The following is a 72089-nucleotide window of genomic DNA, read 5'->3' on the forward strand; positions in this document are numbered from 1 at the left end:
ATTAGCTCGCTACAACTAAATGGCTGCTGACCACTGGTCATAAAGAAAAGCATTTAAAAGTTCTGTATACTTTTCATCAAGTTTAAAAGGGATAGCTTCTGTAAAGCTTGTTTACTTTATAAAAATGGTAGAACTTTAATTTTAAAAAATGTGATTTGACTCAAAAAGGGTATTTTTTCTGTTTTTGCGATTTTATCAGATAAAATATGCAAGTAAAGCAAGTTTATGCTTTATCATAACAAAAAGTTATAGAACTAATCTTTTTTTGCTTGCTAGTAAACTGTGTTGCGCATCGTAGGATTATTTCATACTAATTTTGCTCTTACATTTCCGTTTTAATTTAGTTTTTCAATAACTTTATGGCTTGCAATTTTTTTTTTAATCAACTCTGGTTCATTACTAGTATAAAAAACTACTGACTTCTGGTTTCGATAGTGTCTTAAGTATTTTTAAAAAAATTTGTAACTTTAAAACATAGTTTTTTCACCAGTATACTTAATTTTATTTATCACCAGAATTTAAAAAAAAAACTTTTTTTAAGCAGTAGTTTAATTTAGTTCATTAGTAACAAAAAACTAATTAGAAGTTTTTTAACCAGTACTAATTATATTACTTTTATGTAAACTCTTAATAAGTTAAGAAAAAAAAAAGAAAATAAATAAGATGTAAAAAAATTATCGAATACATCTTATTAAGTTTAATGAAAACTTTAAAATTGATCCGTTTTATATAATAAAATACTTCAAATATTCTTAAAATTCTAATTACAATTTAGAACTGATATGATAAGTATTATATTTTAGTCTATTTAAAAAATTTAAAATTATACCGTTTGGAAACTTTTTTGTTCAATCAGTATGAAGTTAATCATATCTAAAATGAGATTGAGACAATCTTGTTGAGTAAAGTAGAATATATTTATTCATAGTCAGACATTTTTTTAAATTACATAGACCAGATACTATATATGATGTTCGGGAACCGCTCATTTCCAACCTGCGATCAAACCCCACTTGCGCACAATTCCCACTCAAACCTTTTTTATTCCATAATTTTTTGGTAATTTTGTTTTATTCATACTTATTATTTATCTATTTTTAACTATTGCCATTACCCCTGACCCTTGTTCGGTCGCGGGCGGAAAATGATAGCGGGTTGGAAATTAGTGGTTCCCGAACATCATATACATGATGTTCATATAATGTTAACGTTTATTTCGAAGTACTTAATCTTAATAGCTTAGGTATTTATCAAACCTTTCTATGGAAAAGTTAACAGAAGCAAAAACGTACCTACATTTTGTATTCACATGATTTTTTATATGAATAAACTACCTACATATACGTACCTACATTTTGTACTTATTTATTATGATTATTTACTCTATTTATTTTTGATTCTTTAACTTCAACCAACAATAAGCTCGATTACTATTTTTATTTTACATTTTAAAGTATTATAAAACATTAAATCAAACACATCAAAGTTTAACAATTTAATTTCATTTAGTCCTTTGTCTTTGATTTCATATTTTTTTATTTTATTTCATTTAGTTTTTGCGAGTTTAAACTAGAGATACTAATAAGATTTACTATTTGAAAAACTTTTCAAAAACAGGCATTTTAAAACAAAGTTTACCTTAAAACTTGATTTTTAGTTACGTCATGATATCCTTTTTATTAACTTTGATATGCAAGAAAATTTTGAATTAATCAGTTCTAATTGCCTACTGAAGAAGAATTTGAAAGTACTTTCTTAAGGCAATATAACGAATACTAATAAATTTGTAGATTTTTTGTTAAATAAAAAAAAAATAACCAAGGGAAGATTTGAGATACTTAAAACTAAAATATTCTTACTGTATTCATATAAGTTTATTAAAACAATATTTATTTTATATGTTCAAAGATTTCCAATATATACCTACTTTTTATAAGTATTTATATCTTAAAAAACTGTTTATAGAAATAGTCTAAATTAGATTTAAAGTTTTAATTAAATACCTTTTAGTTTTTGAAATAAAATTTCCAAGAGAAATTCTCAGTACGTTAGGTATTGAATTGCTGTTTATAATTGAATTAAAATCCAAGACAAAAAACAACTGTAAAAACAGTTAAAAGCTGTTAGTTTAACATTTTAAAATTCTAATCTAATAAAACTTGTTTAGTTTTTCAAAGCAATATTAAGTTTATAAGTGATTGTTTAAGTTGCTGTTAGAGTTACCAGCTGTTTTATAATGCATGGAAAATTCAGGCGAGTTTTATAATTCAACTATAAGTAGTATAAATTTACAACATGAATAGCTTAGTTTATATTTTTATTAGCGATTACTGATTAATAGCAGTTCTTGATACTTATATAGTTAACTTTGATCTTTTAACACTATTTAGTATTATTCTTGATAACAATTTTTAATCAAAAGAAATTATTTTCATAGTAATAAAACTTCAAAAACGTAAATATTTAATCACTACTCATACATTTATGTTGCTAAAATGCTTTTCTAATGTATTTTAAATGATTACTATTTAGGTCATGAGTCTCAAAGGATAAATGTGCGGCTCACGAACATGACCCTTGAGTTTATAAATCTGACATGCTAAACCAGATATGGTCGAAAAAACAGTAATTAAAAAAGTTGCGTAGCATTAATTAAAGCTACAACTCCGTCCTGCAAAGATAATTTTTTGAAATTTGACACGTCACCATTATTTGCCTGATCTAAATGCACTAGAATCTTGACTTCTATGCCTATATTTTCAAATAATTGTTTTAAAACTTTTTTTTTTTTATATGTGGGCTTACTGTGACCGTATTGTCCACCCTTAATATAGTCTATTTTATTTTATTCTAGTCTTGTTTTCTATTATTTTCATTTGTTAGCAAGAACATAGTTTAATTATTTTGGAGCATTAATATTTTTTTAAATTTTATATTTCTGGATCTCGACTTGAAAATTAGATCCAAATCCGGTTACGATCTGATGTTAATTATTTAAAAAAACGTTATATCACTATCATTTACACTGTAAAGCGCATAACTAGTTTTATTTAAAAAAGCAAAAAACTTTAAAAAAGTTAACAGATTATATTTATCTAATACAAGTTTAAAACTAATACTTAAAAATTATAGCTTATAAACTTAGTTTTTCTATCTATATACAACAGTACTCAACTTCATGAAGTTTCAGAAAAAGCAATAATGAAAAAAATACATATATATAATTAAAACTATAGAATACAACAAGATGCAACAACTTCATTTATTAAATGTATATTTTTTCAAACTAACTATTTACATTATCATTAGAATTTCCAATAAGCACTCAAACAAAAATTATGTGTAAAACCTAGTTTAACAGAAAATCTAAATAATACTACAAACTGAATCAGTCTTGTCTCATTGAAGTCTTAACAAAAATACAAGACTCTTTCTTTCAAAAATAAAAACTTTGTATTTGAACAAAGAAAATACAAAATCTTGTAAGAACAAAATGGTCACCAATGTGCTGTTTAGCTATCCACTTAATTCCGATGTTATTTAGTTACTGTATCTTGAATTATGATGCTCAAAGTTTATTTCTGTTAACTAAAAGTCACACCAATCAGTATCACTTTAATGGGTTTTACTTTTTGATTCAAATATTTAAGCTACTTGAGAAAATAACGAAAACGAATTTTCGAAACTTTGATTATTAACATCTTTTTAATAAACAAACTACTTATCTCGTATTATCAATAAAATAAACTAACACTTTCTGTATTGTAACTTACAAGTTAGTAAAAATAACATAATATCAAGTAACTTAAGCGTTTATAATTCAGTGAACTCAATGCGTGCCTATATTATTTACTATATCATAGGCAAATAAAAAATGTTCTCTTAAATTAAAAAGCCATACTCAAGCCTATTTTTGTTTACTTGGTTCTATTTTACTTTGTTTTAGTGAAAAATAATATGACAAGTTTAGAAACTAAAATAAAAACTTTATTAGAAACTAATCAACAATAATCGTATTTGTTTAAAGTTTATTTAAGTACAAATTTCATATTGAGCTTATTATACTATTAAAGATTTTGTGCGTACTTATACATTTTACTTTATATATATTATAAAACTAACTACCAACCAACGTCATTAAAAATTTTTAACAAAAATCAGCAAGAAAAAAATGCATGAACGTTAAGGCACACAAATAAATGTTTTAGGTCTAAAAGATAAATTAATATTATATGATAAAAAGTATACGAATTTTTAAACAATAGCTTGAATACAAAACTTTTAGTTTTTATCACAAGACTTGTTTATTTTTTTTTAATTCAATCAACTTTTTTAAACTTAATCAGAAATTTAAAAAACTTATACAACACACTAATGTCTTAACATTAGACATCGACCTAATAATATAAAACTTATATTAGGCAAACTAAGATAAAACTTAGAAATTGGTTGTAGTATTTTTTTAACATATTTAGTTAACTTATACAGTATTATAACAACACTAATTAAGAAACATGTTAAGAAATACTTTTTTTATTGAATAGTTTTACTTAAAATGTTTTTTTTTTCAAGGCGCGTATCTTATTCAAATTCCTAAAAAATAACTCAAGCTTCCCCATTTCAAAAAAAACTGTCAAAAATTGTAGTTTAATTTCCTAAAAATTCTAATTTACTTATTATTCAGATCCCAGCGCCAAATACTCGAGTCTTCACAAACACTTATTAATATGGAGCTATCCTTGCTAAATGCCGTTTGCCTGATAGTAGTGTTGCATTTACCAGCTTGCAAGTGGCACATCCTTCAAAAAAATTATCTTTTATAAATAAACCAAGCCGTATTTAATATTGAATAAAAATAATACTAGTTTAAAAACAACTGTTATTTCTAATATAAAAAATTAAGAAAATAATCTGACTAAATTGTATGTCTACTAAAGTTTCTAGTAGTCTTAGTAATTCTATTTAGCTTACTTCATAAGATAGTTTTTCACATTTTTTATCAAAAAAAGTGTTAACTAAATTTTGTTGTTACTTAGGTTATTAGTTTCATAAAATTCCAAATTTATTAAAGCTACATAATTCTTATATAATTATAAAACTACTACACTAACGTTGATTTAGAATTTGAATTAAGAGGATCTAAACTTTGTAAATCCCAGACTGTAATTTTTCCAAAATGGTTACCAAATGCAATGTACTGCAAAATTGTGTTGAAGTAGGTTATACATACTATACATACAAAAGTACAATTTGAATTTATAAGAGTTAGAATAAATAAATAAAAATTAATATACATCATAAACTTGAATAAAAACTTTAGAACTAAATAGTCAATTACAAGTAATCTTTCAGAAAAAACTTTCAGTTGTTAAACCTTCTGATTGTAATCTAATGCGAATCTCATGTACCAAAAATCGTTTATTACGGTTTCTAATCTACAAATAATTGAAAGGTTGTTTTCTTTGGCTTTCAAGTCATCAATGTCTGTTGAAATTTCGCCAGGCTTCCATAAAACTATATGGTCCTTGCATGACTGTTGTATTTATTAACACTTCATTAAATAACAAAAAAACTAAACATCAGTACTTCATCTTAAAACTGTATAAAACAGCTTGTGATAATTATGAATCAAGGCCATAGGGGGTTGACACCTTGTTTTTGCAAGTTAATTTTATTTTGTAAAGTTTTATGATAGCTATCAGGCATTTTTCACTGCTTAATAAAACTTAGAGTAATTTACATATAAGAGATAAAAATCGGTGAGCTTAATATGTTCCCTTTAGAAGACGCAAACTAAAAACGCAAAAACGACTATTTCACTAATACTCTATATTCTCTTTCATTTCTAAACCATTTTTAAATCAGTAAAATTCGAAACTTTTCAATGCAGGAACTTTTTTTAATTATTTAAATGAAAATTTATTTTTAAAATCACCTATTTGTTTTATGTATTTTTTTAAACTCCAACATTTAAGTCCCTTAAACTAAATAATAAATGTTTACTTTAAAATACAGCTCTCTAGCTCAAAAATAAAGAAAAAGGTAGATTTTTAATAAACTTATAAATCTCAAGTAAATTGACGATGAATAACTTGTAGTCTACACAGTTTTGCCAAAGATTTTTTGAGATTTTTTCAAAAGTTTCTGAATTCCTTCCAAATTTTTGATACTACAAGTTTTGTTGTCCATTTTAGTATAAAATAAAATTAAGGTTAAACCTTTCTTTGACAGTATAAAAAATTGAAAAAAGACTGTAATGCAATTTTTAAGTGTTTTATAATAAAAAAGAAAAGGGTAAAAAAAACTATTTAATAGATTTATAGTGTCTTATCAAACTTACATTGTTTTACAAGTAAAATTGTTTAAAGTTCAAGATTTTTCCAATTTTTTTAGTGATTTTTGTTCAAAATTCTAGGTTTTTCTCAAAGCTTCTCAAATTCAGGTGTTTCCAGGTTTTTATGGCTAAACTGTCAAAATCCAGGTTTTTAAAGGATTCCAAGTTTATTTGGAAATCTTGTCTACATAAAACTTTTTACAAAAATTACAATATCTCAGAAGTTGAACTAAGTATTTTTATCCTAGAAAAGACTAGCTTGAAATTTATACTTGAATGTTTCATATATTAGTTTTTTGTAAAAAAATGTAGGATCCTATGTATTCAATCATCATAGTTAAATGACTTAACATAAGCAACTTGTATAAACTTGAGGTCATATTTTGTAAACTAAAACAATACGTTTATGTTTAATAAATTATTTTTAAATATATACACTGCAAAGTTTTTTTATCAACAAAAGATTCTTTAACTTAATTTTAGTCAATTAAAATGATTTTACTAATACAAACATTTTGGAATATGGATCAAGTTAAATTAAATATTTGTTCATAAAAAGTGTTAACTACAGGTTATTTTCATATCATCATAAGGTTAACCAAAAAATTACAGTTTTAAATAGAAAAGTTTAATTACGATAAGTATATAAAATATAAATTTTGTATTAAATAAAACTCTTTTAGTCTTAAAAACTTCAAGAGAAATATAACTTGTATTAAGATAATTTTGAAATCAACTAACTCTTGACAATATAGTATCACCAAACCATCTGACACAGTCCACATAGTTTTTATGAACATCTCTTGTAGAGTAATAAGGATAGTTAAAGACTTGAGTAGGAAAATCACTATGAATTAAAATACTTAGTATATGTGTGTTGATCATTGACTTTTTATAATAAACTATACAATCTATAGAAAGGTAAGACGTTAACTCTAGCGTTTGTAGAAAACTTGAGATTAACTTTTTTTTTAAACAAGTGATTCTATTTGTAAGGTAACATACTGTAAACGGTTTGAAAACTTTTTGGATAATTGAAAACCAAAAATATATATAAAAAAGATTTTTTTCCAGCAGCTATTAATTTGAAAGAACTTTCTTTTAAATATAGACGATTACTACAGTCAAGTAACTTAAACTTCAAACAGTCAAAACTTTATAAACTGTGCAAGAAAAATAAGTTACAATTAGGTAGATTTTTTCATACCTTTTATATGCACCCTTTACAAGAACAATGGAATTCTGAAACTTTAAATATACACAAAAAACAAAACAGACTTGATATTTTCAGAAGAAAGGTGAACCAACTAGGTTATAAATAAATATAGAAGCTAATATAATAAAAACAATGTAACATATCTTACAGGCTTTTTTTACAAAACAGGAGAAGTCGAAGACTTCAAGTTAATTAAGTAAAACATAATAATAGTATAAAACATATAATTTTTCAAACTGAATGGGTCTCTTTTACTAAATTTAACTACATTTAAACTCAACTAAGTTTTTAGATTTGTCTGTGTTACTAGTGACTGCAAGAAACAAAAAAACTGTTAAATGTAAAAATATAGTGTTTATTTAAGTTCAACTTGGTTTACTTTATAAATATTCCCTTGTAAAAGTTTTTAAGCATTAATTAACACTTTCTTTTGTTTCTAAACAAATGTAATAAAGCAATACAAACAAAAAGTTTAAGTTAAACATTTCATTTAACAATTTCATTATACAAAAATGAAGATAAATTCAAGAACAGCAACTAATGTTTTTTATAACTTCTAGATAAATTAAATAAATATTTTCAATGATATTTATTAATGTAGGTATCTGATTACACGTATGTAAGCGCGAACTAAAAAGATTGAATATAAGAATTGACGAGTGGGAGTTGCTTACAAATTACCGCTTCAAATGGCGATCTACAATACACAAAATACTGAAAGAAAAGGAAAACTAATATTTTTAAAACGGAAGAAATATGGGGCAAAATTAAATTTATTTATTTTAATTTTTGTTAATTTTCTTCTATAATTTTTTTGTTTAAATTTATTGCACCAGTGTGTTTTTAAATTATTATTATTATTTCTATTCTTCTATGCACAATACGGATAGCTGATTTCAGCTGATAGGGGCCTATTATCTGATTACAAAAGTAAGATTTTTGTCTTTTTAAATGCTTTAAGAATAAAAACACTTCATTTCTAGTTTTAATACTTTTTTACGAATCTTTTTTATATCAACAGTTCAGTAAATTAAATTCATTTAAAAAGTTGTCTAAGATATATATACAATATAAAATAACAAAAAATCTAACTTTTTAGAGTTTCCATCATAAAAGTCTGATGCCTGTAATGCAAGTTTTATTTCTTTAGTATCGAACTTCCATACTTTTAATGAATGATCCATTCCACAACTAATCAATTTATCACCCAATTGATTGAAATCCTGAATTAACAATTATCAATGTTTGTTTTTGAATCTAATTTTAAATAGTATTATTTGTAAATTTATGTTTAAAGGTATTTTAGAAAGACTAGGGTCAACAATTTTTTAACGAAATACCTTTACTATTTTTTTACAATTATGTCATATTAAAAGCAAAAACACCTAAGACTGTTAATAAGTTTAAACTCCTAACATTCTTTTTGTTTGAAATCTATTGATGTTAACATCATAAACTTATGTAACCCTGACTAAGCTAGACATTTATGCATTTTTTGCTACGGAAAGTACTCGAGTTATCTAGAATACTATGGAGTCTGATTTTCTATAAAAAACTAAGCATTGGTAAAAATTAAATCATTGCATCACCAGTAGCAATATTTTGCTTATAAAATAAATTTAGGATCTCAGAGCTGATTAAAACTTTTTGTAGGTTCAACTGTTTTTCAGAGCCATCATACAATTATTTGGTGTCCCTTTTGTCAGCAGCCGCTTAAATACTCGCAATATTTTTTACCCTAAAATCATTAGTGCATTTCTTAGTATTTCTTTGAAAGACCTTTTTGGCTTCACGTTGTATTTGGTTCTTGTTGAAACTCAATCAGAGCTTGTCACTTTGTTTTTATATGAGAAAGTCTGACACTATGTATAATCTGTATAGCAAATCATTTACTGAAGTAAGGAGTAAAACTAAATCTGAAGCAGTTTCTTGGAAAGAATCAGACAGTGACGACATACTGGTGGACTTATTACGTCAATGCAAGTCCTGCTTACTACCCTTCTACACGAAATTTTAGTCAAATGATAACTAGTGTTCAACCGTGTCCAGATGCCAGATCTAGAACTTTGATCTAGTTTCACGTCCAACTAGAACGATTAGAACCGTTATTTATATCAAATCTAGATCCGGTTGTTTTTCAAATAAAACTTTGGTTAGATCCAAATATTGGCAAGAGTTATGGCTAGATCCTGTAGTATCCGGTAGTTTACTAATTAACCGTTTACCACAAGAAATGTGTTATGCTAAGATAACTATCTTACATAAGAACAATTATTCCAGCTCAGATTACATTAGCTTAAAGGGAATTTCCCACCTTTGTGTTGCTGACAAACTTTTTTCCAAGTTAAGTTCTTTGAAAAAATTTATCTGAAAAAAATTCCGAGTCATAATGAGGATTTAGATCTCAACGCCCCACTACTGTTACTTTTATCTTTTTTGTAGGAATAGTACAAATAACAAAACATGCCATTGTATATTGTTGTAATCGACCTTACTATAGCTTTTCATCTAGTAGATAATTAAGACTTTTTGCTATACTGTACTATAGATTCGCTGTCCTCAAAGCCTCTTTAAAATTGAGAAGTGTTTCCACATCACAACACAAAGTCTATTCATTATAATAGTAATTCTTGTGATCAAAAGTGGAATGAAGTAAAGCAGTGTTCTGCTACCAACTCTTTTTGTGACTTATTTCCCAATGCCACTAAAACATGTTTTATGTAAATAAAATATAAGCGTTAAGCTTCATACAAAGTCTGACGAATGCCTATTCAACCCTGCACGTCTGAAAGCAAAGTGAAAGCAGAAAAGGTTCGCCATAAGAGATCTGCTTTTAGTTGAGGATGACTTCAACCCAAAATCTGTTAACACTTTTGTATCAGTTCTCCTCTACATGCTCAGATATTTGCAGTACAAACACTTAAAAATCTCAAGTACTGAGCAAGAAACAGATACTTCAACAACAAGCAATATTGATGATAGTTGCAGTGAAAATACAAAAAACTTTTTTACCGTGCTTCAAGTAGTAGAAGGAACGAACTTAGGCAAACGAAAGTCCGGACTTGTTCTGCAGACTTTCGCCGATTTTGTTGATTGCTTTAAGTAGTGTGTCTGAGGTACCAATGGACGCTGAGATTAATTGTCGCATTGACAAAGCTTTAGTCACATTGGTTCGACTGACTTCTTGAGTTTGGGATAATCCCGGATTGTATACCCGCACAACGTCTGCTTAATATCATGCCTACGTCTACAGTGCTTTAGTGTACTGCAGCAAGACGTAACCCCTGTAAACTGTAAAAAAGAAGAAACTCAACACTTTTCAACTACAATGTCTTCGTTGTATTCCCAAAATTAAATACCAACATAAAATAAGCAAGAAAAAAAGCTTAAACATACTGGTGAGACTCAGTATACGGTGTACACCACCTTAAGCCAGTGCAAATTTTGTTGGCGTGGTCATGTTTTCGGGATAAAAACGAGCGTATTTTAAAGTATACAGCTAGTTGGTCGTTTCCAAATGTAACTTTTGTTACCCAAGACTGTTGAACAATACAAAAACGTTTACAAGCGCGATCTGATGAGCTTAAACATAAAATTGACGAGTGGGAAAAGCTAATTGATAATTGCAACACTTCGCGATTTCTCAGCAAGATACAAGTTGAAAAAGAGTAATAGTTCTTTGCCAACCCAACTACAAAAAGTATCATTATTTATGTTTCCTTTTATTGATTTAAAATATTTTTTTATTTTTTGTACAACTTGTAAGTTTAATTCACTTATTAATCACAACAAATTTCTTAATTTATTGCCTTTGTTTAGTTTATATGCAAGAAAACTTAAATATTTAGATACTTGATAAGCTAATAGATATAGTACATAAAAAAAAACCAAACGAAATACAAATTTAAATAAAAGGAAATAAATAATTGACAAATAACAAGCATTTAATAAAATTTAAGAACACTAAATCAGTTTAATTGTATACTTACGCAACTTAAAACTTCATCTCTATGACCTTCTACTCCTTCAAATATACATATAAGAACATCTGTTCGAATGTTCCATACTCGTAAAGAATGATCTTTGGAAGCACTCAAAAGAATGTGCGGTTTTGTTGGATGAAACTTCAACTCATTAATGGCTGATGCATGGCTGATGTAATGCTTTCAAAGGATAATTGTTTTAGAGGTTTAGGTAAAAGTAATGATAATTGTTTAAATACTATAAAGTTGTTAATATCACAATGCATAGTTTAGTTTTGCTTAAAGTAGATATTATAAAAAAACAATGTTATGTGTCAAAATTATGTCATTAAAAAAAAACAATATAATTCAAGTAGGATAAGTTCAATGAACAAAAATACTTTATAAGATATAAGTAATTTGTTTTACAAAACAAGACCTCTAAAAATGGGCTTAAGCTTTTAAACTTTAAATGATCTTTTTAATTATAACTCACAAAAACATACCAAACTTAAACTAATTTTGCAAATTATTATACACTAATAGACTTGTATATACTGTTGACATAAAATAAAAGCTTAAATATGGATAGAAAAAAGGTATTAAAAAACTATAAGTCGTAGAAAAAATATTTTAAAAAACATTTATTGTAAACTTCACTTATTTACCTTAACACACTCTCTGGTGCTTACATTCAAAAGTCTAATAACTCCCCTGTATCCAGCGAAAGCTAATAAAGAGCATCCTGTGTTAACGTCGATTGTCCATGCACAAGAATAGTAATTCTCATCTGGCTATAAAGTAGAACAGGTTGAACTGATTATGTAATGTTTTCTAATACTTTCTTCAATATATAACGGATAGAACGGAAAAATGGTATAATGGTGTATATTAGGGTTTTTATAAACATGGCAACCTTTGAGTTTTCAGCTGGAATTTTTTTTTACACTTGGCAAACACCACAAAAATACCCTGTGCAAAATTTAAGATGATTTAAAGAAACTTTAACCTTGGCGGAATTTGATTTTCTAAAACACCCAAATGCAAACTATATGGGACCCAAAAATGACAACTTTTGATTTAAAAAAAAAAGTAAATAAAGAAAACTTACAAAACGTGATAAAAACTCGTAAAATTAAAAATTGCCTCCATAAAACTTTATTTTAATCGTCTTAAATTGTGCGCAGTTTGTTTAAGTGATAATTGCCACATGTTATAAAATTCCAGCTAAAAACTCTAAGGTTGAATTTTTTGGGTCCATACATACTTACATATTATATTGTAATGATAACACCATTATAACAAGCTTGCGAAGTATAATTTTAAAATATTTTTTAAATAAAATTATAACCTATGCAGTGATTTTATGTTTGTCGTTATGCAATTTTATTTAAAAACTTTATTCAGTATGTTAAAATCTAGTTTAAGTAATTAATCTTCTTTGTTTTGTTGTTTTACTGCTGTTCATTATGATAAATATTTTTGTCTAAATTTAACTCTATTTTAATAAAATAACTTAGAAACAAAACATAAAATAAATTATAAGTATTATACTTTAATAATTTTATCTAAAACAGACCTTTATACATAACTTCTATATATACCTTATACTGCTTAAATAACTTGTAGTTAGACTCCGTAGAAGTGGATGACTAAATTAATATAGAAAAAAAAAGTAAGCACATTATAGATTGTTGTACTTGAACAAGTTTAAGGCATTGGAAATGTATCGCAAATAAGAATTTCACTTTTAAACTTGAAAACAAAAAAGCAAATTTATTAAAGGAAACATTTAATAAAAAAGCGAATTTTATTTTAAACAGTAGTAAAAATAAATCATTATCGAAGTAGATAAATAACCAAACAGATTAGACTAAATCAGTAACCAAGAAAACCAAAAGGCTAAATATATGTACACATTATCGAAAATTCTTTTTTAGCAAAATTAAAACCAATCAAATTAAAATCAATGTTAAAATAAGCCGCGCACAAGAACAATTTAAAAGACTTTTAAAGATTGTTTTCTTCCTATTTTACAAAATAAACTTTTTATAGCAATTACTAAAACAAAAACTTTTTTAATTTCATAGGTTCTTAACTTAAGAACAAAACAAAGCATGTATTCAATCTCAGCTAACTGCACCAAATTTTTTAACATCATTACTACATCATAATGCAAAATTCTAAAATTTTATAAAAATTTCTAATAAACAAAATATTTTTTGAGGACTATAGGCAAAAGAATACATAAAACATATGTAAAAAACTGTGTTTTGTTACATAACTAAATAAATATTTAGCTCCAATTTTTCGTCGAGCACTGTTGAATATAACTTTATAATAAAATTACAAAAAATATATTTATATATATTCATCAAATAAAGCTCTTCAAATCTGAAGCACATGTGAAATTAGAGTTTGTTTAAACACCATTATATTTTTTCTAAATTTTCTATTTGTTTATCTTTTTAAACAGTAGTTACTGTAATAAATATGATTTCTTCCTACAAAAATTTTAAAATAATACTACAGTAATACTATAGTATTCTAAAAAATATCTACACAACTGACAAAAAAAAAATAATTGTTTATTTTTATTTTGCATGCCAAGTAGAATCAAAACTTACATCTGAATCAGCATATGCAGCAATAAGTTTTATGTAACCAGCTTCTCTACATTCATAAACAGTAACTCTATTACTACCTACAGTAGCAAACATATGGGGTTGACCATCTACTGTGTAATGGTTAAAAGAAACACCAAATACAGGCTTGCCATGATCCTCCTAAAAATTTAGTAACACAATTAGTTATAAACATTTTTCTTTTATAATTATAAAATAGGGTCATAGCATGTAATCAATGCCTTCTACCAAAACGTATATACAGAATCAGATAAGAATAGTTGCCACTATGGTGGTGAGCGTATTACTCAAAATTACTCAACTATGTCATTTTAAATTAAAATAAATATTTATTCAGTATTCAGAATCCTTCACTTCAGCATTATGGCAACGCTGCTGCTAATTAATATCATTGTTGATTCAATTTATGCAAATTATTCAAAAATAAAAAAGCTTAGTAATACTAAATAACTGTTTTAAAACTAAAATATATTGCACACACCTTTATCATGTTAGTATTTTTGTATAGACCTTTTTGAGGATTTTTTCGGGTAACAACCTTTTTTTTCCCTCTTCTTCCTCGTCCTCCTTTTTTACTCTTTGGTTTTTCTTCTTTAAAACAATGGTCTTCTATTGACAAATCATCATCATATACAAAACTTGTATCATTACCCATGTTATCATTTCTGTTCATACTAAATATAAAGTGTATAAATGTTTATGACATAAATATTTCCTAAGAATAGATACAAACAAAATAAGTTTTACAAAAATGAATAAAAACAGTTTCAAAAAATTATTTAGTTAGTACTATTTTTATCAGTAAATATTCAAATTCCAAAATAGTTTTTTGTTAATAAAGATCCTAGCAGAGCAAGTTCACTGGAATGTATAATAAATACAATTTGCTCAATACTTTTCCCTTATTGAACTGACACATGCTTTTGTAAAAGGGAGCTCAGTAAAAAAATAAATACTGCAAGAAAAGAATAAAAGATAAGGTAGGTGAGTATGTGTATTTACTAAAGGTAAGCATAACTACCAGGGGCGTAGCGTGAGGAGGGATAATGGCGCATGCGTGTCACCTAAAAAAAGAAGAGAAGTAATAAAAAAAAAGAATGTATTATCTTTATCCTTTATTATTTATTTTATCTTGGTTTTTTTCAACTATGTTTATCTAGTATTCGAAAAGTTGAACGAATTTTTGGATACCAATTACCAAATATACTGATTTGTTGCGTAAGCATAAGTGTGTAGTACCGGCTTTGATGAAAATTTCAATAAGAAAAAAAAATTAAGTTGATAAACTTCATAAGAATTTTGATTCAAAAAGAACGCAACTAATGTAGTGCACCGCAGTAGTATAACACTTATGACAGATTTTTCTACAAGGACAAATGTTAACATTTTGTTAACAAACCATAAAGCTAAACCTATCTATCTTATTTATAGTAATAATGATTCAAGAACTAATTGTAATAAAAACAGCAATAAATAACTACTAATAAAGTAAAAATAAATTAACAATAAAAATATTAATAACATAAATTTATAAAATTAATAAAAAAAAAAGCAAAAATATTTATAAAAAATAATAAATAAAACAACTAATGAATAAACATTTCATACTGAGATTACAGTGTTAATCTCACTATACAAAAAGTTTTGTTAAAATTTCAGTAAACTTAAAATTTTTAGTAAAGTTCTTTTTTATTAAGATAATAAATAAATCAAAGTATGTTATTCTATCAGCCAAAGAGTTTTAAAATTTATCAATTTTTGTAGCAAGTTATTTAAAAATTTGTTCAGTCACATTATGAATAAATTTAAAGCAACTTGTAAAAACAGATCTTTTACAATTAAATTTTAATTTAACAGAAAAATTTGACTAATTTCAAATTTATTTAATGTTAAATTACATTTAAAATTGGTATTTTAAAAATCTTCTTTCTACCAACTATTTGTAACATTTAAAAAATGCTATTCCCTAAAAATCTTAGATAAACTGATTCAAAGATAAGGGAAAAGTTATATTTTTTGTAAGTTCTTAAAAACTTGGAAAAAGTTGACCATTAAAAATTTATCTTTTAAACATTTTGTTTTGTATCAGAAATTTTAGTAAACTTTTACATTGAGGATAACTTAAGATTTCATGAAGTGTTTGAAAACTTTAGAAGGACTCAGTAGAGCTCAGATTATTTTAAGTTTTTTTCTAACTCAGGCTGACTTAGGATAGCTTTGTTTTTTTATTGAAAAACTCAGGATATTTTTAATGTTTTTAAAAGCTTTCAGGTAAGTTATTTTATAGATTATGAATGAGATCTAGTAAATTGCATTTTATGTTGTTTTCTAACCAATTTTGTTAAAGAGCTCAGTTTTGATTAATTTTAATAAAATATAAAAAACTTTAAAGGAATTTAAAATGCTCATGACAATTCAGGAAATTTTTAAACTAATTCAGGGCAGTTTTTTAACTCAAAGAGTTGCAAGGAGATCATTATATCTTAAAACTTGATTGATTTTTTTATTTTATAAAGTTTATATTATAATATTTTAGAAAATAAGTAAAAATTAGTTCTGATTAACTTTTAGATTGTTACTTAAACAAATGAGCAAAGTACCAAAAGTAATATTGTATGGAACGTAGCAAATCTAAAAAAAAAAGTCAGATTGGAAAATTATCTAAAGTTGAAAAGCTCAAATTGGAATAGCAGACCAACACCAGATATTGCTATTACTCAAGACTGAAGTTCAAGTTGTATTATTTTTTTTTAACATTGTTTACATTTCAGATTTTCTTCATCTGTTAAGATTTATTTTTACAGTTTTATATTGCAATGCAGCAAAAAATATATAAATTGAGACAAAAAAACTAGCTTTTTAGATTTCTTCTAAAAAAAATTTAAACTTTTAAATTTAATACTGAAAATTTTACATTTTTGTTTTAAAAGTTAACCATAAAAATGAAGTATATTAAAAGCTGTAATATCTAAAAGTATGAGTTATTTTGAGTTTAATACAATTATATCTTATTGACCATAAATAGATATTGATTTTTATTTGGTTATAATTTTTTTTAATATTTAATTATTTTATATAAAACTTTTTAGTACTACATATATTGTACAGAAATCTGAGACAATATTCATTCCAAAACATCTTTATTAAAGCAAACAACAAATAAAATCAATCTCGGCTAACGCTTTTCAACTACTTTTGTTAGCAACTAATTTTAAGATTAAATTTTGAGTAAATAAATAGTTAGAGGTTACATCAGAAAAAATAAATTAACACTAATTAGCATAATTGAGCAAAAATAAATTAGACATTCACAATTCATAAATACATATATAAAACAGTTGATCAGTAATTTAACTAAGATAAGCAACATTAAAAATAAAAAAATAAGCGACAAAATTCAAATAAAATTAAACAAAAACTAAAAAAAAATTAATTTACTTTAAAAATTTTCTTTTAATGTAATCTATAACAACTTATAAAGATTAAATTTATAACTGTATTGTTGCTTACACAAATTAGGTTTGCATGTTTTTATAAATAAAAGTACTAAAACACTTAGGTGATAATCATTACGAGCTTTACTTATAACTGAAAAGTTACTATCACTATAGTTCTTTGCACAATCTGAATTGTTTAATAAGTGTTCGGCAAAGTGCTACCAAAAGTAGTTGAAAAGCGTTAGCCAAAATCGATTTTATTTGATGTTTGCTTTAATAAAAATTTTTTTGAATGAATATTGTCTTAGATTTCTGTACAACATTTTATATAAATAATTTCGCTTTAAAATATGCATTAATAACTTTAGTATTGGTTTTCAAGTTAATTGCAATAGAATATTTTTTTGAATATAAAATTTTTTGTATTTTATTAGTTTGTTAAATTTTTTTTAATGCTTTTTTTTGTACATTAGACATTTAATTTTACAGTCATTAAGTTTTACGTATCAAACTTGCCATACAACAGTTTTCCACTATGTCTTGTGTTTTACATTTGTCATTTAATATGTTTCTTTTTTGACAACTTTTGATTTGTATGTAATCAGAATTTAAAAATATGCAATAAGCTAAGTTCATCTTACTTTAACTTTGTTATTATTCAGATTTAATTTTCTAACTTTATTACCTAACCTACATTAAATAAGCAAGCAATCTATTCTATTTATAAAATTTCACTTTCTTTTAATCAAAAATAATTTTGTGTAACGTTAATAATGAGCGATGAGGTGCTGTTATCACTGTATTGTATATTCAAGAGATTGATATATTTTTTGTAAAAAAAAAGATACTTAAGTAATTCTAATGATGTTAAATATTTGTTAATGGTTTAGTTTTGAAATATATAAGTATTTTTTAGAATAGTAACTTCGAATTTATCTTATTTAACAAAATTATTTCAACTATATTACTTAAAAAAGAACTTTTTATGGCTAATTACAAAAGTATTAAGTTAGGGGACTTTAAAAAAAAATTGTCACCCCCTGACCCAAGCAGAGATGTTAAATCGCAGAGCACAAAATCCCCGCAGTAGAATAAAAAAAAAAATCCCCGGCAATAGAATTAAAATTTCTTATGAAAGAAAAAGCTGTATTTTACAAGTTGAGAACATAAAAGTTTCATATATTCAATTACACCAACATATTTAAAACCATATTGTTTTTATAAATATGAATGCCTTAAATGTAAGTTTATGTTTTTTATTTTCATAAAGTTAATTTTAGTCACTTTATTGTTAATTTAATCATAACTACCTTTTAACCTTATAGTTGTACAGGGTTGCCACACTCTCAGGGAACTCAGGGAATCTCAGGGAATTTTCAAACTGTAGAAAATCTCAGGGAAACTCAGGGAATCTCAGGGAAACTCAGGGAATTTTGGCATTTTTCTTTTAACTCAGGGAAACTCAGGGAAGTTTTGATTTGTTCTCTAAATTTCAGGGAAGATTTTGAAAATCTCAGGGAAATTTTTTTCTAGATCTAGAATGAGGTTTAGTTAATCCAGTTTCAATATTTTGTTCAAAAGTAGTAATTTTTATTTTTTAAGTGGTTATTTAGAATTTTTTTAGTCTTGCGGCTAGCTCTTCAATATTCTTAGTATTAACATTGTAGTTTTTTTAAGTTTTAAATTTATATTTACTTAAGTAAAATAATGAAGTTATTATGTATGCATTTAAGTGAGTTTTTCATGTTAAATTATTACTGTAGTATAATTAAATTTTGTCAATTAAAATGTCAAACAAATTAAACTTTATTCTTTTATGTAGAAAGTTAACTAACAAATTTACACAAAATTGTGCAAAAATTTAGTTTTTAATTTTTAATTGGTTTAAACATTTTAAGATTGAGTTTTTGAAAACAGTTTTTTTTCATAAATTTAATGCAGAAGCATACACATACAACCTTCCTTTTATTATTAAAGAAGAAAATGAGAATGAGGTATTAATAATTTGTGTTAGAAGAGAAAATTTTTTTTTTAAGATTTGAAAAATACTCAGGGAAACTCAGGGAATTTTAAGGTTACTCAGGGAAATTTTTGGTCACTCAGGGAAGATTTTTTGGCTCAAAGAGTGGCAACCCTGTTGTAGGTAATGTTTGGTTAGAAAAATTAAAGAAAAGTATCTTCCACTTATTTAAATGGTTAATAAACTAAAAACATTGTAGCTTTGGAACTAATTGATGTTAAGTTAATTTATTATTTGATTTTTTTTTCCAAAAATTAGATGAAATAGACAAAAATTTTTTTCTTATATCCTACTTTTATCAAATTATTTGAATTTTTAAACTTGAAAATAAAGTTTGATTATTATAATTTTTTAAGATTCATTATAAATTATTTTATTAAGACATAGATTTCACTTAAAAGTAATTTGAATATAATTTATTATTTTTGTTTACAAACTTGAAACTACTATTTGCTAAGTAGAAATCTATTTAAAATTTTTAATTTTTAATGTGGCAAATTTATTGAGTCTTTTTTTATTATAATTAGGTAATTTATCTTAAAAAAAATTATACCTGAAAGTTTTAGTGTACAACTCAAGGTTTTTACAACTAGTTTTGTAAATTAAGCAGAGTTGAAACAAGGTCAGGAAAAGTCAGAAAACTCAGGAAAAGCAGAAAAAAAAGACAAATAACAAGAATAGTAAGGTTTTTTTTTTAACAGTCAGGAAGTTTAACTAAATATTAAAAAATACCAGATTTTGTCAGTTTAAATTTACTGAATTCCTTATATTCAAAAACAAGTCTTTGAATGGTAAAGAATTAATTAAAATTCTTTAAAGTGTGATTAAAATTGAAAAAATTTCCAAGAATTTTACAAAATTACTTAATTATCAATGCCTTCATCTTGTAAAATTAAATGAATATCCTTTATAAAACTGCAAAATGTTTCTATTAAAATTTTGTTAAACTACCCTACTTGAACAGACAGTTTTTGTAGGCAGTATGATAATCTGTAGCATTTTTTAGTAAAACAATGATAATGCACAAGAGTTTATCTAGCATACTTTAGAATTGTTTTTTGTTTAAGTAAATAAATAATTTCATTCTAATTAAACACTAGGTTTAGTGTTTTGGGTAATAAGTTTATGTTTATAATTTACCTCATTACAATTTTTTCAAAATTGTTTAAATTTTTTAAATAAATTATAAAAGAGGTGAATTTCATGGTTAAGTTTAATTATTTATAGTTTATTGTAGAATAGTTGTTTTTAAATATTTTTTACATAAATAAGGGTAAAATATTTACTACTAATTTTATAATTATTGATAAGATGAAATATAAAATTGAAAGCTTTATTAATTCCTTTTATTAATATAATTTAATATTTTTATTAACAAACTTGAAACTACTATTTGCTTAGATGAATTCTATTTTAAATTTTTGATATGGCAAATTCATTGAGTCTTTTTTTATTATAATTAGGTAATTTATTAAAAAAAAAATTTATATTTGAAAGTTTTAGTATACAACTTAAGGTTTTTACAACTAGTTTTGTAAATTAAGCAGACTTGCAACAAGGTCAGGAAAAGTCAGAAAACTCAGGAAAAGCAAAAATAAAAACAAGTAACAGGAATAGTAAAGTAAATCTTTTTTTGAAAACAGTCAGGAAATTTGACTAAATTAAAAAAAAATACCAGATTTTGTCAGTTTAAATTTACTAAATTCCTTATATTTAAAAACAAGTCTTTGAATGGTAAAAGGTTAATTAAAATTCTTTAAAGTGTGATTAAAATTGAAAAAATTTCCAAGAATTTTACAAAATTACTTAATTATCAATGCCTTCATCTTGTAAAATTAAATGAATATCCTTTATAAAACTGCTAAATGTTTCTATTAAAATATTCTAAAACTACCCTACTTGAACAAGCAGTTTTTGTATGCAGTTTGATAATCTGTAGCATTTCTTAGTAAAACAATGATAATACACATAAGTTTATCTAGCATATTTTAAAATTTAATTGTTTTTTTTAGGTGAATGAATTATTTCATTTTAATTTAACACTAGGTTTAGTGTTTTGGGTAATAAGTTTATGTGTATAATTTACCTGTTAATAATTTTTTCAAAATTGTTTATATTTAAAAAAAAATTATAAAAGAGGTGAATTTCATAGTTAAGTTTAATTATTTATAGTATATTGTAGAATAGCTGTCTTTTAATATTTTTACATAAATAAGGGTAAAATATTCACCTCAATATGTTACATGCAATGTTTAATCTTTTCTCTAATAAATAGAACTGTTCTAGATTTTAAAATGTAGTTTAAAAATAAATTAATTTAAATTAAAATCTAATAATTTGCCAAGGTTTATGTTGCACTAATAACAAGGATGAAAAATAGTTTCACCATTATATTGAAAATTTTATTTATAAAAATAATATATATTATTAAATTTTAACTACATTTAAAAATCTTAAAAACAATTTTTCATTAACAATAAACTTGTTTTTAAAGCCTGGCGTTGGTTTAATTGTTCTATTTTTATAGATTGAATTTAACCAAAATTATTATGGTCCATTAAAAATTGTTGTTAATGAGAAATAAAAGAAAAAAAAAATTGATTTTTAAGATCATAGGAGGATGAATATATTTTTTAACATTTTGATATTAATTTGTTTTTTTTATTAAGTATAACCATATCATTAATATTTCAAAGAACTTTTCCTGAAAATTTTTAAAATTTAAAATTTAAAAACTTTTATAAATATATTAAGATGTTGAAACATTTAAATTTGTGGTACCTTGAAGAAATTATGTATTTTTTTTAAACACATGATACAAAAAATTATAGTCAATAAAAAAAAATGTTAATTAAAACTTAAAATCACAGAAAAATTTTTTTTGTACTTTATAAGTTTTTTTTTTAAAGCATTAAGCTAAAGAACTTTATTTTTGTTATAAAAGAAAGAGCTTATGTATAAAATTAATATGATATACTGTTTTAATTTTACAAACAAAATGTTATAATAATAAAGTACAATGTAAATTAAAAATTTTAAAAGTTAACTTTTTACTAATTTTATTAAAACAAAAGTAAAAAAAAAAATAACTAATGAAATTTTAATATAAGGTAAAAATGTGAAAAAGTTAGCTACAAATTGTTACTTTAGCATTTTAGTTGCTATAGTAAACAGCTGATATTAACAGCTGTAATTAACTGGCATCTTGATTATAACATGACTGGACCCAAGTATCACGCTACCCTACTGATAACTACAAAAGACTAACAGTTAACTATTGTAAACTTAGAAAAAAAGGCATAAATCAACAATTTCAAATGAATGAATTTATATATTTAATGAATAAAAACAAATTGTACGGTAATCTTCCTTTATTGTACCAACATATGTTTCTGTGTATTAACAAATCAACACACTTCAACTGGGTTCTGTAAAAAAATAATTACTGTAATGAAAGAATAGAAGCATAGAATAAAGTAGGTGTATACATGTTTTCATTAAAATAAAATATTTCTACAGATAATAGTAAATAATAGGTAAAATACTTAATATGAATCCTTATTTCAACGAAAACATATATTTTATTTTAATGAAAACATGTATACACCTACTTTATTCTATGCTTCTATTCTTTCATTACAGTAATTATTTTTTTACAGAACCCAGTTGAAGTGTGTTGATTTGTTAACACACAGAAACAAATGTTGGTACAATAAAGGAAGATTACTGTACAATTTGTTTTTATTTATATTCCAGTGAAGTTACTTCACTAGGATCTTTTGTTAGCAAACAATTAAACCTATACTTTTGAACAGTTAAATTTAATAAATTAAACAGTATTCTTTCTTTATTACACTAACAAATGTTTCTGTGTGTTAACGGGTTAACACACTTCAACAGAGCTCTGTAAAAAAATAAACACTGTAAGGAAAAAATATAAGATAAAACAGGTGTGTATATATGTGTGTTTATTAAAAATAAAAATAAATTATATAGGTAAATGGTTAATATCAGATACAATACATAATGCTAAATCCTACTGTTATTTAACTATACAATATTTGTAATTATTAAGTCTGAATTAGATAAAGTAAAATACAAAATAAAATAACAAATCATAATATAAAATATTTTACATGAAAATAAAGAAATTACTGATTCAAAATATTTAAACATTGATAATAATTGAAAAAAACCTTATGTCACAATATTACGCTTTTATACATTTACATTTAAAACAAGTCAATAGTTATTTCGGTTCGACCTTTGTTAACAAACGCTTAAATTTACTTTTTTTTGAATAGTTAAATTTAATAAATTATTTTTAATTTCAGTACTACAAAATACTATCTATTTATCATATAATTGTGTATTAAGGTTGGTGTTTAAAGGTATATAAAAAGGAGTAATACAAAACTATTTAATGTTAATAATGATTAGATCTAATTCACAATAAAAGTTTTAAGTAAAGTACAAAAAAAACAACTACTTAATAACAATCAAAAAAGCAAATACGGTAACCTCTCGCTTATTTACGCACATTGTGTCAATAGAAAAAGTGCGTAAAGATATGAGAGATCGTAAAGAAACGAGAGGTACCAAATATGCTAACTATAATGGCTGTTTTTTTAATATTGCCTCTAGTTAAAAGCAGAATGGGCACTTTCCCACTTTTAACTATTTGTTTACTTTATTTTTTAAATGTGAAAACAACAGATAAAACTAGACATATATTAAAAAAAAGGATTTGAATTTCTATAAAATAATAATACGTTTAGAAATAATTTTACTATTTTAATAATAAGTAGAAATTATCTTTATCTTTATTTATATGTGACATTTATATTCTATTCTACTTGGCAAATTCAATTTATAATAAGCATTTCTTTCGAATTATAAATGGTGTTTATCAATATATAGGGCAAGACTGATGTATTATTTCTTTGTGTTTTAAACTCTCATTATTTCATTATACTTTCATTATTTAAAACAGTCATATTTATTTCAGAATTTTTATTTAATCTCTTATTGTTAACAAAATGTCTGATATACTGAGGTATAATTAAATGTTTATCAATTAGTCAAGGAACATAAATTTACAAATTCTAAAGATATAAAGAGGTGTGTTAGCATTCAAAAACATATTTTAATTTAAAAATATAAATTAAACCTAATTTGTGCAATATGAAAAAAAAAAATTTTTTTTTTTTTTTGAATTTTATAGAATTCTGAAATGCGTAACTTAACAAGAGTGCGTAACGTCACGAGTGCGTAAAGATCCGAGATGTTACTGTAAATATTTAAGTAAAATAACAACATCACTATACTACTTTTAAAAAACATATACAAATTATAAACAAGGTTTAGAAAATCAGTCGGAAATTTAAATTAAATGGAGCATACACAATTATTTTAAGTCCATAAAAATACATTTAAAATTTATGTTTAATATAAATGTAAAGTAACAAGGTAATTATGTGCTAAGTAGAGACCAGCAGTAAAAAAAAACTTTTAGCAGATCTTTATGCGTAGAAGGTAAGCAGTACAGCTTATCTGTGATTTGAATACAGACTTCCAATTATAGTTTGTAGTTAACACATCAAAAAATATGAAAAAAAGATGTAGTGGAATGAGAGACACACAAGCAGATTTGAGAATGGAAGATAACATGTATAAAAATATATATAAATATATAGTTAAGGTTTTATAAAAAGTTCTGGTCGATAGTGCTCAACAAATTAAATTGGAGCTAAATATCTATCTAATTATATAAAAACTATAATTTATACAGCCGTTTCATACATGAAATTTAAAGTTTCATGTACTCCTCAGTAAGCTACAGTTTATTAAAATGTATAAATTATAGTTTTTATATAATTAGATAGATATACAAATATATACATTGAAAAAATATTACATACTAACTTGGGGTGTTTATAAAACTATATTAAGATATATATAATAAGTATTTAATTATATAATAAACAACAGATTTTACAGCTGTTTTGTATATGAGATATTTCTATCTCATATAATCCTCAGAATAGGAACTGGTCTAAATTGTATGAGGTTACTAAATTGCACAAAGATACTTTTGCACAAGGGGACAAAATTGCACAAGGGAATAAAATTGCAAAAAGACAAATTTGGACCAAGGTTCAATTTAAAAATAAAAGAAAATAAATAAAAAATAAAAGAAAAGAAAAACTTAAAGTTTAATTAATAAAAAAACAAAAAGAAATAAAAGTTACTGACCAAGGGTTAAGAGTAACAGTGATAGTACACATAAATAATAATAATTTTAAAAAGTTAAAAAAAAAAAATTAATTAATAAAACAAAAATAAGTTACCAACGGAGGGTAAGGGTTAGGTAACATTTCCAGAAAAAAAACTAAATAAAAATAAAATAATAAAATTTAACCCATGCAAAAATGTCTCTGTTCAAAAGTGTATTATGGGCATGGGGGGGTGAAACACCCTTTTTTGGTTTTTGATCTTATTTTATATAGTTTTTACTAAGCTAAAAAATGCTTTTTACAGATTTAAAAATTTCAAAATAGTTTTTGAGATATAGCCGTTCAAAGTCAGAGCCAACAATAGGTTCCTTATGGGAGGGCGCAAACTAAAACGGCAAAAATAGACTATTTCACTAAAAATCTATTTTCTCCAACGTTTTTTGAGATAACTACTTCAAACTTTCAGGAAATTTGAGGTAGTTATCTTAAAAAACCTAGGAGGAGATAGATTTTTAGTAATTTCAAGTTATTTGCTGTTTTAGTTTGCGCCTCTCATAAGGATCCTATTGTTGCCTCCGACTTTGACCGGCTATATCTTAAAATTTATTTTGAATTTTTTAAATCTGTAAAAAGCATCTTGTAGCTTAGTAAAAACTATATAAAATAAGATCAAAAACCAAAAAAGGGTGTTTACCCCCCCCCCCCTATGCCCTTAATGCAAAAGTGACCCTTTGAGCCTTAGTGTATTTGTGCAATTTTGTGCCTTGGTGCAATTTTGTCCCCTCTTGCAATTGTGCACAGTCGTATAAATTTGACAGCTACCCCTCCAAATAGCTTTACTACTTGACATGTTCTAGAGTAGTTTTAAAATTTTATGACAAAATAATAATGTTGAAAGTTTTTTGTGCAGTAAGTTAAGTTTAAATATACGCTGCTTTTTATTTTGTTATCAGTTTAATAACTTATGCATTTTGAAAAAGTTTTAGTAATTGCTTTTAAAGATATGGACGGAAAAAAGTGAAATAGAAAAATGTTTTAAACTAATTGTATACGCTGCTTAATTTTAATTCAATTTTAAATTAATTGGGATCATTTTTGGTAAAAAGGAATTTTAGTAATTTCTTGTACATTCATTTTGTATTTAACTTTTCTTGTTTAGTGATTTAGTCTTGTCTGCTTTATGTATTTTGATTGTTTCTAGGTTACTAAGTCTGTAACCAAATTAGGTATTAAATTTTGATCTTTTTTCTGATTAGTATTTCCCATTTTATCTTAAAATCTGTATTTTTATCTTTTAGGTCCAAAATATAGTTAGCAAGTTCTGTTATACGTCATTTGTTTATATTGTTAAATGAAGATTTATGATAAGTCTATATCTCAAATAATATATTGAATTTTTTAATCTGTAAAAAGCAATCTGTAGCTTAATTAAAACTCAACAAAATAAGATCAAATTGTGAAAAAAGTGATTCACTACCCCTATGCCCTTAAAGTTTTAGGAAATCTTAAAAATCACTAAAAATCTATCTTCTACTTCATTTTTTGAGCTGTAGACCTCAAACTTTAAGGAAACGTTACTTTTATATTTTTAATTTTTCTTTGAAGACTTTGAATGCTGTAACTTAAAAAATAATAAAGAATAAAATTTTTAGATAAAAAGAACAAAAAAAAAGGTGTTTTTTATTAATAATTTTTTTATTTTTTGAAACTAAATAAAATCATAGATTCAATCTACTTCAATTTTAATAACGAATTCTCTGTAAAATTTGAAGAAGATTGGTTAAAAAATGAGGGAGAAGATAGATTTTTAATAAAGTAGTCTTTTTTAGAGTTTTTGTTTGTGCCTTCCATAAGGAACTTTTTTTTTGGAGGTCACTGACTTTGATAGCTTATATCTTAAAAGTTATTCAGTTTTTTTCAAGTGGTAAAAAAAGTCTAATAAACCTGTACAAAATATGATCAACTTATAAAAATATAGGTGGATCCAAACCTATGCCATTAATTAAGATTAAAACTCTTCAGAAAAAGGAAAGAATGGAGGTTTGTTTGGCATAACTTTCTTGTTACTTGTATAAAACTAACAGAATCAAGAAAGTTGTAAAAAAAATTCTGATATGGCTTCTGGTTTTTGTTTTATCAAGCACTGTAATTATATTTACCTTTAATAAATACACATACTCACCTACTTTATCTACTATTCTTTTCTTACAGTATTTGTTTGTTACAGAACTCCGTTAAAGTGTGTTAACTCATTTAAGACACTGAAAATTATTTTTTGGTTTAATAAAGAAAAGTACTGTGCGAATTATTTTTATTACTATTTTTATCAAACCTTACACAGTGGACACAAATTGCTTTGAAGTGAAAATGGATTAAACTAAGAAAAATAAATATTTGTAAGTTTTGTTTTATCAAAACTTAATGTAGCTCAATTTAAAAGTCTCTAATTTAGCTCAATATTATAGATTTTTATAAACAAAACTCATTTTAGAACATAAGTTACAGGCTTAAAATTTTCTAAAATGTCTTTGCTATGTGATTTTTCTATTAAAAATGGGTATTATACAATCTTTTTATAACAAAAAAAATTATTGATCTTAAATTGTTAACTATTTTTGATTGCTTCTAATTACTTCTTATTATTATGTAAGCTTAAATAAACCAAAATTGTGTACAACTTTGATACTGTTTTTTTAGTATTAAAATAGTTATCATTTAACAATAAAATTAAAAATAATTTAAAATCTTTAAAAAATGGCCTGAGATTTTAAGAAATCTTAGAATAATCCTAAATATTTTGTATAAGAAAACTTGACTGACCAGAGTCATCCTGAGTTTAAAAAAAAATCATAATATTTGAGTTAGCCTGAGTCATCCTTAGATTATCATAAGTTTCAAAATGTTCTTAGTTATCCTGAGTGTCCTAAGTACGTGGAAACCCTTGGAAGCAGCATTCAAGTAGATTATTGGGTAATTGCCTAGGATGGTGTCCCACCAATATCAAGCTGAAATCATATCATATTTGATGTATTTCTTAACATAATTTTAGGCTAAAAATTTATGTTATAAGCCTAATATTTTTCATATAAAAAGATACTTTGTTTTAAACAAGCTATATAAATACATAGTAAGAATTAAATTTAATTATTATAAACTGAAATATTTTATTGATATAATTTTATAATTTCATTTTATTTGTGTTTTTATAAAATGTAATTTATTTGGCTAAAATAATGGTTAAAAAAGACACCAAATAAAATATAATTTCAACTTGATATTGAGGGGATATCATCTTAGGTAATTACCAATTATTGTTGTAGATGGCAGAGTAAGACTTATGTTTCCCTACAACAAATAAGATAAATAAGTAAGGTAAAAAACTATAGGCCTTTTTAATGCCTTTAAAAGGCTTAATCTTATTATAGTAAGTAAAAACAACATTAACAAATACATAGATTCTAGCAGTAGGCAAATGGTGTAAAATCCAGTGTTTTTTAATGAACTTATTGCACTTTTCAACAGTTTTTAATTATTGTTATTCAAAATTTCTCAAATTCCAGGTTATTTGAGCCTAAATTGTCAAATTCCAACTTTTTCCAAGATTCCAGGTTTAGTGGCCACCCTGTATTTTAGACCTTTCCAAAACCTATTCTTTGATTAAATTTACTCCATTAAAATCTTTTAAATCTTTAGATTTGTACAACTTTGATTTTTTGATGTGATATTATAATTGCTAATACAATGTGCTTAAAATTAATAAGACATTTTAAAAAACAGAATTGTAATCTGAAAATAAGTGTATCTAAAAAATTGCATTATTAAAAGAAATACATATGTTTACCATGGTTATATTGGTTTTTTTTTGTGTAAACTTTTCAATAAAACAAATAACTTGGAATTTCTGGTGATGATGGAATCAAAGTCAGCAGTTGACTTTAAAAAAAATTTGTTTATATTTTTTTTAATATTAGAGTAATTTGAAGTTTAGAGTTTTTGAATTGAAAATTTAATGTAAATGTTCTTAAATTTCAAATCTGGTGTTTTACTACACTAAGCACAACAGCTGACAGAACAACTAGATTCTTAAATTTTCTCATAGTTTAAAATAAATCATAAAAACTCTACAAAACTTAAACGAGTCTATTAACATAACTTAACATAAAATAGCTTGAACAATCATTTTTATCTAGTTTAAACAGCTTATTTTTAGGTTATTTATTGTAAATATCAAACAATTAGTTTTATTTTTTTTTTTTACTTATAAATAATTGTTTGTTTAAAAACTTATTTGCTTATACGTCAATTTTATGACATAAAAAATAGTTTATAAAAATTATTTAACAGTTTTAGTTTTGAAAGTCTTTTTTATGTGTTTAAAGAAAAAAAATCTAAAGTACTAGAAATAAATAGTTATTAACTTTTGAACAAAAACTTTTAAGTATTAATAAAAAGTTCATGCTCGAATAGTCGATAAAAATCTGGCAATTATGCCTTAAAAGTATTTTATTAATGTATTAGTTCTTCACGTGTGCCTTGACTTGAAATCTATATATGCATCAAGTTCTTGATCATGTTTAAAACGTCAATTCATTTATGTGTTAGCAAACAGAATATATAGAATTTTAAACAGTTATTTAGTGATACTTTAGAGTTTAGTTAGAGTTAGACATCATTAATTTCATTTTCTTGTTGCTTTTAATGTATTCTTATTATTTTTAATTGAAGGAAATAATAAGTTTTTATTAGTTTTATATGTTTTTTAAGTCATAACTTAACTCATTTAAGAGTAAAACAATTACAACTATTCTAAATAAATATTAAAAAATGAAGTTTTAAACAAAAATAAATCATACTTTAAAAAAAGTAAACTTTTTGAAATTACTTTCGTTTACATAATTTTTAATCTATAATTGATACAAAAATAATTTAGTAGCACAAGTAAAGTTTAAAAACGATTCGTCAAGATTTCTACTTATAAATAAACAAGTGTTTACTATTTTTCTGTTTAAATACTATAAGTTATATAATTACAAAAAAAAAGATTTGAAAATGGATTTAATGTGTTTTTGACGAAAAATAATAATAAAAATAAGAACTTTTTAGATATTTAAAAGCACGATCATAATAAAGTAAATAATGAAGGACAATAAAAAATGAATAAATATTTAGAAAACAGACAGTAGCCAGAATTTTATAGCTATCTATTGCTTTCCTATTAAAAAAAAAATTGATGTACAAAAAATTTTATTCATTTGACATCGCCCAAGAGCTAAGTTTGACTGTCTTCGAAAATCAACGAATTTTAGGCTTAAAGTTGTAGTATTGTGCTTTTTTCACAAGTTTTCAGTTTATGAAAGTAAACTTTTTTGTAACTATATACTAAAACTATGACTTTTGCAACCGAGCAGAAGAAATTCTAATTCAGTGTTTTAGGTAATTAAAAAGTCACTTACAACACTTTTGGTTTTAAAAGTAATGATTTCCAAATGCAGTAGTCTGCTCTGCTAGTTAACATTTTGTGAGTTCGCAGTTCGCACTGTTAGTTAAAAGTGCAAATTCATAATTTTATATTAAAATTGTTAATTATATATTAAAAATAGAATATTAAATTATATATTATATATTAATATAATAGAAAATAATTATATATTAATATTAGTATATTTAAAATTAAAAATTATGATACAATGTAAAAAAATTATTAACATTAAATGGTCTAACCAACAAAATCCATACGTCAGTTTGCAATTTTAGCGGTATTAAAAAACTCAATTTCAAAATAGTAGCAATCAATACTTATACTTTTAAAACAATAAGTTACATAAATATTTTTTACAGCTCTTAATTGAAAAATACCTCAATTAAGAGCTGTAAAAAATATTTTAATCAATGTTAAGATCAGGGGTCGGCACGGCAGGCAGCTGATGTTCGCGGGCCAAATTTCAAGTTTTCAAAATCTTCGCGGGCCAAAGTTTTAGTTGTAGTAATATTTGAATAATCTTTTGGCTGTAGTTTTGGTCACACCAGAGATAGTTTAAATTTTATTCACTTTATTACTTTAAATGATTTTTAGCTACACATAGAATGCCTATTTAATATATAAATATCTGTTGGAATAGAATTTACATTGTTTAATATACTTAAGTTTTAATAAAATATGTACTTTCTTAAACACTTAATGAGTTAAACTTAATAAGTTATTTTATTATTTTACTTACAACCTAACTCTCTATAAAAACCGAGCTTGTAAAACATTTATAAGTCACTTTTATAAATTTTTTATACTATGAACCACCTTTTCATATTTAAAAAAATGTTAACTTTTGAAAATAGTTTTTGCGTCTTAAATAGTTTGCACTCTTTTTAAAATTCAGTAATTAGTTAATTTGAACAGCTTTTTTGCGGTGCATAACTTAATTAAGATATATAACAGAATACATTTCATTTTCATTCCAGAATATGCATATTCTGGAAGCCTTATGTATTCAATCTTTAAAGCCCAGTCTATGCAAGCAGAAAAAGTTTGTTTACCAAACTAGATTTTTTAAATCCTTGTATTAGTAATTTTAAAGTAGTTAGTTTCTTGTTAAATTTTATTTTTAGGTATAGTTTTAATTTTAATCTTTATCGCTTGTTTATTTAGATTGTTTTAATTCTAACGAGTTTTATTAGTATACCAAATTTATTCGGTAGGTCTTTTTATGGGTATCCTTTTATGGGTGTCCTAGTTGCAGCAGTTTATTTTTGCAAAATTTTGCAAAATTGTTCAATTAATATATTTTAATGACGTCATCAAAATACTTGGATAAATTTTTCATACTATAATTATAACAAACAATGTAGAAGCAATAAAAACAAAATCTTATTGTTTACACTGTAACGCTATCTGCCCTGCGTTGTGATAATAGTTAATAAATTTACAAAATAACTAGTTGTAAACACTGACAAGTTTAAATTTATTAAAGCACTATGACGTTTGCTTAACGACGAATTTTTAGTACAAAATGCTATTCTTGTTGTAGCAACGGGCAGTTTTTATTGTGATCTCTGGCTGATGACATATCTTTGGATTGGAACTCTGAGTGGATTGCAGTTGAGTGTTTAAACTTTTGTAAATTTGTTGCTTTAAAAGAAGTACCAAATTATAGATTAAACTTTGTTGCTTATTAAAGAAATTATTGAATTATTCTTTAGCTTTATCAACTTTTTATATAATTTTACTTGAGTTAATACGTATTTTTTAAATCACATTTGTTATAAAATATTGTTAATTAAACTGTGCTGTGTAATTTATAACCGGTTGTTTTTAATCTAAGCTACTATTTAAGTAATTACTATACCATTAGAATGATTAAGACTAAGAAGGGCTTAAGACAAAAAAATAAGTTAATGGGTCATGCAGATACTGAGCCATCAGTATCTGCTGACTTCAATGGCGACTCTGACTTGATATCGAACTCACAATCTCCCAGCAATATTCAAGCGACCATAAACAGCGCTCATGAAACAGAAGTAAGCGCGCAGACTAGGGAAAACAATGAAATTGTAGATTTTAATGCTTTAGATGAAGTTGACTTAGACGTTGAGGATTTAGCTCACTTATTAGAGCAAGCTAAGGTTTTAGAGAAAAAAAATAAACTAAAAAATGAACTAAAAGCAATTTATAAGAGATTAGATACAAATAAGACCATAAATGACAGCGGCCTCACCCTTAACAATCACACCTCGCACGCTTTAGGCGAAATGTCAACACAAATAAGTTTCAAGAAAAAAACTCTTGAAAATTGTAAGCTTTTTCAAAAAATTGATGCCGTACGCGATCCAGCTGTGGAGTTACGTTTTTTTGAAGACCGGTGTACGGCTTATGGTATAACATCTGAAATGGAGAAGTTTGAAATTCTCCAGAGAATTTGGCCCCGTTCAGATATAATTGACTTCGTTGAAACACATGACGAAGACAGAACGTATAGCAGTCTTGTTAACTTTTTACAAGGCAAAGGAAGCAAATTGCCTCGTATATTAGGTGCAAGTCCATCATGGCCAGAGCCAGTTCAATTCCAGGACTTGTTTTTGGCAGCTAAGCAATGGGCAAAGTCTAAAGAGGAGGACAGAATTAAATACTTTATGCACAGACATGCCCCTAATAATTTAAAAAACAAAATAAAGGAATGTTTTGGGCTTGAATATAATGAGTTTATTAGGCGCACGGAATTTATATGCGACATTGAAGAACAGAGGGTCTTTGAAAATGCTAAAAACTTTTCATACGAACCTCAGCGATTTAAGCACAATAAGAGATATTACAAACAAAAATGGCATGAGAACATTCCACAAAAAAGGGAACATTTCCGCGGTAATGAACACAATCGTAGTCAGGGGTATTTTGAGGAAGGGTATAACAAGCGCACGAATTACGAACAGAACGCGCTTTGTTACAAACATGCTAACTTGGGATATAGTGCAGACTATTGTGATGCAGTTGCAACTTGCCCTATGTCTCCGTTAGAGCAACAACACCACCAAAAAAACGAGCTCCCGTCCTACACACAGTAAGAGGAGTTGAGGACGGGGTCAGAAAACCTCTTACAAAGATGGTTGAAGCTGCTCATTGTTTGTCATGCCATTTAGTTCCAACTAAAGTGACAAGTAAATCCACTAAAAAGCAGTCAAAAGTATCCAAGCAGAAAATTTTTGTTCCCAGAAAACCTATAGCCTTTAGATTGACTGGTCAAGTCAAGTGGTTTCATGTTCGCAAAGGCTATGGTTTCATCCATAATGAAGAGTTAAACAGTGATATTTTTATCCATTATAGTGCCATAATCAAAAATAACCCTAGAAAATTAATGAAATCAGTTACAAAAGGGGAGGTAGTTGAATTTGATGTTGTCATGGGTAGTAAAAACTTACCAGAGGCTGCTAATGTTACAGGTCCAAACAATAAACCAGTTCGAGGTTCACGGTATGCTAAAGATAAGAGACACATCTATAACAAAAGTTTCAAATTGCAGCAACCACCTCTACGAAATAGTAACATGTACGACAGCTGCAACAAATTAAGCAATCAGCAGAAGCGAAATAGGAGACCAAATAGTTACAGAAGGTATTACAATTCCGATTTGAGCCTACAACTTACAAGGAAGGATCTTAGAAGCTTCAAGCAAAGCTTCAGTTATAACAAGTATCGAGATTCTTCGTCAGAAAGAAGTGAATCTGGCTACGAGTCAGAAAAAAGTATGATTTTTCAGAACAATTCAGGACTAGGGAACGTGAAAGCTTTTGTTCCAAGGGTCGCATCGTGTAGGGAGATCGATAGCTACAATAGGGAACTAAAAAGTCCCCATAAGTTATGCCGAAGCATGTAGCTCGGATGAATTCTAAGCGTTCATTCGGCGTAAGTATCTTTTTTTTTTTACTGTTTTTAAGCGTTTATGTATATTTAGGGGTAGTGAATGGAAAACAACTGGTTATAATTTTATTTTTTTTCTATTTATTTCTTTGGTAACTAGTTTATTTAATGATTTATTAGTAGTTGATTTTTTTTTTAGTTGTTGCAATTAAAATATTATTTTTGGTTAAAATACCTGTACGAATTTAATACAAGTTTTTCTCTGCTTTTTAATTAATTTTTCTTTTTTTTTATATCTTCAAAAGTGGTTAATTTTTAATTTGGTACTAAAAAAAAAAAAAACTGACAAGTCATGGATTCGTGACATTTTTGAAATCACCAGCAGTGTCTAGAGAAGTGTGACGAGTTGCAGGCGGGCAACCTGTTTCAGCTGCAAGAGAAAAGAAGCAGTTTAATGAGTTACGTCAGTAGTTGTTTAGCAAACCAGTATGTTCGATTTTTCTTTCCTGTCTACTCATGACCTTGATGCTTATCATTGGAGCCTGGCCAAGAATGCCAAAAAAGGGTAAAAAGAAAGGAAAATGTAACGCTATCTGCCCTGCGTTGTGATAATAGTTAATAAATTTACAAAATAACTAGTTGTAAACACTGACAAGTTTAAATTTATTAAAGCACTATGACGTTTGCTTAACGACGAATTTTTAGTACAAAATGCTATTCTTGTTGTAGCAACGGGCAGTTTTTATTGTGATCTCTGGCTGATGACATATCTTTGGATTGGAACTCTGAGTGGATTGCAGTTGAGTGTTTAAACTTTTGTAAATTTGTTGCTTTAAAAGAAGTACCAAATTATAGATTAAACTTTGTTGCTTATTAAAGAAATTATTGAATTATTCTTTAGCTTTATCAACTTTTTATATAATTTTACTTGAGTTAATACGTATTTTTTAAATCACATTTGTTATAAAATATTGTTAATTAAACTGTGCTGTGTAATTTATAACCGGTTGTTTTTAATCTAAGCTACTATTTAAGTAATTACTATACCATTAGAATGATTAAGACTAAGAAGGGCTTAAGACAAAAAAATAAGTTAACGGGTCATGCAGATACTGAGCCATCAGTATCTGCTGACTTCAACACAGTAATTCTATCTAAAAAACCTTAATTATAAACTTATTTATGGTTTGTTGTATTGTTTCATATGATGTAAAAATGTTTAGAAAGATGTCTATTAGCTTAATTTAAAACTTTATATGTATAAAAGCTTATTTATTGGTTAATAAGTGCTATTATAATTTTTAAAAGTTGAGACTAGGTCTTTGAAACTTTAACAGAAATTGAACTTAAGAAATTTTTTTTAGATTTATATGATAAAAATTGTTTAAATACTGGTTTTGCTAGTGTTGTTTTATAAGTATTGTTGATATGTGTAAGCTAAGTTTTAAAGTTAAATGTTTAAGTAATAAATGTTAATATAATATTTAAAAAACTTTGGATTGGCCTCATAAAATATGTTATATTCTTTATTTTAAATATACATTATTTATTACACAGTGTTAGTAAAAAACTGTTTAAAATTAAATCAGAAAAAAACTGCAAATTTCAGAATTTTGAATGTATTTTTAATGCAGTTTTTATGTAATTTTAGTTTGAACCAAGGATTTATTTTTATTTTAAAACAATTAATAAGCAAACAAAGTGTAATTAATTTATTATTAGACATTTTGTAAATTTAATCTACTAATATGGCAGAATTAACTAAGTTGTTTTTGATCAAAATATATAATCATTTTTTATCACTAGTTTTTCATTTATTTCATTTTTTATTTAAATTGATACAAAAAATATTGAAAAGGGTTGCCACTTTACCTTAAAACCTAGATAATACTGGAATTTGACAATTTAAACAAAAAAAAAATGGAAAAACCAGGAACTTAAGAATTTTTGAAAAATTCCTGAAAAAATTTATTTGACAGTTAAGGCAAAAAATAAAACCTGGAAAAATCTGGAACTTTAAACAAAAATCACTTGAAAACCTAAAAATTTAAATACTTTTTACATGTTAAGAAGAAAAAATTTCAATTGACACAAAAATTCTACCATGTAGATAAAAAATTTGTCATCATATTTTTATTTTTTAATAAAATACACATTTGAAGTAGCTCCACAGTATCTTTTCAATGTTTTTATACTAATTTGCATATTTTTTTACCTAATACTTTGGTTTAAACTAAAAACAGTATAAATAAGGTTTTTAAGTTTAAAACAAGATATTTTGAACAAACTTAAAAGGATACCCACAAAAAGTTTCAAAGCAGTGTTAAGTACGGGTATCCTTTTAAATTTCATCATAAAGACAGTATATTAAGAAATTTAAGTTTAAAACAACATATTTTGAACAAACTCAAAAGGATACCCACAAAAAGTTTTAAAGCAGTGTTTAGTCTTTTTATGGGTGTCCTTTTGATTTTCAACAGTAAAACAGTTTAAATAAGATTTTTTAGATATAAAAGTAAAGTTTAAGTTTAAAACAAGATATTTTGAACAAGTTAAAAAGAATACCCATATAAAGTTTTAAAGCAGTGCTTAGTCTTTTTATGGGTGTCCTTTTAAATTTTAACATTAAAACAGTTTAAATAAGATTTTTAAGTTATAAAAGTAAAATTTAAGTTTTAAGAAATTAAACAATTTTATGAAAAAAAAATACGTAAAAAGATTTAGAAATAAAATTGTACAAAAAAGTTTAAAAAACATACGTAATATGAGTTTAAAAAATTAATTGTTCAAAAAAGTTGAAAAATACGTCACGTCGACATAAAATTGTACAGTTTTTAAAAAGGATACCCATAAAAAGACCGACCGGGGAGGTAGGTCTTTTTATGGGTATCCTTTTGCTGCAACTAGGATACCCATAAAAGGATACCCATAAAAAGACCGACCCAAATTTATTTAGCATTAGCACTTACTTAATTTTTTTACATTTGGTTATTACGTCATTTTATATTTTAAAACTTTAAACTTCAGTATGATTTTATTTCAATTTGTATTCATTCCAATTCAGTAAGAAACTATTTCTGATGAGCCTTACTACGAAAGTACTAAAATAAATTTAAAGAAAATGAAATGTATTCTGTTATATGTCTTAAATTAGTTAATTAAATAAAATTAATATTTATTTATACTGTAGATAAGCTAAATCAAATTTTTAACGTAATTAGTGCTCGAATACTTTAATAAAATACTTATTATAAGATGTAACGTTAAAAGGCGTTAAATCCTGGAGATCCTGATAAGCTAATCTTATCGGAATATATACCACAGATGTTCTTGTGCTAAAACTTTATTTCAACTAACGGCGTTTCACTGCTCTCAAATAAATTTAAAAACAGATCTACGGTACGGAGTCTATAAAATATTAACACACTTTAGAAAAAAAGCAGAAAAAGCATGTATAATTATGTATAGTGTTTATGTAGGTAGTAACTATAAATGAACTTTATGGTTTAAAAACAAAGTTTGGGATAAAAACATAAAATTATAAAATTGTCTACAAAAAATACCAATTTAATAAAAGTAGCCACTAACCTCAAAAAGCTCTAAGAATAGGCAAGTTTTTAAAATGAAAATTAAATTGAGTTGTGCAGAAATGTTACGTCATAATAAATTTAACAAATTGGTCAATAATTTATAAAACACTTATTAGTAATTAATTAGTCTTTTACACGGTTTTCACTTTAAAAGCAAAAATGTCTGAATTATATCAAAAACTTATTAAAAGTTAAAACAGCTAAAAACTTTCTGCTAATCAAGCTTAAATACATAACTAAAATATCATTATTATAAAATGCACAATACATAAATAGACAAAAAAAAAAACAATTAGTAAACTACATTACTACAGAAAAAACTGTTAAGACAAGTTATAAAGTAGCAAAAGTAATTACTTTAAAAAGATACCGTTTAGTGTTGAAAGCCAAATTAAATAACTTGTGTTGGTGTTAATAAAATATTTTTGTTTATTTCTTCAATATCAACAAGTAATTCTTTTTAGGAAATATCTGTTTTAAATAAAAAAGTTATTTTTATTTAACAAAAAAATCTACAAATTTATTAGTAAACGTTATATTGCCTAAAGTACTTTCAAAATCTTCTTCAGTAGACAATTAGAACTGATTAATTCAAAATTTTCTTGCATATAAAAGTTCAAAAAAGGATATTATTACGTAACTATAAATCAAATTTTAAGGTAAACTATGTTTTAAAAGTCTGTCTTTTAAAAATTTTTCAAATAGTAAATCTTATTAGTATCTCTAGTTTAAACTCGCATAAACTAATTGAAATAAAATAAAAAATAAAAAAAATATGAAATAAAATCAAAGAAAAAGGACTAAAAGAAATTAAATTGTTAAACTTTGATGTGTTTGATTTAATGTTTTATAATATTTTAGAATGCAAAATCAAAATAAATAAATAAAAATAGTAATTGAGCTTATTGTTGGTTGAAGTTAAAAAATCAAAAATAGATATCGCATCCGTGTAAGGTACGCACAAATTTTTCAAAATATTTATCTATTACATTCAAAGAGTATCTTTAAGAAGTATGCATCCGTGTAAGGTAAGAATAAACTTAGGGGCATAGGGGGGTTAAAACACTTTTTTTAGAAATAAATATTAGTTAAAGGTCAGTTATTCATTAAGAAAAAGTGTAACCCCCCTGTAAAAATAAATTTATGGGCATAGGGGGGTTAAAACACTTTTTTCGTAATGTGATCTTGTTTTGTATAGTTTTTAATAAGCTACAAGTTGCTTTTTACAGACTTTAAAAATCCAAAATGACTTTTGAGATATAGCCGGTCAAATTCGGAGGCAACAATAGGTTTCATATGGGAGGCACAACTAAAACAGCAAATAACTAGAATTCACTAAAGATATATCTCCTAGCATTTTTGAAATTACTATCACAAATTTTAAGAAAATTCCTTGCAATATTTAAAAATACTGGTGCAAGGAATTATTAAAATTATTATAAAATATATATAAAAAATAAAAAAATTTTTTTGTTTTTTTGTTATAATTTTTTTTTTTTTTGCAAATGACTTTTCTAAACATTGCAAGGAACATTTCCTAAAAATTTGAGGTAGTTACCTCAAAAAACCTGGGAAAAGATATATCCTTAGTGATTTCTAGTTATTTGCTGTTTTAGTTGTGCCTCCCATAAAGAACCTATTGTTGCCTCCGACTTTGACCGGCTATATCTCAAAGATTGTTTTTAATTTTTTAAATCTGTAAACAGCATCTTGTAGCTCAGTAAAAACTATATAAAATAAGATCACATTCGAAAAAAAAGTGTTTTAACCCCCCTATGCCCTTAAACTTATTCTTATCTTACACGGATGCGTACTTCTTAAAGAAACTCTTTGAATGTAATAGATAAATAATAATTGGCTTTTTATTTATTTTTTAATAATTATATGTATGTGGTTACTTACATAATTATATAAATAAATAAAAATATGGAAGTGGTGGGCTTTGAACTCTAACGCAGGTGTTTTTGAGCAAAAATGCACAGCCCCAACCACTCGTCAATGTTACCTGTGGTACAGCAGCACATTTTGCGTTTATTAATGTAAAAATTTTAGCAATTTTTAAAAGTTTTTGCATTGAAATTTATTCATAAAAACTAATTTAATAAAAATATGATAACATAATTAATTATTTACCCATTTTGTGAACATAACATAACAACTAAATTAATATTTAAACCAATTTAATTATTATATTTAATCAAGTATAATACTTGCTATTTAAAAAAATACAAAACAACAAAACAAAAATTATGCGTAATACACACAACAAGTTAATACATAAAACACACAAGATAATTGACTTACTTAAATTAAATAAAACTAATTGTTACTTTAATTTAAACTGTTATGCCTAAGTATAAGCTTAAAATTTTAACCTACAATTAATAAACTTTTTTGAATCCTACGCCTACCCCTTACACTCATTTTATATCTAAACTAAATGGATCTCATAAAATTTACTCCTTTATTAAACTAACTTTTAATTATTTTTAGAGTTTTGTTTTTCAATAATTTTAAAACTTTTGCAACTATACTTTTATGTTTATTTTCGCCAAAAAAACTATTTTAAGTTCATATTAAAAACTTGCTTGAATATTTTTTTTACTATTTTTTGTTTATATGTGATAAAAATCTCGAATCAAGATGTTATGTAAGCGTTTTGTGTTTTTTTTTATTTAAAATTTTGTTTTCTCTGAGTGTTTTCAATGAAAACAGCTTAAATACAAATGAAAAATATTGTTTTAAAGAACAAAGAATTATTAAAATTCATTACTAAACGGGTTATCAACCAATGAGAATTTTAAATAAAGTTTTTGGTTGTACGAACCTTGATTTAATTCCTTTGGTAAACCTGTTTTGACTATATATCTAGTATTCTGTCATTTATGTATTAAAGGGTTATAAGTAGAATTCAAAATGTTTTTAAAGTGTATTCTTGTCTCTTAAAACGTGAAATTTTATAAATACTTAATTTTTCTATAAACTTCTCATCAAACCATCCTTTAATAATATTTTGATATTTACATACAAAAAATTGATCTATATATGACGTTTAAACAACGTTTTATTGTTTATTTTATATACAAAATGTACTAAATACCATTGTTTTTATTGAAACTGATTAAGTTATAACGTTTTTAGATTTTCTTATTTTTTTCTGAGTTTTAACATAAAAATTTAATCACTATTGATTATTTTATATTTTTTTACCCAAAAGTACGTTTCTTTTAATTGTTTATTTTAAAATTTACGTAAATTCGTTTTTTTATAGGTAATTATTAAAAAAATCATTAATACTTAGTGCCTTAGTGGTTTATAAAAACACTAATTAAATTATTAAAAACTAACTGTTTTATGTTATATTACTTAAATTAGTTATTTTTCAAGTTAACTTAGTACATCTAAGTTTAAAATATTAGAGCTGTTTTAGATTTTTTATTAACAATATGTTTGCTTTTTTAATGCTATCGCATCATTTTGTCCCTGGTTTCGTAATAATTATAAAAATTCAAACTATTTCATGTTCTTTAGCGCTAAAAATTTTAAACAAATCAGCGACGCATTGGTGGAATATTCAGCAGCTTCGCGTTTAGCCACCAAACCCTTCGCTCTACTAAGCACAAAAGATAGCTTTTTTCAAGAGAGTGTTCAACTTTAAAAAAAAGCTAATTGTTATCTAATATGAAAGTTCATTATCGTAAATAATTAAATAACGATGAAACCCATGCGAATTAGATAAATTAAATTTAAATATCAGTTTTAAACGGGCATATTTTTAAGTGTTTTTTACTGTATTCTTACACTATACTTTATCTGACTTTCACTATTAATACAAATTAGTTATGTTGTTTTTTAGGTTAAAATATCTGAATAAATATTATTTTATTTCTAAATTAAATGTAAAGATCAACGTTATCTTTTCAAAAACTAATTTGTATATAAAAAAAATATTAAGACAAATTGAATGTTGTTTAGTAAAACTTATAATAATATTTAAAAGTCTTAAACAAGAAACTTTTATACTTTTTGTACATTTAACGTAAAATAAAATTACACAATTTTAAAATATACTTAATAAAAGCATAAATTAAAATATTATATTTAAAAATAAATCTACTTACACAAAGGGATATTTTTAACATAAATTAATATATTAACTGTACAAATTGTATAGTAATCTTCCTTTATTGTACCAACATATGTTTCTGTGTGTTAACGAATCAACACACTTCAACTAGGTTCTGTAAAAAAATAGTTACTATAATGAAATAATAGAAGCATAGAATAAAGTGGGTTTATACATGTTTTTTAATAAAATAAAATAATTACTACAGATAATAGTTAATAATATATGTATACACCCACTTTATTCTCAATGCTTCTATTCTTTCATTACAGTAATTATTTTTTTACAGAACCCAGTTGAAGTGTGTTGATTCGTTAACACACAGAAACATTTGTTGGTACAATAAAAGAAGATTACTGTACAATTTGTTTTTATTTATATTCCAGTGAAGTTATTTCACTAGGATCTTTTGTTAGCAAACGATTAAACCTATATTTTGAATAGTTATTTTAATTGTATCTATTTTAAATATAAACTTATAAAAAGTAGCATTTACTTACTTATAGTATAATAACTTTTGTTGTATAAATAGATTTTTTTTATACAAAAGTATAAAATAGAAACTTTTCATATTATACAACTTTTAGTATAATATAGTATATAGAAAAGAATTTAGAGTTTTAGACTCTAAGATGTAAACTTGATTAAAATTGGTAAACGAATATAATGTTTCTCTTAAAACTAAAAAGAAACTGTTGAAACGTAATAAAATAAATTTATAGGTTTAAAGGTGGCAATTAGGTCAGTTTTGAATAAAAATTAAAATAAATAAAATTCATATTTTAAAAAAATCTGTTTAAACATAATAACTAGAACTCATTTTTAGTAGTTATAACTTATAATCAACAAAAAAAATCGGCGAAAGTCTGCAGAACAGAAGTCTGGACTTTCGTTTGCCGTGAGACAAGCTCAAATTTTACAAAAGGGTAGATCATGCCAATTCGATCATCAGACCACAAGTTTCGGTAGACTGAGACCGGTTTCGTCCTTATTAGGACTCATCTTATAACTTATATGTAATAAATCTAAAAGTTTTATTTGGATGTTTTCAACAATTAATTTTTCAGTTGAAATACACACGAAAAACCGTTTAAACGTCCTTAGTAGAACTCTTTTGTACATAATTAACATTAGTAATTGGTCGAGACATCAATCATATCAATAATAACAGTAATAATAAAAATAATAATTTTAATAAAAGTGATAATAACAGTAATAATAATGATAATCCTAATAGTAAAAATTTTAATTATGGTAACAATAATGTAAAACATATTAAAACTTTAAACATTAAAGATATAAGTTATAATGATAACTTTAATATTAATGATAATAAAAATATCCATAACAATAGTGCTTATAACAGTTTAGATTATAATAATCAACGTATAACTAGAAGTATTTCTAAAATGATAAAAGAAAACTTAGAACAAGTAAGTGATAATAGCGGTAAAAGTATAAGCAAAATGCATAACAATCAAACTGTAAATAAATATTCAAAACCAACTAACCCTAATAGTAATAAGTTAAGTAATATGCCTAAAACATGTAATTGCCGTGAATTAAACAAAGATAACTGCCCATTAAAAGGTAATTGTTTAATTAAAAATGTAATTTATAAAGTTAAAGTTGAAAGTAAGGGCCCAGATAAAATTTATATCGGAAGTACAGTAGGTAGTTTCAAGGATAGTTATGCTAAGCATAAACATACTTTTAAAAATATGAATAAAAAAAAAAGCACGCGTTTATCGGATGATGTCTGGAGCTTTTTTCACAGGTACGGTAATAGGCCAAACATGGAGTGGAGTATTGTTTCAAAGATCAAACATGCATCCAACGGAGTAAGTAGAATTTGCCAAACTTGCAATACAGAAAGAGCAGTAATTGCAGCAGAAGATAAAGACCTACTTCTGAATAAGCGGCAAGATTTATCGAATATTTGTCCCCACAACCGACAATTCTACTTTAAATAACTCTGTCTACTTATGTACTAATTTATTTCACAACACTCACATTACAATTACATACACTTGCAAGTTTAATACTTCATGTTTTTAAGCTGTATAAATTATTGACTAATTTTTAAATTTATTATGACGTAACATTTCTGCACAACTCAATTTAATTTTAATTTTAAAAACTTGCCTATTCTTAGAGCTTTTTGAGGTTAGTGCCTACTTTTATTAAATTTTTATTTTTTGTAGACAATTTTATAATTTTATGTTTTTATCCCAAACTTTGTTTTTAAACCATAAAGTTCATTTATAGTTACTACCAACATAAACACTATACATAATTATACATGCTTTTTCTGCTTTTTTTTCTAAAGTGTGTTAATATTTTATAGACTCCGTACCGTAGATCTGTTCTTAAATTTATTTGAGAGCAGTGAAACGCCGTTAGTTGAAATAAAGTTTTAGCACAAGAACATCTGTGGTATCAATAGATTATTCATTTTGTTTTATATTTTATTACACAAAGCTTTTCAAAACTATACGAGTTTCATTGTCAAGTGATATATTTTAAATGAAACTTGAAAATTTTTTTGGTAAGTGAACAGCTTTAAAAAATAACTTCAAACTATGACGTATGAATAAATTCAAATAAATACAAAATTTAGAGATTTAGCAAGTAAAAATAAAGATATTTTTACTAATATATTGTTAATAATTTTGTTTTTCCATTTAAAATGCTATTTGCGTATTTAAATAAGGTCGCTCTTCCTAAATCAATATTGATTCCAGGCTTTAGAGTTCGCTTTGCTTACATCGTTTCAAAACTTTAAAGTTTTGAACTATGTTAGAGTTTTGACAAGGTGTGCAATTAAAAAGATGTTCAAATATTGCGCTGTTTTTATCTGATCCGCAGTGGTCTGTAATTCGTCGGAATATTTACCGTGGTTTTTCTCGATTGTAAGAGATGCTCTGATCTGCAGAGCAGGTGTATTTATAGATAACATTTGCGTCAAATACTTCTGAGCATCTACTTTTGTTGCTGAAGTAGTCAGAAACTTTTTTGCTAGTGTAGGCCGGTCTAATATTAATGTTGTGCTTTTGAAAATGAAAAGAAAACAGAAACCGAAAACTACTCTTATTTCTCAACAGTTTATGTAGGTAGTTGTTCAATAAGATTCCAAAAACGAATATCATCCATACTTCAAAAGCACAACATTAATATTAAATCGGCCTACACCAGCAAAAAAGTTTCTGACTACTTCAGCAACAAAAGTAAATGCTCAGAAGTATTTGACGCAAATGTTATCTATAAATACACCTGCTCTGCAGATCAGAGCATCTCTTACATTCGAGAAAAATCACGGCAAATATTCCGACGAATTACAGACCACTGCGGATCAGATAAAAACAGCGCAATATTTGAACATCTTTTTAATTGCACACCCTGTCAAAACTCTAACATAGTTCAAAACTTTAAAGTTTTGAAACGATGTAAGCAAAGCGAACTCTACAGCCTGGAATCAATATTGATTGAGGAAGAGCGACCTTATTTGAATACGCAAATAGCATTTTAAATGGAATAACAAAATTATTAACAATCTGTTAATAAACATATCTTTATTTTTACTTGCTAAATCTCTAAATTTTGTATTTATTTAAATTAATTTATACGTCATAGTTTAAAGTTATTTTTTAAAGCTGTTCACTTACCAAAAAAATTTTCAAATTTCATTTAAAACTTATCAGTTGACAATGAAACTCGTATAGTTTTGAAAAGCTTTGTGTAATAAAATACAAAACAAAATGAATAATCTATTGATATTAAGTTGCAAATGGTATATAAATAGGTTCAAAAACCTTCCTACAATAGAACTTTTTATCAGTTTTACGATTTTTTATAAAGACTTAGTAATTAATAAATTAAGAGCATTACAGTTGCAACTAATGCATCAATGTGCTGACTGCAAGAAGCTAACTTATATGATAGGATTGGCTTAGTTTAGTGTCACAGTGTTAGTTATAAATACTTAAGTTCACAAGTAAATTTGAATATATCTTAATATCTAAAGTTTACAACTAACTATGAATATATCTTAATATCAAACTATACAGCATCCTTCTTTATTACACTGACATATGTTTCTGTGTGTTAACGGATTAAGAATCAGAAAATTATTATTATATATTCCGGTGAACTTGTTTCACTCGGATCTTTTATTAACAAACACTTAAATTTTTATTTTGATTAGTTATATCTTAATATCAGAATATCTAAAAATACAGATTGTTAGTAAAACAGTTTAAAAAATAAGTTTTAATTAAGACGTATGAATAAACTCAAACAAATACGAAATTTAGAGTTTAGAAAGTAAAACTAAACTAGTGAAGTTAACTAATAAAAATTTAATAAATTTTGTTTTACATTTAATACTTTATGCGAAGTTAAGTTAGGTCGTTCTTTCTCAATCAATATTGATTCCAGGCTGTAGATTTCGTTTTGTTTACATCGTTTTAAATAAACGTTATATTTTAAATAAACGTTATATTAATTGTATAAATATAAGTGTGAACAATTAGTGTTTCCAAAAAATCCCGAAAAAGCTTGGAATTTGACAAGATAATTTATACTTTGAACCTTGAGTTTGAGAATTATCGAAAAACCTGGAACTTTAAACAATTTTTATATGTAAAGTAATGAGATTTCGATTTGACACAAAAAATCTACCATATAAATATTTTTTATTAAAAAACACATTTAAAGTAGCTTAAAAGTATCTTTTAAATTTTTATATATCATTTAAGACAGTTTTTTTTACTTTTAACTTAATTTTATACTAAAAATAGAAGCAAAAAGTTGTACTTTTAAAAACTTTATATTGGTGCATTGCACCTTTGCTTTTAAAATGTTTTTACCTATTGTTGCGCTTTGTATTTGAATTAAACCTAGAAAATTTTCTAAAATGTCAAAATTAGTAAAACCGCCTGTAATAAAAATTCTAAAATGAAAAATGTCGGTTTTTTCATTTTTCTCATCTTAAAAAATTGATTTAAGTCCTAATTTGGTTTATGCGACTTAATAATCTTCAGATATTTCCTAAAAAGAATTTCTTGTTGATATTGAAGAAATAAACAAAAATATTTTATTAACACCAACACAAGTTATTTAATTTGGCTTTCAACTCTAAACGGTATCTTTTTAAAGTAATTACTTTTGGTACTTTATAACTTGTGTTAACAGTTTTTTCTGTAGTAATGTAGTTTACTAATTGTTTTTTTTTGTCTATTTATGTATTGTGCATTTTATAATAATGATATTTTAGTTATGTATTTAAGCTTGATTAGCAGAAAGTTTTTAGCTGTTTTAACTTTTAATAAGTTTTTGATATAATTCAGACATTTTTGCTTTTAAAGTGAAAACCGTGTAAAAGACTAATTAATTACTAATAAGTGTTTTATAAATTATTGACCAATTTGTTAAATTTATTATGACGTAACATTTCTGCACAACTCAATTTAATTTTCATTTTAAAAACTTGCCTATTCTTAGAGCTTTTTGAGGTTAGTGCCTACTTTTATTAAATATCTATTTTTTGAAGAGAATTTTATAATTTTATGTTTTTATCCCAAACTTTGTTTTTAAACCATAAAGTTCATTTATAGTTACTACCTACATAAACACTATACATAATTATACATGCTTTTTCTGCTTTTTTTCTAATGTGTGTTAATATTTTATAGACTCCGTAGATCTGTTCTTAAATTTATTTGAGAGCAGTGAAACGCCGTTAGTTGAAATAAAGTTTTAGCACAAGAACATCTGTGGTATATATTCCGATAAGCTTAGCTTATCAGGATCTCCAGGATTTAAAGCCTCTTAACGTTACATCTTAAAATAATAAAAATGTAGTTTAAGCAGGTATAATATATAAACTTACAACAAATAAACCTTTTAACAGAAACAAAAAAACAATTAAAGCGTCTTTAAGGTTATTTTAAACAAAGGTTTATGAAAAAAAATCTATTGCTGAATTAATAACGAAAATAACTTTTCATAAAAATTTCTTTCTACAATCCTTATCGACAACATATATAACAATTCAGATAATTTCATAGTTAGTTCGGCAATTAAACTTCGTAACAGTTTGTATAGGCTCCTATGACAACAAACAATTTAAAATGGTTGGTAAGCAGTTATAAAAAAGACAATCTTACAAAGTAGAACTTTTTGGTAAAAACAAATACAAAAAAGCTTTTAAAACGTCTTAAGTAGAGGTTTTTATCACACAAATTAGTAAAATAGTTAAAAAATGTAAGCTGAGCATGTTTAATAAAAAAATTACTATAAATTAACTTTTAAGCTTAAACTTAAACAACCACAAAATAACGTTTAAAACGACTTTAGAGTTGTTGTAAACAAACTATTTAAGAAATAAATAAGTCTGTATCTTATGTATTTTTTATATAAGTAATTTTAATTTTTTTTTGTAATATTAGCAAAATAGATATATAGTTCATTGTTTTATCGTATATTTCTTAAAATTACATTAAAGAATATAATTGCAGTGCAGAAATTTGTAAAAAATTTCTAAAGTTATGAAATTTATAAAAGCTAAATATGAAACTTTTAACAAGGTCCAATGGCCGAGCGGTTGAGGCGCCAGGCTTATAATCGTCATACCCTCACCAAGTTTAGGCTCAATTTTCATCACGACCAAAATATCTCATCATTAATTGGTGATCTGCTGTATCCATTTTTTAGGATCCGACCCGATCCGGATCTTTTTTAGTTTAAGATCCGGCCAGAACCGGATCCAGATTTTATTTGTAAATTGAGATCCAACCGGATCCTAAACATTTTATGTTTCATGTAATTTTAATAGAGAAAAGAAAACTTACAAAACTTAATTATGATAATTCTTTTATATAAATATTATCCTATAGTATATATTCTAAACTCTTAAAGAAGAGTCAATGTTATATTTTGTAAAAAAAAACTCCAACTCCCTATGGCGTTAAAAATAAATAGTTTGGTCATAAGCTTCTCAATTTTTTTTTAAACTGTTGAAATAGTATCTTTTCTACTAATGCATGAATCACCTCCTGAAAATATGAGGTCAATTTATTAAAAAAACTAAGATGAAGACACAATTTTAGTAATTTTCTTATTAATTTAGAGGAAGTAACCAATGAAAAATGTTTCTTCTATATTTCTATGAAACTTTTTATACGAATGATTTTATCAAAAAAATTAATTAGCAATTTTTTATTCTGTGAAAATTATTTTATGGTATATAATTTTAGCTTTCATAAATATATTTAAATCTAATAAAAAAATGGATAAAGGGTCCAAAAAGCATAAGAGTGGTTCCGGATTCATAAAAAACTTAGTACTCACCTTTTGACTCAAAAAGTTTTTGAGTCCAAATTTTTTGTTTCTTAAGTTGTTTTTTAAAAAGTCAGTAGAGGAATCACATTAGCTATGCTGATATAAAACAGGGCTAATTGAAATTACCTTACTGAAATTTTAAGATACTAATTATAATGTAGAAGTTCTTCCACTTTTACCATTAAAGGTTTTTTTTTGTGATAAGTCAGAATGTAAGCGTTTACAACAGTGTTTTAAAAGAAAACAAAGTTATAAAAAACGATATCCTCCATCTTTTTTGAAGCAATATACTTCAGATGATTTTATAAAGGCAAATTAAAATTGTTTGAGCAAAGAAACAAACTGTTACTAAGGCTATTATAGGGGGTGTCTTGCCAAACGCGAACTTTTTTTTTTAAATATACACCAGTTTTTACTGGTTCACTAAGCATCACTGAATAGATAATATGCTGTTAAGTACTATTTTCAAAATTCAACTCATACTAATTAAAGACAATATGTAAGCTAATAAGTCAGTTGAGCAACAAAAAAAAGAAAGTGAATAAAAAAAAGGTATGTAAACAAAATAAAAAAGCTACTAAATAAAAAAAGATAACAACTATAAAAACTGGATTATTTTTTAATTTAAATTTTAAATAAAAAACGATTATGTAAAATGTATATGTTTTACAAAATAATTTATTTATTTTCTATGTTTTTTTAAACAAAATTGCACTTTTTTTTAACTTTTGGAAGAATATACTGTAAATGAAATAATAATTTGTTTTGAATATTTTTTTAAGTTTTTTAATTTAAGTTTAAATTAAAACTGTTTAATTTCATTTCGTTAAAAACTGAGTTGATTTATAAATAAACTTTTAAATTAATTATTTTACTTTCATTTTTTAAACAAAAACAAACGAACCTATAGTTTATTTTGTAAATAGTTACTCGATTGATTAGAAAACAATTTAAATTAATTTAATTAAAAAGCATATACTTAAAAAGCATATGAATTAAAAAGTCCTGGACATGACATCAAACTGTTCTGGTGCGTGACTCGATAACCAAAAGGTTTTTTCGTGCACCAGGTCCTTGGACCAAAATTTTTGAGTTTTTTTTTGTTGTTCAATAAACAATATATATACTTTTAATAATTACAATTATTTGTAAAGTAGATATTATTTAAAAGAAAACTTATGTTATATAGTAAATTTTTGGTCAGTTTTTAATTAACTTAAAACTACCTGACTAATAAAAGTATTAATCTAATTATGCACTTAAAATTAATATTTCAAACAAAAAATATCTTAACATAAATACTTGAAATAATAAACAGATTTAGTAGTTTAAAGGCTAAATAGATACAAAAATCTAAACAGACTTTAGTAGTTTTTATTAAAATTGTATGTTATTAAAAATATTTTTCACAATATTAGAATCCTCAGTCCTCACCTCATTTAATTGGTGATTATGAAAATTAGATTCTAATAGTTATCTAATACACATAATAAGTAGTTAAATTGAATGCTAAAAACTTATTAATTTTGAGCACAGTAATATTATTTATTACATACTACCAGTACTATAAATACTCCTCATAGGTAAATATTACTAAATTCAATCTTACTAAATGTTAATACTTAAATATTTTGTTTTAGTTTATTACATCAACGAAGTTAGACTTAACAAAACTTTTTTTTTGTAATTTAAAGCTTATACTTACTTATATAACAAAAAAAAAACATTTAACTCAAAAGAGTAATCAATTGTATAGCTTTATTAAAATAGTAAGTTAAGTAACAAAAAAAAAACTGAATTTTATTTGTGGTTAATCAAACATAAAATTTATTTTTTGGTTTACTAAACAGCTTCTTTATTTGCGGATGTTTAGGTTCGATGACAATAAAACATAAATATGTAAAAAATACACTTAATTTCCTTACACTTGTATTTATTTAAGTATTAGCAGTAATTCACAATAAGAAAAGTCTGCTCTGCAGCATATACCCCTTACAATTTACTTCCCTAATTAATTATACTAATCTCAGCAGTTTTTATTGGTAAGCAACTTCTAGTGAATGAATTAACTGTATAATAACTTAAATGTGAAACATAAAAGTATAAAATAAAAAGTAAGATGACAATAGAAATTATTTGAAGAATTTATTCTAGTTTCAATAGTATATCTTAGTTTTAGTTTATTATTTATTGTTTAAAAACGCAAAAAAAAGTTGTGTATAAAGTATAACCGCAATAAATAGACTTGTCAGCAAAAAAAAAATAATATATAAACGAAAAACTTTCATATCAACAGAAGACAGGATGGCCGAGTAGTCTGGTGCAGGAGCGTGTCTAGACTTTTTTCAAAGGGGTTCATAATTTTTTTTGTTCTTAATTTCCCGCTTAAGTATGCACTTCTTAGGTATGCACTGCCGGTTAAGTACGCAATATTTAGCTGAAAAACTCTGTGTTTAAAATGTTTTTTCTGCTTAGAAATAATAAAAAACATATAAGTAGTAATGGAAAATTATTGTATATTTTTATTTGTTATACTGTATTAGATTTAGATAAGTTAAAACTAAAAGAGCCGGAAAAGTTCATAATCTATAATAGAAACATTTTTTAAAGTAATTTAATCTATGAAGATTAAAATTTCACTAGAATATAGGTAATTACCTAGTATGATGTCGTACCAATATCAAGCTGAAATTATATTAAATTCAATTTTGTTTTCTACCATAGTTATAGGCTTAAAAATTGTATTTTATAAATACGTAAATAAAACTTATTTATCATAAACCAATAAAACTTATATATTTAATTGTTTTTATTTTTAAAATAAAGCAAATGATACAATATCTTATATACATTACTATACTGCAAAACAAAATCAATTAAGTATTTTAGTTTATAACAAATGAATTTAATTCTAATTGTGTATTTATATAACTTGTTCAAAACGAAGTATAGTTTTAGATCAATCATATAAGGCTTAAAATATTTATTTTATGCCTAAAATTATGGTTAGAAAATATATTAAACACAATATAATTTCAGCTTGATATTGGTGCGACATCATCCTAGGTAATTACCAAAAAATGTTTAGACTTTTAAAACTAAATTAAAATATTTTTAAATTATAATTAAATGTTTGCCTGATGGTACAGGAATTCTAATAATAATTTTGAAATCTGTCTGAGTTAAAAATTTCAAAAAATCAAGAATCAACTTGGTGGCCAACAGATATACAAAAATAAAACAACTTAAATAAAAATATTAAAATACCACTAAATGATAAAATAATAAGTTGCCAGTTGGTGTAGTTGTCTAAAGATGATTTTGAAAACTCTCTGAATTAAACTTTTCAAGGTTTAAACCCAGTTGGTTGACACATAAACAAAAAATATAAGTGTTTAAGTACAAACACAACATTATTACATAAAAACATAACACAAAAGCTTCACACAACATTATTATATACAATAAACTAAGTAAAATAAAACTTTAATGATATATTGGAGATTTTTCAAGTAAAATTGTACTTACTAGTTCAAAACAATGCTTAATCAAAAGTTGTTTAAACTAAGTAACAATTTATAATGGTAACTAAGAGCATTTTAGTAAGAAGTTTCCTAGAAAAACAATGCTACTTTTAAACTATTACCTATTTTGACGTCACAATTAAAATTTTATTTAAAATCTATTTCAAGTGGGCAAAAACGAGCATTTTTTGTTAATGAAACTTTTTAATCTTTCAGTGTTAATAATTCAACATTCATTATTCAAAGTTTATCAGATAACTAAAACAAAGTCAATAAACAACGTTTTTAGTGATATTCTAAGATTCTTTTTTTTTTTTTTCTGTTCAGGAGGTAAGCTGGAAACAGGAAACCATTCAAAACACGCCCCTGGTCTGGTGTATCACACTAAATCAATATCATTCGAGATTGATGGGTTCAATACCGGGTAATCGTACATTTTTATCATAGTTTTCTCAAAAATGTTTAGCTTTTTATTTAACTTATGGCTACAAAATATTGTTGATTGTGTGTTTCTAACTGTATGACTGTCTGAAAATAGTTTTTTTTTTAAACTACATATTTAAAAAATTATTTACAACAAATAAATTAGATTCAACCACAAAAAATAAACACAAAAAAAAAATTAAAAAGCATCAAAAAATATATCATACTATTACCACACATGTTTTCTGGTCAAAGGGTGTAAATGCCCCTTTTTACAAGTATATTTTATTATAACGAACTTTGTGTCCTAGCTAGCAATTGCTTTTCACAGTTTTTGAAATCCAAAAAAAAAGTACAATGAAAATAAGTTTAAAAGGTTCTTTATATTAAAGAAGCAAAAAAAAACTACTGCATTATAAAAAAAATTGTTCTACAGTTTTAAAATAATAATTCTTTTTTTTTTTTTCTCAATTCTTTTTCTCAAAACAGTATAACCATCCATTTTAACTTCAGGGTTACAAATTATTGTTAATTGTGTGTTTGTAACTTTATGACTGTTGACAAAGTTTAGTTTTTTAGGAATAAGTGAATATTTCATAAATTTAGTACCGTAATATTATTTCCAAACTATGAGGTACAAAACAAATGTATTTCTTGTACACTACTTTGAATAGTTTAGTATATTTTCAACTTCCAAACTCTTTTTTAACTTTGTTTGTTTTGGTTGTTATCACTGATATTCCAAAACAATAATACTTTGTGCTCAGTGAACCATTTAACATGCCATGAAAACTGGTGCAAATCTAAAGGAAAAAAGTTTACGTAAAAACTGGTGCATATTTAAAGGAAAAAGTTCACGTTTGGCAAGACACCCCTGTTTTACTTTTAGCATCAATTTATACGGTTGAATGATTTTATTTCATTAAAAAAAGCTATCTTTCGTGCTCAGTAGAGCAAAAAATTTGGTGGCTAAACGCGAAGCCACCCGTTGTGTACTACACAATACACATCTGTCTAAAATTTCTCTGGCACATAAAAGTGTTTAAAATTTGAACTATTAAACCAGAAAACTGAATGCAAAATCTAAATAAGGAATCAAGTTCTTTTATTTTTATTCAAATAGTTTAAATATAAACTTAAGTCCTTTTATTTTCGACATTGTGAAGCTAACATGATTAAAGAAACCTTTTATAAATAGGAAACTAAAAACGAAGTACTAACTAAAATTATAAATTAACTTGTCTTAATAATAGAAAAACATATCTAATGATACAAAAACAAATTACTTACTTAAACAGTTTTAGTTAAAGTAATTTAGGTCTAAGTGAATACTAAATTAAAAACAAATTATATTTTTTAAAACAAATATGTAACTTGTTCAAAATTTTCGTAGTTAAAATTGAAGCTGTTAGAGTTGTAAATTCATTTGAAAATAGTTTTCTATAACACTTTTGATTGGCTAATTTTTAATGAAAAGTTTATTTTTTCAAATGTTCTATGTTCGTAACTATGAAATTTTTATATAGTTTATACAGTTTTTATATAGTTTTGTATAGCTTATGTTCTTTTTTCTACCAAAAAAAAACTACGTCATTTCTGACGTAATCACCTAAAAAATATTAAATAATTTCACTTGATCTAAAAAAGTAAAAAATAAATGTAACTATTTAGTATACTATTTCTAAAGAAAACTTTATCAAATATCAATAGCGGTATACGTTCATTCCAGTTTTTTAGGGTTTGCACGGGAAACAGAAAGCCAGTCAGAAAATGGTCTGGGTAAAAGTATATATAGTTTCTTAAGAAAAATAAATTTTTAAGTAGTTTTAGTTCAGTATTAGTTTAAATTTAATTTAATTCTCAGACGATCAAAGAATATATTCGGTTGAATTTTTGATTTTGTTTTACAAAGTACTTGAACTTAGAAGTTAACTTAAAAAGTAAAATTTATACTTCAAATAAAAAATAATTTTAGGTTTAAACTTAAAATTTTGTGACGTCAAAAAAATCAAAGACTAGTTTGTTAAATTACAAATCGTGATAAAGATTACTGTGTTTTCTTATTAACTTTTCCTCCTATAGAAAGAATTCTTTGACAAAAGCTTTTAAGATGGAAAATAACTTTTATTTGGACGTCACTTTTAAAGAAAATAAGTTCAAAACCAGCAAATGTATTGCATAATAACAAACTTAGAAAATATATTGATAACATATTTAAACTACATTATAACTTCTTATGGAAAATATCTGACAAAAGATAATTTAAGGCAATTTTTTTAGTAAAAAAAGAAAGAAAAAAGTCTGAGTTTCAAAATCACAAAGCAAGACGCCTACTTATACATTTTTTAAAGAAAAATGAAAAAAACCTTGACCAATTATTTATAAAGCAACACTTAATACCTAGATGAAGACGGCTATACTATTTTCTATGCAAATTTTAACTTCTAATTTGACAATTTTCAGACAAAAGTATTTTTAGAATATTATATTTGAAAAAAAGCTAACTTCTTTGACGTAGTTTAAGTCAATAAAAAAAAACTCTTACAGCTTACAACCTTTATAAAAATGGGTACTGGGTAGTAAATGTTTTTTTTAATAATTTTTTATAAGAGATTTTACTTCTACAAGATAATTTTTTGAACCTAATTCGAATTCTTGGCAAATACTACACTAAATGCTGCCTCGTTATTAGACGAGCCTTTAGAATTTTAATTTTATTTATTTATTTTTTTTAAGGTAGAAAAACATTAGAAAATACTCACTCTCTACTTAAGTAACAAAAAAAAAAAAGTTTCAGTTAGGGACTTTAACATTTCAAACCAATAAAAATTAAAAACACCAGCATAAAGTTAATTTTATAGGCAAATTTATGAATTTTTCGAAAAACATGAAACTTTAATGTCAATTATTTTCCTTATCTTAAAAGCTATCTAAACATTTTTTTTTATTTTAGAGAACGCACCTTTGTCTTTAATTAAAAAAAAAATATTTGGTTTGGGGTTGGAATTATTTCATGGGGTTCCTCCAAAAATAAAGGTTTTCTTTTTTTTTATTATTATTGCCTTAGAACCAAAAATAAATATTTTTTTTATTGTTTTAATCTTTTTTTCCCTTAGTTTGCATGTTATTTAAACTCTTAAATGTTGATTTTATGAATAATGTTAATATCTTTTACGATTTGGCCCCAAAGCAAAATCATGTATATTACACTATCATTTGCCTTGGCCATTTCCTAGATAAAAAATTGATAAAAGTAAAAAAAAATTAATAAGAATGTGAATTAAAACAAATTTAATTAAACTAAACTAGTTAATAAACTGAAATAAATTGTTAAATAGTTCTTGAACAAAAAATAAAACCAATCTAATTGCCTATGACATAAAATTTATCCTTAGATATCTTATAATATAAAGTTAATTACAATATTTGTATTTTCTGATGTTTTCTAACTTAAAAAAAAAAATTGTTTAAGTTCTATACACAAGATATCATACATATCAAAATGTAACTTTAAATGTGTCTTAATACATATCTTAGAAACTTTATAATCAAAAGAAAAAACTATTATTAATAATTTATTTTATGTTTTCATTAAAAATACATAGTAATCAACTTTCCCCTATTCAACTTAGATTAATTTATTTTTCATAGTAGAAAAATATCAGCTTTAATATTTCTACTTGCTCCTTTCAAAATATAAAACCTTCTCACAGTGGAAATTGTAAAAAAAAATTGGAACACTATTCCAGCAAAGTTACTGGTAATTGTTTGTGGTAATTGCGTGCAAATCAACTTGATCCCACCACTATTGTGACTCACTATAGAAAATAAGAATTTTGCTTTGGAACGTTTATCTTAAATGTTTATTTTATAAATAATGTTAATATCTTTTACGTTTTGGCCCAAAATCAAAATGTAGTATATTACACTATCATTTGCCTTGGCCATTTCCTAGATAAAAAATTGATAAAAGGAAAAAAAAAGTTATTAAGAATGTGAATTACATCAAATTTAATTAAAATAAAACAATTTAATCAAATTTGTTGTAATTCACATTCTTATTAATTATTTTTTTTCCTTTTATCAATTTTTTATCAAGGAAATGGCCAAGGCAAATGATAGTGTAGTATACATCATTTTGATTTGGGGCCAAATCGTAAAAGATATTAACATTATTTATAAAATAAACATTTAAGAGTTTAAATAACATGCAAACTAAGGGAAGAAGAAAATAACATATAAAAAAAAATATTTATTTTTGGTTTTAATACCATTTGATGAAAAAAAAACAAAAAAAAACCTTTATTTTTGGAGGGACCCCATGAAATAATTCCAACCCCAAACCAAATATTTTTTTTTTAAATTAAAGACAAAGGTGCGTTCTCTAAAATAAAATAAAAAAATTTTAGATAGCTTTTAAGATAAGGAAAATAATTGACATTAAAGTTTTATGTTTTTTGAAAAATTTATAAATTTGCCTATAAAATTAATTTTATGCTTGTATTATTAATTAGATAACTTGCTAATTTATTTTAAAGAAACACATAACTCAAATAACAATATATATTTCGTGCTTAAGTAAGTTTTTTACTAAGCAATAAAAATAAAGTTTCAAATCCAGCTTATATAGTCAAAACTTATCCAGCAAATCAAAAGGTAATCAATGTAAAAGTAATAATAATGAGCAAATGGTAATTAACAAAATATAAATAGTTTTAATTACAATGAAAGTAAAAATAAATAAAACATATGTAGCAATTTATAAACTATTTATGAAAGTAAAGAAACAGTATAATCAAAATATTTATGTTTACACAACTTAGGTTTTCTTAATAAAATACATATAGCCTCAAGTTTAATTAAATAAAAAAAAATTATAATAATTTTTATTAACTTAAAATTATTTCAAATTATAGTTTGCACAGTCAGGGTTGTTAAGTAGGTGCTCTGCAATAGCAGATCTTTTTGAAGCATTTACTACTCTTTTAGATTTATTTTCTTTATTACTCATTTTACAAAATTCATTAATACTTTTTGGAATATGTACTTTTATCCTTTTACCTATTGCTTTGAAGTGACACTGACATAACTATATTCACAGAAGCAGTTGAAGTGGTAAACTACCATACATTCTGATATCAAATCTTTGCCCCCTGGTCTAATTTATGGTCTATATGTTAAAATAACTCTTGGTTTTGCTGAGTTATAATACTTACTTATTAGTTGGTTTTTCTATATAATCTGTAAAAAGCATCTTGTAGCTTAATAAAAGCTATATAAAATAAAATCAAATTTCGAAAAAAACTGTTTTACCCCTCCCTATGCCCTTAACCAGATTGTATGGCTCTTTATGTTAAATATGTCAACAAAATAAAGGCTTTGGAACAATCATATGAAAAAAAAAAAAAAACTGATTCCAAATGTTAGTATAGGTTGCAATAGAATAAAACAGATGATAATAATACAGTATGGTTTACTTTAAATCTTTTTTAGTTATAATCCAAAACCACACCCAAGTATTTTATAGTATCACCTTGCTCAATAAGAAAACCATTAACCTTTACACTAAATTCATATCTTTTGAAGTTTTATTGAAAATAGATAATTTTGTTAGCACGCAACCATTTATAATCTCCTCCTTATTAATAAGACTTTTCAAATAATCAGGATCAATATGTCATACAGGGTGGCCACTAAACCAGGAACCCTGGAAAAACCTGGAATTTGACAATTTAAGCTAAAAAACCAGAAAAAACTGGAATTTGAGAAATTTTGAAAAAAACATAAAAAAGTGTTTAAACAATTTTTACATGTTAAGTAGTAAATTTTGATTTGACACAAAAAAATCTATCATATAGATAAAAACACGTTTAAAGTAGCTTTACAGTATCTTTTCAATGTTGTTATACTACTTAACACAGTTTTTAGCATTAAACCTAGCTTTTAACTAAAAATAGATCTAAAAACATGCTTTTTCAAAATTTCTCAAAAAACAAATGGCCACCCTGGTCATAGTGGGCCCATATAGCTCTGAACTAGAAATAGACACATACAACTGTAGAAAATAATATATACTTACCTATACAATTTTTAATTTGTAGATTTGATGATAATCTAAACAGAAACCGTTCATTTCCCACCCCCACAATTCCCACCTGAATCAAATCTCACCCAATCAAATCCAACCCAAATCAATTCCCACCCGATCATTTCCCACCCAAATCAAATCCCACCCGAATCAAATCCCACCCAAGCATTTCCCATCCAAATCAAATTCCACCCGATTATTTCCCACCTGATCATTTCCCACCCAAATCAAATCCCACCCGATCAAATCCAACCCAAATCAAATCCAACCCAAATCAAATCCCACCCAAATCAAATCCCACCCAATCAAATCCCACCCAAATCAATTCCCACCCAATCATTTCCCACCCAAATCAATTCCCACCCGAATCAATTCCCATCCACATAATTCCTAATTATCAAACCCGGTTATATTTATTTTTGTACGAGTTAAAAATTTTAATACGTTTGGAACTCACATTAAAATTTTAGTCTTTGTATTTTTAAAAATAATTTGAAATATGAAATTAGTATGGTAAAAACATTTTTTTATTTAAGCTAAAATTGTTACTGTTGCTTATTTTATCATGTTTTTAGTTTAATATCAGTTTTGTTTGCTGATAACTATGATAGTTAAATATTTACAACTTGCGAGCAACAGTAAGTTGGTCTTTTACTTGTAAAATGCTATCATTGTTACTAAAGTCTAATTCAGATCACGTTTGAATAATAATTAAGTTTTTAGTATCGGAATCATTTTCTATCATGGTAACTAATTAATGCCCAATTAATTTTTTTTGTACGAGTTGGAACAATTGACATTGACAATTAAATATATTTTAGTTTTATGTAATTAATTAAAACAACAAAATAATATAGTACTGTACAACATAGTTTTCTTTTTTAAGAACATTAGAATTTAAAAATTATATTTTAATGCTTATTTTATCAACCTCTAGACCTAAATTACTTTTGTTCGTTGATTACTAATTTTTTTTTAAGTAATTACGGCCGGCAAGGAAAATTGTCCTATCTTTTGTAGAATGTTTTTACAGCTAATACAATTTAGTCCAAATCAGGTTCAAAGCAAATTCAAGTTTTTTAGTATTTGAACTATTTTTTATAACAAAGTATTCTACAGTAACCAATATATGTCCGATTAATTCTACCTTTGTAATGACTATAGAAATTGATATTGCTTTGCATAATTTTTTTAGGTGAAATTTAATTTTTTTTGTTTTATTAAGCTTAATGTTTATATTTCTTGTTTAAAACAATATTTCCAAAGTTTAATTTATTTATTTGATGCCTGCGGCCGAATAGCTAATTATAGAGAATTTGGTCTTTTTAAAAAAATATTTGTTATTCAAAAAAGTTATTATTCAGTTGTTATTCAATTTTTTCTCTATGTCTTAGCTTTTAAACCAACTAAACTAATTGCGTACTATATCTACCTATAAATGAACTTATTTTTATTGTAACTATGAAGTTTTTTTTTCTAAAACATATGTTTTATTATTTATGTGAAAATAGATGAGTTAAAAAAAAATTAAACAACTATTAAAAACTTACTGTTACACAAAGACTGATGTAAATGTTTAAAATAATAAAAGGTGAAATACATTTGTCTTACTTTATAATTTAAAATCTATTTAATCTAAAATATGTTTAAATGCATATTTATCAATTGTCTTTTATGCTATTTTTAAACACCTGCTAAAAAATATTTTAACTTAATATCTACCAGGTAACCAGTCTAAACACGTCCCTGCAGTTAAGTAAAGTTGAAAATTGAAACAATAAAAATTTGTTAAATTGATAATTTCTTTCATTAAAAGTTATTATAAAAAAAATTTTTAATTGTTAAATGTTATTAAAGAATTTTTTTTTGGTCAAGATATCAGAGTTAATATGAAATTTTAAACTTAAAAAGAATGGAACTTGACTAAAACTTATAATCAATCTTTCTTCTAAACTTTACATGTACAAAAATTAAACGGATTAGTATTTATGCATAAAACTATGGATCTGAACTAACTATATAACATTTAAAAAGGTTGATAATTATTTTGTTTGAAACATTTATGAACTAGATTGAGTCGAATAAGAGTTCATTCGAGTGATAACTTACCTGGATGGGAATTGAACGTGAGGGAATTAATCGGGTGGGACTTGATTTGGCCGGTATTTAATTTGTGTTGGAATTGTGAGGGTTGGATTTGATTTGGGTGGGATTTGATCGGGTTGGAATTGATTCTGGTGGGAATTGATCGGGTTGAAATTGATCGGGTGGGATTTGATTCGGGTTGGAATTGATCGGTTTAGAATTAATTTTGGTGGGAATTAAGCGGGTGGGAATTGTGTGGGTTTGAATTGAGCGCAGGTCTGAAATGTTAGTATACCAATCTAAGCATATACTTGCTAAAAAAATGTTGGTACCTCAGACAGGTTTCATAAGCAAACAGTCTCATATTAATATCTGTAGAAGAAAATAATGTCATTAATATATACAAAAAATAACAAAGGACCACAACAAGAAATTTATTCCAACATTCACAATTTCATGCTCAGAAACAACATTATTTATTATTTTTCTAAAATATTAAAACAGTATTTTCTCTATCATAATGATACACAACTAAATCTTATTTGAATTTAATTTACCATAAACAGATAAACAAAAATACTTTTTGACAATGATCATCAGTATTTAACTCATGGTCAAAATTGTGGTAATAAAACCTATATCCTATATCCAAGTAGTTAAAACCTTTAGAAAGTTAATAAAGTTTATCACAACTGTAACATTTAACTAAATAAAGAAAACGTTTAATCAGTGATATGAAATTTAACACAAGTGTACTAATTAACTAAATACAGCATAAAATTAATAAACTAAATTCAATAATTTAAACAATATAATCAAATAGATAATTTTTTGTTTGTTTGCATAGTTCTGGTTTTAGGCTTAATTGTAAATTGCTTCTAGAGTTTTTAAGTAAAAATCATTTGCTCTTGATACATAGCACAATGTAATGATTTCCATTTAAAAACTCTAGAAGCAATTTTCATCTTAAGCCTAAAACCAGAACTATGCAAACAAAAGAAATTTTGCTAATTATATTTTTTACTACATTGAATTTATGTTGATTAACTGTGTGTTATGTTTAGTTAATTAGTACAGTTGTGTTAATTTTATATCACTGATAATACTTGCTTTATTTAGTTAATTATTATAATTGTTAAAAGGTTTAGTCATAAATATTTGATCATCAGATCACAAGCCTTTAGTAGACTAAGGCCTTTATTATAGTAGTGTTACATTTTTTTTAGTTTGTTAAAGGTATATAGATTTGTTAAAGGTATATACATATAATAATATGATAGGTTTGTTAAAGGTATATACATATAATTTTTAGAATTAAAAATTAAGTTTTATGACAAAAACAAAAAAAAAAAGCAGTTTTTTTGTTTATTTTTTAATAAAATTTTAATTTTTAATATATTTAAATTTTTTTCTGACACAATTTTCTAAACATTGAAAGGAACACTTCCTAAAAATTTGCGGTAATTATCTCAAAAAACATAGTAGGAGATAGATTTTTAGTGAAATTGTCTTTTTCTGCCGTTTTAGTTTTCACCTCCTATAAGGAACCTATTGTAATCTCTGACTTTAGTCGGCTATATCTCAAAATTTGTTTTGTTATTTTTGAGTCTGTAAAAAGCAACTTGTAGATTAATTAAAACTAAACAAAATTAGATAAAATTGTGAAAAAAGTCAACAAAAATAAAGCAGCAGTTGTGAGAATATCTGATCCAACAAATCATGCACATTGTATAGCCATATATATAGTTATCAGTTTTCGGGCACTAGAGATTCAACATTGCTGCAGGAGGGTAGAATCAACATGTAGTTTCTAAAATTGACATTTTATTGTTATATTGTTCTATGCTAAGTTTTTATTAAACAATCTTATTTCTTATTAGTATTTAATGAATTGATTTATAAGTATTTAAGTACCTATTAATTTAAACATTCTTGAATATTTATCTCTGAGACAGTGTTTTAAGGGTTTGATAATATTCAAAATAATTCTAAAGCAAAATGTGTACCTAGATTTTATAGAGTAGCACTAAGCACCATCCAGTTATTAATTAGTTATATAAAATTAATTAATAGTCATTTAAAGTTTATTTATGGTAAATAGTGTAGATGTAGTTTATATTACAACCATATAAGTTTATAAATTTAAGTAACTTACCTTTTTATAATAGGTTATATGCTCTTCATCATGAAGTTTAGAAAATCTAGCGTAAGTTACAAAACTACCCTTAAATACCTTTAAAACCTTTCTTTGCTCTTCATCAACTTTGGAGTTTTTAGTGTAATTTACCATGAGCTAATTTAAATCTATCTAATTTTATAGTTTATCTTTAGTTGGCTTATGTAAAAATTTCAATTTAAGTGACTCTTAAAGGCAAAATTTGAACAAAAAGTTTTTGGTGATAGATTATGTTATGAGTACAACACTAAAGTTTTATAATAATTATTTAAATACAAAATTATAACTAGTTAGTTGCAATATTAATTTCAGCTTCTTGTATTTAAAAATTGTCCTAATCTAACAATTTAAAAAGTAATAAAAGTAATTATTTTAAGATTAAAATTAATAAATAATATAACTAAAATATTTTTTTAAACAGAGTTTTTTTTACAAAGTTTTGAAATTATCAGCTTTGTTTTATTTTTTTTTGTATATTATTGTATTGATTTGATATTATGATTATTATCTTATCGTATTGTTTAATTAGTTTAAAATAAAGATGATATAAAGTAACAAACCATAACATTTTTAGGGTTGACAGTAAAACTATACAGTGTTGAAAAGTATGCTATTACAACTACAAAGTGCTAGAATATATAAAATTTAGTTTTCCTTAAAAAACTAACAGACAAATAGAAAAAAAAAAGTTTTAATTCAAACTTTAACTTTCTAATACTAAGAGTACTAATATTTATCTTTAAATCATTTAAATAAAAAGTTTCATAAATCCTCCTTTCTAAGTTTAGTTTTTTTTTAGTATCTAAAAACAAGTTAAAAAAAAAAAATTAAAAAACAACTTTTTTAGGTAATCAAAACATTTTTTAGGCCTTTTTTTACCTTATTGGGAATTCATTCTATTTTAAGGTTGAAATGTTTTTTTATTTATTTAGTTTCAGTTTTTATTTTTTTTTTAATGGTAGTATAAGCTTAACTAAAATCAAAATTTTTACAATTCTATTAGTACTATCTTAAATATCTTAAATATATACTAACTTTTATTTTGTTTCTTGGGTTAAATGACAATTCAAGTTGTGACAATTCAAATTCTTAAAAAAAATTCAAGAGTTCATGTCTCAAAAAGTAATATATATATATATATATATAATTAAACATATGTATGCATGTCTCACTTATATTTAAATGCAGTTTTTTATGTTTTTGCAAATTTTAAATATTTTTTAAATACTTAAAAATTACTATAAGTAGCTATATTTTAAAACTTGTTTTAACCATCACTCATTTGTTAAAAATTTTGCCAAAAATGAAAGCTGGCTTATAGATATTATTAAGACCTTCATAATATTTTATATTTTATTCAAAAATACATTATTTTAAGCTGTGACCCTTTAAACATTTTTTAGGAAGTTAAATTGTTGCAAACAATTCAATTTTGAATTTTTGTGCACCCATAATTTGAGGCTAGTTTTTACTGACTCAGTCTGAATTTCAAACATTAATAAGTTGTTACTCTTTTCAGGGTTGCAACACACTCAGGCTAGTGTAAAGTCTTAGGCTGACTCAGGCTAGTTTTTAGATTTTTTGAAAAACTCAGGCTAGATTTTGTTATATAATAATTCATCAATTTTCAATTTATTCAGTTTTAAGTATTGTGATAATCTTATAGTATTTCATATTTTTGAATTTTGCAGTGTCAATTCTAATTACTTTAACAAATTTAAGCCTTACCGCTAGCTTTTATTAGATAAAACATAAGTGTTTTTCTTTCATAAGCTTTTGTAAATATAAAAGTAGAAGCAGATGTTTACAGTCCTACTCTTAGTGAATAAGTAAAGTAGCATGTGAAAAAAAAAGTTCACAATGAATCACTGAAATAAATTTGCAAAGTAAATCACTTCTAAAAGGTTTTTACATAAGGATGTTTTTATTTTTAACTATTTAAATAATAAAAAACACTACTTCAAAGTTTACTAGTCTCTATACTTGTATGAGGAATTAAAGCTTATCAAAAGCTTATAAAAATAGAAAAGTTCTTACTGATAATGCAAACATAAAGTAAAACATATATTCACAATGGATAAAAAAATTGTGCAAATTTATCTAAAATGTTTTTTGAGGCTTATAAATAAATTTAGGCTGGTTATTTTGTCTCGAAAAGAAGTAACCCTTTCTTTGAAAGTTAAAAAGTTTCTTAGTAATTTGATATTTAGAAGGTAACTATAAAACAAAAACAGATACTTCAGATATTAAACATTAAATAACTCAGTTGCAATAACATAACTGTTGTAAAATTATTTTTAGATGTTTATTAACTTATAATATGGAAATCAATGAAAAAAAGTTCAGGAAATCCAATTTTCCCCAATTAAAACAAGGAAAAGTGTATTTAGACAATGCAGGTTCTGCACTACCAACAAAGATTCAGTTGGAAAGTTACAATAAAGATTTGTTAAATAGTTTATATGGTAATCCGCATAGTGTTGGAAGTTCACCTTCAACTGAATGTTATGAAATCATTGAACAGGTAAGACTAGATGTAATGAATTTTTTTGGTGTAGATGCAAAAGACCATGTCATATTTACTTCTGGCGCCACTGCATCGTGCAGACTTGTTGCTGAGATGTTTGAAAAGAAAGCTGGTAGTTTTTCTTACTTACAAGACAACCACACTTCTGTTGTAGGGTTGAGAGAAATTTTTAAGCAATGTTCTGATATTTATTGTTTTTCTATTAATTCGGACTCATTACCTCCAGATTACTTAAATATAAATTGTTACACTGCTACAAATGTTTCTCAAAAAAACATACCATCACAAGCTTTGTCTAACAACTTGTTTGCTTATCCTGCTCAAAGTAATTTTAATGGCATAAAGTATCCAGTAAAATGGATCAAAGAAGTTCATAATGGTGTTTTAAACAAAAAGTTAAGCCTTACTAATGTAGATAATAACTTTGTTTTAGTTGATATTGCTTCACTGGTTTCAACATCACCTTTTAAATTCTCAGAGTCAGAAGCTGATTTTGCTTGTGTGTCTTTTTATAAGATTTTTGGATTTCCAACAGGTATAGGAGCTCTTTTTGTTAGTGATAGGGCTAAAAATAAACTTAAACTTACTTCAATGAATTCATACTTTGGAGGTGGGAGTGTTGATGCATACTTACCTAAAATAGATTTTTACAGACCTTCTTCAAATTTTATATCTGTTTTTGAAAGAGGCACAGCAAATTTTCATGGTATTTTAGGACTAAAGCATGGAATAGATTCATTCTACCAAGTTTTTAAGTCTTTAGAAACTGTTCAGTACAAAACTTTTCAGTTAACTAGGTTTTTATTTCAATCAATGAAATTGCTAAAGCATTACAATAACAAGCCAGTTGTGAAATTATACTGCAGTACTGAGTTTAAAAGTAAGGACGTTCAGGGTCCAATAATATGTTTTAATGTGTATGACTCTGTTTTTAAACCAATAGGCTGTAATCATGTCATGAAACTTGCTGCAACATATATGGTAGAAATGCGTTCAGGGTGTTTTTGTAATGTTGGTGCTTGTATGGCAATGTTGAGTATTAACTCTGATGTAATGATGTCCTTGTATAACAAAGGTCATCGTTGCAGTGGCGACTTAGATATTGTAAATGGAAAACCTGTTGGTGCTTTACGTGTATCACTTGGATACCATTCTTCTAGAGAAGATGTAGAAAAGTTTTTAAAATTTTTGAATGATTGTTTTACTCAAAAAATTAAAAAGGAAATAGATATAGATGTAAGCTCAAAAAAAGTCTTGAAACCAACTGTTACAAAACTTATAATATTTCCAGTTAAATCATGTAAGGGTGTTGAAGTTGATAGTTGGAAATTTGACAATAAAGGAGGTTTTTATTTAGATAGAAAATGGATGTTAATAGACTCTCATGGAGTTTGTATGAGCCTTAAACGACATCCCTTTTTACTACGTATTCAGCCCATGATAACTTTAGATAACCAGTTAATGTTAACAGCTGAATCTCAAGAAAATATTTTGATAAACGACCAAAGCTTTCAAACTGAGTCAAAGCAAATAAATGTATGTGGTGATAAAGTTAACATACTAATTTGTAATGAAAATAAGGTTGGATTATGGTTAGATACTGTTCTTGAAACAAGCAACGTCAAATTAGCTTGTATAAGTAGGGAACATCCGAGTAGAGAGGTATTAGAAGGTAGATGCTCTTTGGTTAATCAAGCTCAGTTTCTGATGTTAAACAAAGCAAGTATTGATAAGTTTTGTGAAGCTCTTGATGATGAATCAATTGATACTGATGAGCTTATTGCTAGATTTAGATGCAATATAGTAGTAAATGGTATAGGTGCTTTTTCTGAAGAAAATTTAATAAAGATGTACAATGATAATGGTACTGTTTTTGAATTTGATGGTCCTTGTCATAGATGTAGTGCAATTTCTGTTAATCCCAATGATGGTAGTCGCAATAATCAATTGTTAAAAAGTCTTCAATTTTTACCATCTTTATCTAACAAAAACACCCCTAGAAATAGTTTTGGTGTTTATCTAAAGAGTATTGGAAATTTTGATAAGAAAAAATTAAAAGTTGGTGAAATATTTAATGCTGAGGTTTTGTAAAAAGTAGGTTTAAAATTTAATTTGTAACATGTAAAATATTATTTTTTATGTTGTAGTAAGTTTATAGATTCATTCAAAATGTGTTGACCTCAGTTTCATATATAACTTTGTTACTTACTGATTATTTTTTAAACATTGTAAACATTTTAAACTTTTATTAATTTTTTAGTATAAAAAATTCTTTTTTTTTTGATAAATGTTATATATCAAATGTAAGAATAATTAAATTGGTTGTAAAAGCTTTAAAAGAAAGACATAAGATTTAGCCACAAATGTTAACTATATTTTGGCCGTATTAAAATGTTGAGGTTTTGAAACGATAGTTTTTTAAATTATGTTTTGTTATTCAATCCATTTTAAACCGAGTGCTTATTAATCATACTGTAACGAATAATTACTCTTTTTTTTAGCCATGACTTATTTATTTATTAAAAAATATATAGTTTTAGTACATTTTTTTAATTACGTGTAATTATTCAATCAATTTTACAAAAATACTTTTAAATCATATTGTTTTCATGTGTGAAAAAATTAAAGGCAATTGTATGTTTAAATTTGGCATACTTACAAATAAAATAAAGAAAATAGATAAATTTGTTTTTTTCGTATGTTCTAATGTATTTCTTGTTTTTTTTTGTAGCTTATCATCTAAAAACTATGCAGTATGTATACGATCAATGTTTTTTTGTTCTTGTCAAGTTCAATAATTGAAGTACTGAGTATACGCTATATAATCCTTTGGTGTTTCTTTGTTTTTTTCCAAAAAAGTTAAAATATTTTAAAATGTAAATAAATACCACTTGCATCTAAAAAGTAAATAGTTTTATACATTGTTAATACGAAGCTTTTCGTCTTACTGCTATAAAACTTTAATCAAGAATGAAAGACGAACTAGTAACTAATTTTGCAATAAGTTTGTAACTTGTAGTATCATGACGTAAACAATAGGTATAAACAATAGGTAGATTTAAAATTTTGATAACTGTAGATAGTAAAAATGCTAACTAAATAAAATTAAAAATCAAATTTAAAACAATGTTATAACAAAAATCACTTAAAACATTTAGATTAATATATACTTGAAAACTGTTGGTTTTCCAACTTTTTAAGCTTTGAATTAACGATGAATAAAACTATTTTACTTTTTAGTTGCAAATGGTATTTATTTACGACAAAAAACCTTCCAACAATAATACATTTTTAAGTGTACTATTTATTTTTTCAAATAAAAAGTGTTGTCCATTTGTTAAGTATTCAATTTAGATATGTTTTTATGACAAAAAGATTTTACTTAATGGATTGCGTGATTAGAAAAAACCTATAAAACTTCAACATTTTTTTTGCAAGTTCTAATTGATTGTACTTAAGTTTTCGTGTTTTTTAAAGATCTGTATGTTTTCTATATAAATATAATTGATACTTTTACCATTTTTTTGGAATAAAATAACAAAACTAAAATTACTCAAATCATACAAGTATAAAATTGATAACAATTGCTATTATACGATACACCATATTTTAAATTTTTAAAAATCTTAATGAATATTAAAATTTTATTTGCAACATGTAAACTATTATTTATTTATATTATGATAAGTTTATAAATTCATTTAAAATGTTTTGACATCAATTTATCTACAATTGTGTTTCTCATTAATTATTCTTTAAATATTTAACAAACCATATTTATATTTATAACAATTATTATTTTGCAGCAAACCATATTTTATAAACTTATTTGTATATACGTTTTTGTAAGAAATTATACTTTTGTACTGTAGAGCTGTTCGTATTTTATGTGCAGTAAAACGCATTTATTCAAAAAAAGTATTTGCGTACAAAGACGGTTGTTTTGTTTTTTTGACGGGTTTTGCTTGCCTGAACTGGACTTTTAGAGTTAAATTCTTTAATATTTACCTCTGATAATAAAACAAAAAATTAGTAATTTGATAAAGACAACATAACTCTTAAGCTTAGCATAAAAGTAGTATTAAAATTTACAGAAGAATGTACTAAATAATTTTTAGTGTAAAACTTTGCAAAATACTCATAACAAAAAAGGACATGTATATTTATATTTAACGGGAACGGGTCTAAATTGCGCGAAGACAAAAGTGCGCGAGGTTACTAAATTGCACGCGGGGACTAAATTGCACGAGAACAAAATTGCACGAGTGTACAAAATTGCACGAAGATACTTTTGCACGAAGACTAATTTGCACGCGGGCACAAAATTGCACGAGGGGACAACATTGCACGAAGACTATTTTGCACGGAAGGTCGAATTTGCACGAGTTACAATTTTGCACGGAAGGTCAATTTTGCACGACAGACAGTTTTGCACGGAGGGTCAATTTTGCACAAAAAATATCAACTTAAAGTAACTAAATAAAAAATATAATAAAACCTTTATGTTTTATAAAAAAAAATAATAAGCATGTGCTAGTGTAGTTCATTCTAATTTAACCAGGTTTAAATTAATTTTATTTAATTTTTTTTCAATATGTAAAACCTTTTTTTTATTTAAACTAAATTAATGTGTTTAAAAACTATTATAAATTAAAATTTTATTTTAATAAAAATAAAACTAGAATTTTATCATACTTAAAATAATCCTTATTTAAAAATAGACATGTATTGATGTAAACATAAATTATATTATAATTATACTAAATTTAGATATGAAATAAAACAAGATTAAAAAAAAATAAAATAAATAAAATTTTACATGGGTAGGTGTTAAAATTGCGCGAGTGTACAAAATTGCACGAGGGGACAAATTGCACGAAGATACTTTTGTACAGAAAAAACGAGCATGCGAAATAGTGAAACAATTAAATAAATTAAGAAAAGAGAAAATCCGTCTTTTGAAATTTTTATTGTGCATTGTACAAAAAGTTCTGTTACGGCTTTGTACTTCCA

General features: G+C 25.1%; 2 protein-coding genes across 2 annotated transcripts; one reads left to right on the forward strand and one right to left on the reverse strand.

Moving 5' to 3' along the window:
• Positions 1 to 4106: 4106 nt before the first annotated feature.
• LOC145838656 (polycomb protein eed-like) lies at positions 4107 to 14830 on the reverse strand. The gene is made up of 9 exons (XM_082946281.1): positions 14639 to 14830; positions 14140 to 14298; positions 12181 to 12306; positions 11540 to 11713; positions 8643 to 8773; positions 7076 to 7181; positions 5375 to 5533; positions 5112 to 5197; positions 4107 to 4799 (listed from the first exon to the last, which is right to left on the reverse strand). The coding sequence occupies exons 1-9, from the start codon at positions 14828 to 14830 to the stop codon at positions 4670 to 4672; spliced, it is 1263 nt and encodes a 420-aa protein (XP_082802407.1). The 3' UTR covers positions 4107 to 4669.
• A 52028-nt stretch (positions 14831 to 66858) lies between these two features.
• On the forward strand, positions 66859 to 69764 carry LOC145837922 (molybdenum cofactor sulfurase-like). Its single transcript, XM_082945411.1, has one exon. It carries the CDS (start codon positions 66870 to 66872, stop codon positions 69165 to 69167), a length of 2298 nt encoding a protein of 765 aa, XP_082801537.1. The 5' UTR covers positions 66859 to 66869; the 3' UTR covers positions 69168 to 69764.
• The last annotated feature ends 2325 nt before the right edge of the window (positions 69765 to 72089 follow it).

This window comes from Thalia democratica, chromosome 6 (assembly GCF_965202585.1).
Source record: "Thalia democratica chromosome 6, ktThaDemo2.hap1.1, whole genome shotgun sequence".
In the NCBI taxonomy this organism is placed as follows: Eukaryota; Metazoa; Chordata; class Thaliacea; order Salpida; family Salpidae; genus Thalia; species Thalia democratica.

What these genes read in the sequence shown, in the direction of transcription:
- LOC145838656 (XM_082946281.1), bottom strand. Translation starts at nt 14,830, where the DNA reads ATGAACAGAAATGATAACATGGGTAATGATACAAGTTTTGTATATGAT. An exon ending in GCACCAGAGAGTGTGTTAAG is followed by an intron (nt 11,714 to 12,180) that starts GTAAATAAGTGA and finishes ATCCTTTGAAAG; the next exon opens with CATTACATCAGCCATGCATC. An exon ending in GAGATGAAGTTTTAAGTTGC is followed by an intron (nt 8,774 to 11,539) that starts GTAAGTATACAA and finishes TTGTTAATTCAG; the next exon opens with GATTTCAATCAATTGGGTGA.
- LOC145837922 (XM_082945411.1), top strand. Translation starts at nt 66,870, where the DNA reads ATGGAAATCAATGAAAAAAAGTTCAGGAAATCCAATTTTCCCCAATTA.